We start from the raw sequence: 72,089 nt of genomic DNA, 5'->3' as shown, positions 1-72,089 counted from the left end.
TACAATTCTATAATTAGGACAAAAATGATAGCAAAATTTCTTATGTTGTGTAAAACTGCTGTAATCATGCAAACAGAATACAAAATACCAAATATCTCATTAGGCAGAATGCTACTGTCTCTGTAACCACACTCAAATGGATTGAACATCTTTATTTTCAACCCCAACTCCATTAAGGTTTGATTTAAAATGTGAATGGAATAGTTGTAACATAGCTGACAGTGAACGCCTATGCAAAGCACAATGGGTGAACAGTATGGTTATCCATACACCTAGGCTAAAGATTTGAAGATATCAATTTGAATTCCACCATCGCAGCTAGAGAATTTCTATTTAGCTAATTAAATACAACAGGAATAGAAAATGATATACGATTGTCAATGCTGACCATGAAACTGCTGGATTGTTGTAAAAGCAAAGGAAAACTGTCAGTCTGGCTTCTGCATGACACCAGATCCACCAGTATATTAATTCCTAAAGGCCCCCCTCAGTTCCTGGGCGATTAGGGATGGATAAAAGATGACACCCCTGCCAGTGATGGTGGTCATATCCTGAGAATGGATAACATTATGATGTAGACGTTTTGTGCAGTGTTTCCCCTACTTAATCACAGGACACATTTCAGCAATGTTCACACAAGGACGGCTTAGACGTTCAAGATTCAAGATTTAACAGATTCAAGAGAGTTTATTGTCATGTGTCCCAGATAGGACAATGAAATTCTTGCTTTGCTTCAGCACAATAGAATATTGCAGGCATAAATAATACAGAATAGATCAGTGTGTCCATGTACCATTGAATAGCCGCTTATATATATAAATAAGCATATAAAGTGCAGTAGGCTAATTAAAGTTGAGATTTTGTTTGAGTTGAGTTTAATAGTCTGATGGCTGTGGGGAAGCGGCTATTCCTGAACCTGGTTGCAGCAGATTTCAGGCTCCTGTACCTTCTACTTGAAGGCAGCGGAGAGATGAGTGTGTGGCCAGGATGGTGTGGGTCCTTGATGATGCTGCCAGCCTTTTTGAGGCAGCGACTGTGGTAGATCTCCTCGATGGTAGGGAGGTCAGAGCCGATGATGGACTGGGCAGTGTTTACAACTTTGTGCAGTCTTTTCCCCTTCGGGGCGCACAAGTTGCCGAACCAAGCCACGATGCAACTGGTCAGCATGCTCTCTATGTGCACATGTAGAAGTTCGAGAGAGTCTTCTTCGACATACCGACTCTCTGTAATCTTCTCAGGAAGTAGAGGCACTGATGTGCTTTCTTTATAATTGCATCAGTGTTCTGGGACCAGGAGAGATCTTTGGAAATATGCACGCCCAAGAATTTGAAGCTCTTGACCCTTTCCACCATCGACCCGTTGATATAAACAGGACTGTGGGTCCCCAGCCTACCCCTTCCAAAGTCCACAATCAGTTCCTTGGTTTTGCTGGTGTTGAGAGACAGGTTATTGTGCTGGCACCATTTGGTCAGTCGGTCGATCTCACTTCTATACTCTGAATCGTCTTCATCACTGATACGTCCCACAACAGTGGTGTCGTCGGCGAACTTGATGATGGAGTTTGCCCTATGACCGGCTACATAGTCATGAGTATAGAGTGAGTACAGCAGGGGGCTGAGCACGCAGCCTTGAGGTGCTCCCGTGCTGATTGTTATCGAGGCTGACACATTTCTGCCAATATGGACAGACTGTGGTCTGTGAATAAGGAAGTCGAGGATCCAATTACAGAGGGATGCGCAGAGACTCAGTTCTGAGAGCTTGGTAACCAGATTGGAGGGTATGATTGTATTAAATGCAGAGCTGTAGTCAATGAATAACAGCCAGACATATGAGTTTTTGTTGTACAAGTGGTCCAGAGCGGAGTGGAGAGCCAGCGAGATCGCATCCACCATTGATCTGTTGTGGCGATAAGCGAACTGCAGTTGGTCCAGGTTTTTGTCGAGGTATGAGTTGATTTGCGCCATGACCAGTCTCTCAAAGCACTTCATCACCACAGACGTTAGTGCCACTGGTCGATGGTCATTGAGGCACGTCACCTTGCTCTTCTTGGGCACTGGTATTATTGATGCCCTTTTAAGGCAGGTGGGAACCTCAGACCTCAGAAGTGAGATGTTGAAAATGTCCGTAAATATTCCAGCCAGTTGGTCCGCACACGTTTTCAGAACACGACCGGGTATACCATCAGGACCATCAGATGAAGGATTTTCTGATGTCGACCTCTGTGACTGTGACCGAAATACCATCAGACCGAAGTTATCATCAGATCATAATCACATTTCACATATCTGACTTATTTATTCATAAAACTAAGGCAAAGTATCTAAAGTAAAGGGGATGTCCCACTGCGGTGCCCTAATCAGCGAGTTCAGAAGAGTGTCTTCGACCTTCAAGCTTGAGGGCACTCGCCTGAAAAACCTCGAGCCGGATCGACCGTCGGCGATGAAACCGCGAGCTGGATTGACCGACCGCACACACACACACACACACACACACACACAAACACATCGCAAAGGCGGGGGCCAGGGAAAGTGGGGGAGCGCTGCCTGAAATTTACACCTGCGATGAAGAGGAAGGTAAAAGACGGCTGCACAGTGTACGGTAAGTCCTTTAGAGAGCACGGACTGGGGGGGGTGGGGGGGGGGGGAGATGGGGAGTGAAGGGGAGAGAAGTGGGAGAAGGGGGTGAGAAGGAGTGGAGACACTTTTAAGAAGTATAATAAAGTTTAGCGGGCATTTAACCTACCTGTCAGTTTTCCTTGGTCCTGAAAACTCCAATGAGTCAATTACAAGGTCCGGTCAGCGAAGGAGATTGCCTGCGGCTGCCCTCGACTGCCTGTAACTACATAGCGACCCCACTCCACTGCGCTACGAGTTCAAAAGAACCATGCCGACCAATTATTACTGGCGGAAACATTTTCAACATGCGGAAACATTTTCCACGACCTAGCCGAGGCCGTGAGTAGGAGGGAACTTCCCTCGAGCATGAAGGAGAGTTCCAGTGACCTCATAGGACCTCCTAGTACCACGAATCGACCATGCTGCGAGTTTGAGCCAAGGGCAAACTCTTCTAAACTCGCAGATTAGGTCGCCGCAGTGGGACAGCCCCTTAAGGTGTTTGATTCCTCTCATTGTACATTTAATTCAAAAAGACCGAGCCTACCCATTTAAAATTACAAACAATTCTATGTATAGATTTAGCTTCCAGAATATTACATCAGTTTCGCAAAGGCATCTTTGAATATCAAAATCAATATATTCACGAAGGTCATGTCTGTATGTGGTAAGTTAACTGGTCTGACTTTGGATACCCTCATCAACCTCTGAGAATTGTACCAGTGATCAGCCCTCTTCAGGAAAATCCACAAGGCGGAGATTTGTAATCCAGCCTGCAATGGACACATTTAGCATCAGATGAGAAGATTGGGTTTAGTTGCGACGCCTAATCAGTCCAGTCCCTCATTATCATAACAGTACTTGTGAGAGAACCAGCAACCTCTTAAAGCACCTCAGTGAAAGTGTGAAGCTGAGACAGTTTGTGTCTGTGGACATTACCCCTTATTGCAGAAATACTGTAGGCTTGTACTTTGAGGAGCGAATTTAATTAACATCAGTGGAAATAATACATGATGTTTCAAACATCATTCTGTTTCAGTCATGTTCATTAATTCAGCTACATCACACTATCAGAAATATATCTTCAAGTTAGTTCATTGGTGCTGCTATCTACAGTTACCATTCAAAGGAAAATATCTTTAAGAAGTTGCCCAAAATAACAACAACATTCGCACTGAGTACTAAAAGGGTGCTGGTGTGATGACACCCTCTCATGCTGTTCAGGTTTCATAAGTTAGGGATCTTAGGAGATTGTGAGAGAAATTGGGTTTTATGGGAACTGACAGACAAAAAAGGAATGGAGCTTATAGCTGTCATTGCAAACCTCTAATAATAGATCAATGCACTATCTTCAATTACTAATTCACTGGTATCAATTATTATTAATAATAACATACTGACTATCTAACACTGCGCCTGAATTCTCATTCCCCATTTTACTATCATCTGCACTGCACTATTAACAGGCCAGCTAAATTCTTGCTTTATTTTAGTTTGTGGTACTATTTGGATATATAAAAAGGGTTCTAAGAGTAAACCTAGCAATTATAGACCTGTTAGTTTGACTTCAGTGGTGGGAAAATTAATGGAAAAGATACTTAGAAATAATATATATAAGCATCTGGATAAACAGGGTCTGATTAGGAACAGTCAACATGGATTTGTGCCTGGAAGGTCATGTTTAACTAATCTTCTTGAATTTTTTGAAGAGGTTACTAGGGAAATTGACGAGGGTAAAGCAGTGGATGTTGTCTATATGGACTTTAGTAAGGCCTTTGACAAGGTTCCTCATGGAAGGTTGGTTAAGAAGGTTAAACTGTTGGGTATAAATGCAGGAATAGCAAGATGCTGTTTGTCGGATTGGAGGCAGGTGACTAGTGGGGTGTCTCAGGGATCTGTGTTGGGTCCTTTGTTGTTTGTCATGTACATCAATGATCTGGATGAAGGGGTGGTAAATTGGATTAGTAAGTATGCAGATGATACCAAGATAGGGGGTGTTGTGGATAATGAAGAGGATTTCCAAAGTCTACAGAGTGATTTAGGCCATTTGCAAAAGTGGGCTGAAAGATGGCAGATGGAGTTTAATGCTGATAAATGTGAGGTGTTACACCTTGGCAGGACAAATCAAAATAGGACGTACATGATAAATGGTAGGGAATTGAAGAGTACAGTTGAACAGAGGAATCTGGGAATAACCGTGCATAGTTCCTTGAAGGTGGAATCTCATATAGATAGGGTGGTAAAGAAAGCTGTTGGTATGCTAGCCTTTATAAATCAGAGCATTGAGTATAGAAGCTGGGATGTAATGTTAAAATTGTACAAGGCATTGGTGAGACCAAATCTGGAGTATGGTGTCCAATTTTGGTCGCCCAATTATAGGAAGGATGTCAACAAAATAGAGAGAGTACAGAGGAGATTTACTAGAATGTTGCCTGGGTTTCAACAACTAAGTTACAGAGATAGGTTGAATAAGTTAGGTCTTTATTCTCTGGAGCGCAGAAGGTTAAGGGGGGACTTGATAGAGGTCTTTAAAATGATGAGAGGGATAGACAGAGTTGATGTGATCAAGCTTTTCCCTTTGAGAATAGGGAAGATGCAAACAAGAGGACATGACTTCAGAATTAAGGGACAGAAGTTTAGGGGTAACATGAGGGGGAACTTCTTTACTCAGAGAGTGGTAGCGGTGTGGAATGAGCTTCCAGCGGAAGTTGTGGCGGCAGGTTCGTTGGTATCATTTAAAAATAAATTGGATAGGCATATGGATGAGAAGGGAATGGAGGGTTATGGTATGAGTGCAGGCAGGTGGGACTAAGGGAAAAAAGTTGTTCGGCACGGACTTGTAGGGCCGAGATGGCCTGTTTCCGTGCTGTAATTGTTATATGGTTATATATGGTTATATATATATATATATTTTTTTTTGTTTATTTTATTAGAAGTTAATACAGTACAAAACAATACAGTGGTACCTAATTTTAGGTGCCAACTATGTCATAACGTAATACATTCTATGTACAACCTCTAGTTTTATGTTTTTGAAAAGGAAGTAAAAAAAACAAAAAATAGAGAGAAGAAAAAGAGGAAAAATAGATAGTAGAAAATAGAAAAACGTGAAGTGTGTATATAAGAAAAGAAAAAGTAGAAAGTAGAAATAGGAGAAAAAGACCCTTAAAAAAGAAAATTGCAAATCTTTGTTCGGAGATGTAGATCTATCCACGACCTGACCTGAAATCAGTAATCTTTACGGTACCGCTGCATCACATGATTCCAAAAAGTCGATGAAAGGAGACCAACTCCTTAAGAATTGGTCATATTTATCTATTAGGCGCAATCTCATTTCTTCAAGGTGTGCTATGTCCATCATATTCCTAATCCACATTTTAATAGTTGGTATGGCTGTATTTTTCCAAAATTTAAGTATCAATTTCTTTCCAATTATTAACCCATAATTAAAGAATACTTTTTGGTCTTTGTTTAAATTGATATCTTCTACTATTATTCCAAATATAATCCATTCCGTATTAGGTTCTATTCTTGACTTGAAGAGCTTTGTAAATATATCAAATATATCGCTCCAAAATTTATTCAACTTTGTACATCCTACAAATGAATGTGTTATATTGGCATTTTGAAACAAACATTTATCGCATCTGGGAGAGACGTTTGCGTAGAATTTATTCAACCTCGTTTTTGAATAATATAGTCTATGTAATAATTTAAATTGAATTAAATTATGTCTTGCATTAATGGAACAATTATGTGTGTTCATCAGATACTTTTCCCATCTATCTTTCGGGATCTTTATCATTAGTTCATGTTCCCAATCTTCTCTTAGTGCCTCTGTTGAGGGTAATTCTCTATTTAATATACTATTATAAAAACATGATATTAGTTTTTGTGAATCAGCCTTAATATTCATTGCTTCTTCTAAAGGGTCTAAAAATATAGTTTGAAATCTGTGTATATATTTCTTCATAAAGTCACATATCTGTATATATTTAAAATATTGATTATCATTCGGTTTAAATTTTGATTTTAATTGTTGAAATGATAACAATTGGCCCAATTCATACATATCTTCTTTCCTAATCCCCAGTCTATCCCATTGTTTATATGTTTTGTCGATAAGAGATGGTTTGAATGCAGGATTGTTCAATATTGGGGTTAGTACTGATAGATTATTTAATTTCAAGGATAATTTTATTTGTTTCCAAATTCTTATTGTATTGTGAATAATTGGGTTCTTATATATTATACTATTCAATTTTATCGGTGAGAACAAGATAGTTCCTATATCGTACGTGAAACACTCCTCTTTCTCTATTTGGATATATAGTTCCTTGTGTATGAATTGCTGCACCATTGCTGTAAATTTTCCAGATGGCATCCCCAATCAAAAAAAAAGGGAACACAATGTGCTGGAGTAACTCAGCAGGTCCGTGAGCTTCATTCGGAAGATGGGTCCTGACCCAAAACATCGTCTCTCTATGTCTTCTGGTAATGCTGCTTGACCCATTGAGTTACTCCAGCACTTTGTGCTCTAAGCAAGATTCAGCATCTGCAGTTTCTTGTGTCTCCCTAAAAAAAAGAGAATTCAGGAGATATTTTTCTGACCACATCTTAATAGAGTGCGAAGATCAGTGCTCAACAAATGCTCACTAGTTTTCATTTGATTTTGTACTTTAAAAGCAAAGACAAATAATAAACCACTGTACAAAGTTACTCGTGAAATGAGTTATTCGTATTGAGATTGATTTTCCCACTTACTTTGCCATTAAAATTTGTATCTGTCATTTTATTTTCTTCATAAATATTGAAGTGAAGGAAGCAAGAAGTTACTTCCAGGAAGATGTCAAGGTATTAAATCTACAGTGCCATCACCACACTATGTTCGATAGAGTATTTCTGATAGCTCTCAGCTAATACTTATAGTAACCTAAACATTTCATTCAGTAAAGCTTTGACAGCAGATGCATTCCCATTGTCAGAGTTGATCCATTCAAAGGCCCATTATGGAATCATGGGATTGAACATAACTGACAGCACAGGATGCTACCAATTATGGACCAAGGGATAGCATCAATCTATGCTTTTTGATGTGATTTATCAACAGAGTACTGACTGTGCTTTTGTATTTAGACCGTGTTGGATCAGCACTGCCTATAAAGTGGCATGTAGCTCCGAGTGACATTGACAGACTCCCGTAATCAATTCGGCGTGACTGCAAAGTGCTTGCAAGCGGCTGTCACTGCTGACTGACAGTACTATCAAGAACTGAAAACTATTCCTCCAAGAGAACCGAGCAGAGGAAATGTACAAAATCTGAATATCTGATTATTCAGAGATTAAGTTAACGTAAATGTACATTTTTTAGAAATATCTCAATTTCTTAATTCCTCATCTGCGTACTATTTCCATGGCTAAGAGGGTTGGCGAATTGTGCTTTTTCTGCATGACTTAAAGGCCACTACTGCCATGCATACCCAGGGAGCAGGTGCACTTCCCACAGGGCAAATGGCCTATGACCAGAATTGTCTGAGAAGCAAGCAGGATGCTTCACTGTTACAAGGGAGCTCACCTACCGTCCTTGTTTAGGATTGCTGAACTCATTTCATGTTCTGCAGGACACCTCGAGCATTGGGCTGTGTCAAAATCTGCACTGCTGACCACAGCAAGTGTTTTAATCACTCTCATTCAGCAGAGTGACCGATCTTAATGCTTCCTCTTTGGTTATATAATCTGCAGCAACACAAAATCGACCAAGATTGCTCAGACATTCTTGAATAACCAAGTGTTGTCCCCTAACAACTAGATATCACATAAAATCAAAAGACTAAAGTCAATTGAAATCATGAATGTGGAAGCCCTATAATCTAGATTGAAACATCGAATTCCAGAACATTAAACATTCTTCACTTCAAATCTCAGCATGATGCGTGCATAGATATTTATAATTTAAGGGTTATGTTCTTCCATATTATTTTATTAGCCAGAACTCTATTGGAGAAAATGTCTTTCCGGTAAATATTTGGACATTGATGTCTATAGCTGTGCTTTAATAATGAATGCACCACAGTAACAGAAACATTCTGGACAATAGTTCCAAAATTCTCCATAAAAAAATATTCAACATCATGTTCTTTTACTGCACTTTGTAATGTTTAAAGAAATTGAGATTGTTTGAGTATAAATCTAAGGTCTGAGCTTGCCATCTTGTTGTAGGCACAGTATAAAAGGGACCAAGGTAAAGAACAGTAAAGTGTACAGCAAGATCTTCTACTTTCATTCTAACCCTAAATTCAGAGCCGGCATCAGTTTTTCTAAAAATAAAATGATCTTTGTCCAAAGAATGTCTTTCAAACATTTCAGTATTTGTATAACAGAAGCAAAGTTTGTAAATTGTGTCCTTTCTCTTTTATAGTGTTAGACAATACAAACAATCTCTCATTCGCTGTAGACAGAAGCATAAACCATGTACATGAATAATATCTAAAACTTTGTTGCCTTTAACTTATGAATTTAGACATATTTATATTCTGTCCTGTAGATGCTGGGATATAACTCTTGAACAGATGCAATTTGGATTTTTACTGAAAGCAGTTCCATGAAACAGGATTATGAACAGAAAATGCTAAAAATGCTTAGCAAGTCAGGCAGCATCTATTGAAAGAGAAACAGCTAATGTTTGCCAGAGCTGGGAAGGTGTGAAACATCAAGTTAGGTTTCTATAGGAGAGAAGGTGGAGGAAGAATGGTTCGAACATATAGAGCTTCATTGTAAAGGGCCTGTCCCACTGTAAATTCAAGAGTTCTCCCGAGTTTTCCCCTGATTCGAATTTGCAGAATGTCCGTAGCGGGTCCGTAGGAGTTTGTGGATGTCTCGTAGCGGCACGTACGAGTAACGGTAGGTACTCGGGAAATCCTGTAAACTCGTGACGTTATTTCAACACCGTGAAAAATGTCCACGAGTAAAAAAATACTCGTGATGAAATTTTTTTAAACTTTTTACTCGTACGAGCCGCTACCAGACATCCACGCACTCCTACGGACCCGCTACGGACATTCTCCGAGTTCGAATCAGGGGAAAACTCAGGAGAACTCCTGAATTACCTTATACAGTGGGAAAGGCCCTTTACTGTTCAGGATGCCACAGAGATAGGCCATAGACAGAGATCTGTAGCATTCTGTACCGTTACAACGAGGCCTAATGCAAGCTTAAGGAAAAACACCTCATCTCTGTCCGATGCTGAAGCAAATACCGAGCAGTTAGGTCTTAAACCCCTGTCTCACGGTGTGAGTCACCCACGATTGATCCCGAGTTTAAAACAAATCAAACTCGTGGTAATCACGTAGAATTAACGTAGTGGGAACTTCGGAACTCGTAACGCTAACGGCCGGTACTCGGGAAACTTGTTAACTCTTGTTAACAACATGATGAAAGATTTCCACGAGTCAAATTTACTCTTGAAGTAAAACATTTTAACTTTTAAACTCGTTGTAAGAACGTAAGTAGTCCGTGAGTTTACTGTAGTGACTCGTTAGTCTACCGTGGGCACTCTTTAACTCAGCGGGACAGGCAGCATCTCTGGATAGAAGGAATGGGTGACGGGATGACGTTTCCAAAATTCTGCTGCGTCTTTGTGTTACTCCAGCACGGTGTGTTCACTTTTTGTCAACCAGCATCTGCCCTTACTTGTGTATGACATTATTTGTATCCGTGGCAGTTGATTGTCGCTCCCTTCAGTTTCCCAGGGGGTCGGGGTGGGGGGAGATGCTGCCTAGTGACTATCTCATTTATCCAACGAGTTACGCTCTCTTTAAGGATTAATTTCTAAATAACCCGCCATTTTCTCTTCATTCGCTGTTATATCCGAGAACTGCTCCAGATGAACTCCTAGATTTGATTTTTTTTTCCTCCCGGGGATAAAAGAAAAAACAAATGCACTTTAAGCACCAGGAGTGGGGTAGAGGTGTACGACCAATGAACTGGGCGATATTATCCAGAATTAGTAAAATAAAACAAAAATTACTGAAGTACTGAATAATGGCACAGGTTTGAGAGGTGCAGGAAGTAACTGCATATGCTGGTTTAAACCGAAGATAGGCTCAAAAAGCTAGGGTAACTCAGCGGGACAGACAGCATCTCTGGAGAAAAGGAATGGGCGAGATTTCGGGCCGAGACCCATCTTCAGACTGCAGTCTGCAGTCGCCTAGTCCATTTCTCCTTAAAGAGAGTGTAACTCGTTGGATAAATGAGATCGTCCCTAGGCAGCGTCTCACGGGCTACTTACGTTCTTACAACGAGCTTAAAAGTTTAAAATGTTTATTTCAAGAGTAAATTTGACTCGTGGAAAACTTTCATCATGTTAAAAGATTTTCCCGAGTTAACAAGTTTTCCGAGTACCTGCCGTTAGCGTTACGAGTTCCGACATTCCCGCTACATTAATTCTACGTGATTACCACGAGTTTGATTTGTTTAAAACTCGGGATCACTCGTGGGTGGACTCGCACCGTGAGACAGGGGTTTTACTAATATAGAGGAAACATTGTTTCGATATTCGCGATGGATGACCCACTGTTCCAACACAGACAGAGAGAGCAAATTATCTAAATTCAAATTATCTAAAATCAACCAGGAAGCAAAGAGTAGGAGTAAACGGGTCTTTTTCAGAATGGCATGCAGTGACTAGTGGAGTACCGCAAGGCTCAGTGCTGGGACCCCAGCTATTTACAATATATATTAATGATTTGGACAAGGGAATTGAATGCAACATCTCCAAGTTTGTGGATGACACGAAGCTGGGGGCAGTGTTAGCTGTGAGGAGGATGCTAGGAGGTTGCAAGGTGACTTGGATAGGCTGGGTGAGTGGGCAAATGCATGGCAGATGCAGTATAATATGGATAAATGTGAGGTTATCCACTTTCATGGCAAAAACAGGAAACAGGAAAGTAGACTATTATCTAAATGGTGGCCGATTAGGAAAAGGGGAGATGCAACAAGACCTGGGTGTCATGGTACATCAGTCATTGAAAGTGGGCATGCAGGTGCAGCAGGCAGTGAAGAAAGCGAATGGTATGTTAGCATTCATAGCAAAAGGATTTGAGTATAGGAGCAGGGAGGTTCTACTGCAGTTGTACAGGGTATTGGTGAGACTACACCTGGAGTATTGTGTACAGTTTTGGTCCCAAATCCGAGGAAAGACATTCTTGCCATAGAGGGAGTACAGAGAAGGTTCACCAGACTGATTCCTGTGATGTCAGGACTTTCATACGAAGAAAGACTGGATAGACTCGGCTTGTACTCGCTAGAATTTAGAAGATTGAGGGGGGATCTTATAGAAACATACAAAATTCTTAAGGGGTTGGACAGGCTAGATGCAGGAAGATTGTTCCCGATGTTGGGAAAGTCCAGGACAAGGGGTCACAGTTTAAGGATAAAGGGGAAATCCTTTAGGACCGAGATGAGAAAAACATTTTTCACACAGAGAGTGGTAAATCTCTGGAATTCTCTGCCACAGAAGGTAGTTGAGGCCAGTTCATTTGGCTATATTTAAGAGGGAGTTAGATGTGGCCCTTGTGGCTAAAGGGATCAGGGTGTATGGAGAGAAGGCAGGTACAGGATACTGAGTAGGATGATCAGCCATGATCATATTGAATGGCGGTGCAGGTTCGAAGGGCCGAATGGCCTACTCCTGCACCTATTTTCAATGTTTCTATGTTTCTATGATTCATTTGATATTAACGATGCAAAGATGGAGGTTGAGATGCCATTCCTCAACCTTACGTTGTTGTTCATTGTAAGGTGTTGAAGTTAACAGACAGATAGGTCAGGATAGGAGTGCAATGGAAAATTATATTGGCAGGAATCTAGAAGCTCAGGGTCACTCCTGTGGACTAATTGCAAATACTTCACTTGATTATCATCTCTTCTGCATTTGGTTTCTGCAAGACAGAGGAGATCATAGAGTGTGTTGTATATTTTTCAATAAACATGTGTTTTGATGATGGTCACCAAGGCTATTTGTTAGGCATATTGATCACATTCTCGTGCATGCAATTAGTTTCGCATTGGGTTCAGAGAAGACCAATTTTCTAAAATAGACTCTGAATTTATTCATTCATTGCCTATATCAGACACATATCCTAGGTGACACTTCATCTGCCTTTATCAAAATGGAGAGCCTAAATTTCATGATCATTTTATTATATTGAATGTTTCAATTTTTTTTTAATGCTTATTAAACGTGTTTGCAGTTTCTGGACCTATCCTACAAAATGTATAACATTTTACATCTGTTACAGATCGATTTCATTTGGCAGACATTATAGCAATTCTGAAGGTAAATTTTTCAAGTTGATCCTAATCCTTCCAAAAGCTGAGCCTGCCTAAAAACTAATTGAAAAATGTTTTGGGACTTCCTTGTAATCAAAGCATTTGAGCCATTTCAACTGCGCTTGTTAATTTATCTTTCTCTGTCATGCTCAATAATTCCTTGTAGACATTCAAACAAAATACTTCTGAAAAATTATCTCAAGCGAAAAGCAGAATGCTCCAGTTAATGTCAATTCCTTATAACTGTTCAATATCAATGTAACAGAAGCCAGGATATAGATACTCCTTCCTAAGCACAGTTGTAATCTAAATCTCTACAATATGAAGTATCACTCATTTTCAAACTGTCACTTCCTTATTCCAAGGTGATCTTAAGCTTTAATGTGTCTCCAAGGAGAAATGCATCCTGCACAAGTAAAGCCCTGTTATTATCAATTCCTATGCATTTACTTTAGTCCGAGCAGTAAGGCTGTTGGGAAGGACAGCTCACAAGCTTTGCTTTCACGGCAGTGAGCTACTCCATTCAGTTCCCTGCTGTAAAAAAGTATCTAAAATGGTTGCAGTAACAATCAGCACGGGAACACCTCAATGCTGTGTGCTCAGCCCCATGCTGTACTCACTCTATACTCATGACTGCGTAGCCAATCACAGTGCGAACTCCATCATCAAGTTCGTTGACGACACCACTGTTGTGGGACATATCACTGATGGGGATGAGTCAGAGTATAGAAGAGAGATCGAGCAACTGTCCATATGGTGCCAGCGCAATAACACGGCCTTCAACACCAGCAAAACCAAGGAACTGATTGTGGACTTTGGAAGGAGTAGGAGGGGGACCCACAGCCCCATTTATATCAACGAGTCGATGGTTGAAAGGGTCAAGAGCTTAAAATTCCTGGGCGTGCACATCTCTGAAGATCTTTCCTGGTCCGAGAACACTAATGCAATTATCAAGAAAGCTCATCAGCGCCTCTACTTCCTGAGAATATTATGGAGAGTTGGTTTGTCAAGGAGGACTCTCTCTAACTTCTAAAGGTGCACAGTAGAGAGCATGCTGACCGGTTGCATCGTGGCTTGGTTCGGCAATTTGAGCGCCCTGGAGAGGAAAAGATTACAAAAAGTAGTAAACACTGTCCAGTCCATCATCGGCTCTGACCTTCCTTCCATCGAGGGGATTTATCGCAGTCGCTGCCTTAAAAAGGCTGGCTGTATCATCAAAGACCCACATCATCCTGGCCACACACTCATCTCCCTGCTACCTTCAGGTAGAAGGTACAGGAGCCTGAAGATTGCAACAACCAGGTTCAGGAATAGCTACTTCCCCACAGCCATCAGGCTATTAAACCTGGCTCGGACAAAACTCTGATTATTAATAACCCATTATGTGTTATTTGCACTTTATCAGTTTATTTATTCATGTGTGTATATATTTATATTATGGTATATGGACACATTTATCTGTTTTGTAGTAAATGCCTACTATGTTCTGTGTGCTGAAGCAAAGCACGAATTTCATTGTCCTATACATGGCCACATGACAATAAACTCACTTGAACTTGAACTTGAACTTGAACTTGAAATGCTCTAGTTACGTGCCCAGATTACTCTGACATCATTTTCAAACATGGACCTTCCACCACCACAAAGGATGAAGAGAGCCAGTGTATGGAACCGCCACAATCTACAAGTTTATCTCCAGTATTAGTCCATTCTGACTTGGATATCACTGGTCCTTCACCATTGCTGGAGGATCAATATCCACAGTACTGTCAGAATACCTAAACCAGAAGGACTACAGTGGGTCAAGAATTTGGCTCACCACCACATTTTCAAGGGCAATAGGAAGGACCATGTCCGAGTCTTCCGCTGATGCCAAAATGAAATCATTTGATTAACAATGGTGGTTATAAAATCACCCACATCAATTTAAACTATAATATTATATAATAGGCACTTATAATTGTCGTGGTGGTAGGATTACCAATATTACAAAACTATGCCTAATGAGCTTGCAAGTCAAATTGAGGAAATAGAGATACATCAATGTAAAATGAATTAGAAACAAAGACAATATATTGGAAATACTCAGCAGGTCAGGCAGTATCAGCGGGAACAAAATTAAAGTTTAATTTCCAAGATTCTCCTTCAGAAATGAAGTGAATTCGATGCTGAGGTAAACGATATTAGGTGAAACATTCATTCCAAATTGCAGCCTGAGATTCTTGCTGAGATTATTTATAACATGTTGTGCAATATCATATTAGAAACTCTCTTATTTTTAACAATATTATAAAAGTCCTAATCCTCTGATCGTAGGTTATCTCTGTGAATGGAGGGAAATGGAAATTATTTGCAATTGTTCCCTACTTGAGAAGTAGGAGAGGGAAAATAGAAATTAAACAGAAGTTTTAGTCCATAATAATCTACGAAGTAGAAGCAGGAATAGATCTTAAGCATGCTTGAGCTGGCTCTACCGTTCAGTAAGGTCATGGCTGATCAGAACAAGGCTTCAACACTTGTTTGACATTCTTGCCATAGAGGGAGTACAGAGAAGGTTCACCAGACTGATTCCTGGGATGACAGGACTTTCATATGAAGAAAGACTGGATAGACTTGGCTTGTACACGCTAGAATTTAGAAGATTGAGGGGGGATCTTATAGAAACTTACAAAATTCTTAAGGGGTTGGACAGGCTAGATGCAGGAAGATTATTTCCGATGTTGGGGAAGTCCAGAACTAGGGGTCACAATTTAAGGATAAGAGGGAAGTCTGTTAGGACTGAGATGAGAAAATAATTTTTTACACAGAGAGTGGTGAATCTGTGGAATTGTCTGCCACAGTTGAGGCCAGTTCATTGGCTATATTTAAGAGGGAGTTAGATGTGGCCCTTGTGGCTAAAGGGATCAGGGGGTATGGAGAGGAGGCAAGGATGGGATACTGAGTTGGATGATCAGCCATGATCATATTGAATGGCGGTGCAGGCTCGAAGGGCCGAATGGCCTACTCCTGCACCTATTTTCTATGTTTCTATGTTTCTATGTTTCTCATGAACCTTAACTTCACTTTCGTCGAAAAATCTCTCCATCAGAGCCATCAAAACGTTCAATGATTCCTCTCTGCAGTTCTACGGGGTACATATTTCAAAATACTATGGCTCTCTGAAGCAAGGAAGTCCTTCTCATCTTCTTGAATGGACATCCATTTATTTGAAACTGTAGCTTCTTGTTCAACGTTGGAAATATATAATTTTGCATCTACCCCCTCATGCCCCACAGAATATTATATGAGAAATCACTACATGAAATTAGACATATAAAATTCTGGTAATACTCAGCTGATCGGACAACATTTATGGAATCAGCAATAGAATTCAGTTTCAGTTCAATAACTACCAAACAAAATTCGAAGTGTTTTGTAGTGCAATGCTGGTATATATCTCAGAAGCAGATTGCAATATGCAACCATTGACATCTTGCATATTTAACAGGTGTAATTAAGATTTTTTTTAAATATATAGTCCACACAGCTTTAAAATTTGGATATTGGTTTGAAATAATTGAGGGATATGTCCCATTAGAAATATGATTTGTGTTATTTGCAAAAAAAATGTCGATATTTGTATTTAAAAGGTGCCTTTCCCAGGGGAAAACATTCTATTCCAAGAATCTGAAATCAAAGTAATTTGACCAAAAGAGGAGATGGTCAAAAGTTTAGTGGACGAATCTATGATAAGAAGTGCTTAAATGGAGGAGAGATATATGAGGAGTTAAATGTTTAGACAGTGAATTTCTGAATATCACAGAGCCCACAGTTGAATAAATGACTTCCGGAAATGAAACACACTAAATAACTGATGGGTTTGAGATAAGCTGGGATGTAAAGTTGGCAGAAGTGACCAAGCTAGGGAAATGTATGCCCACAAAGAGAATTACAAATATAAGGAAATTAGTTTTAAAATGGATTCACTAGAATTCCAGGAGTCAATGTAAGTCAGCAGGAACTGGAATAATATGTTGTTAGGATGTGGAGGTCGGTTGAGTAAGTTATGGAATCATTGAGGTTTATGAAAGATGGGTGATTGGAGGCAAATAATGTGAGCATTGGAATAGTTATCTGGAGATGACAAAGGCATTGCTGAGGGATCCTGCAGCAGATGGGCCAAGGCAGAGTCACGTTGTTGTAAGATTCCTCCATCTGCTGTTCTAACACCAATGTTAACCTGTTTATTTCAAATTAGCTGACGGACTAATGTCATGCATATGTGTTAAGTGTAGTAAGTCTATTAATATCGCTCAATGTTTAAGTTATTGGTTTTAATGTTACTCGTAAAATAGGCATTTTTACAACTATCATTTGATAACGTTGATCAATCTGAATAGCTATTATTGAAATACTGTGCTATCAAAATGCAGCATTAAGAATCCAGGAAATAACTTTAAACTGACAGAGTTTACAAGACTTGATACCGCAAGGAATAAGTGAGGTGAAGAGTACAGATGTGTTTAAGATAAACATACGAAAGAAAAAAGGAAAATAGTCCATGCTGATCGATGAAGATGCTTTAAGCGGAGCATAACACCAGCAGGAACCTATTGGATTGAATAATCTGTTCTTCTACTGTGTCTTTTTGCAACATATGAATATCTAGATTTTAGAGTATCAATGTTGCTATCTTTTAACAAAGTCGGCAATTGCCTGCCAATAACACATCTAACTTTTATGTGTCCACTACATTGGAAGCACTGATCAACACCGAAAGATTAAACTTTAGTCTGAAGCAGGGGGCTGGGTAAATTACTGATACACCGGCATACATTGAGATTTCCGCAATGCGCACTTTGACAGAAGGTGGGTTTACATGCCGGCTGTGGTGTCTGTCACAGTGTAGTGAACCGGTAGTCACTGCTTGTTTAAAATGTGCTGTTTGTCACCATTTTCTGATCCTGCAAAGACAATGATTTGGTTACAGCAAATAGAATTCAACGACAATCCTCCACCAATTTTCTCTGAAAGCACTGAGCGCTGAAGGAGAGAAAAAAACATTTTGAGGCTATAATCCTCACAATTTATTGTAGCTGAAAAATTTGAACAAAGTTTCGAAAAGTGAAAAGGACATTTATCACAGCTCTTAGCCGCACCAAGCCCATGTTTTCCACATCCCACAATCTGTAGCCTTGCTGGAAATATAACTGATTGTTGTTGTATTGTCTGTTCAATTGCTTTCCCTGGTAGTTTATTTTGCAACTCAATTACTTGTTATGCAGAAGCACTGACAAAACTTCCATCTGTTCTCAGACCAAACTTCTTAATTGCAAACTGCAAGCTATCAATCCCAGTATAGTATTGAGGGAAGGCTGCAATTTCACCCCCACCTTATCACCGAAATGAGGAGGAAATTAAAAATCAACCACATTGGTGGAATTGGAGTCACACAGAAACATAGAAACGTAGAAAAATAGGTGCAGGAATAGGCCATTCGGCCCTTTGAACTAGCACCACCATTCAATATGATGATGGCTGATCATCTAAAATCAGTACCCCGCCCTACTTTTTCCCCATATCCCTTGATTTCGTTAGCCCTAAGAGCAAAATCCAACTCTCTCTTGAAAACATCCAGTGAATTGGCCTACACTGCCTTCTGTGGAAGAGAATTCCACAGATTCACAACTCTCTGGGTGAATTTTTCATTCCCCATCTCAGTCATAAATGGCCTCCCCTTATTCTTAAACTATGACCCCGGGTTCTGGACTCCCCCACATCGGGAACATTTTTCTTGCATCTAGCTTGTCCAATCCTTTAAGAATTTTATTTGTTTCTATAAAATTCCCTCTCATCCTTCTAAATTACAGTGACTACAAGCCCAGTCTACCAATTATTTCATCATATATCAGTCCTGCCAACCTGGGAATTAACCTGGCGAACCTACACTGCACTCCCTCAATAGCAATAATAACCTTCCTCAAATTAGGAGACCAAAATTGCACACAATACTCCAGGTGCAGTCTCACCAGGGCCCTGTACAACTGCAGTAGGACCTCCTTGCTCCTAAACTCTTCGGGTGGCGCCGCGTGAGACAGCCTCGCCAGCAGCCTGTTCGTCCTTTCACCCTTTTTGTTATTTTTAGTATGTATAAAAGTATGTTCCTGGAGGTTTCTTAGTCTTTTTTATGTGGGGGAGGCGGGGAGGGGAAGGGAGAAACTGTTTCCCAGTCACTTCCTGGTCGGGATGCGTCTATTCTCCGTGTAGCATCTTCGCCCCCCCCTCGCGGCCTACCATCTGGTTTGGAGCGGCCTTTCCTGCCGGAGACCGGCCAGAGCTTCAGCAGTGGCGCAGTACTGAAGTACCATCACGGAGCGGGTGATGCGTTACCGGGGATTGCCGTGTTGAGCCTCCGGAGTGTTGGGCCAGCAGAATACATTGTGGAACTGTGGTTTGTTGAGTTCCAGCCGCGGGCGACGCTGACTTTTAACATCGTGGAGCCTGGGATCTTTGCCGAGGATCGCCAGTGTCTCCGGTAGGAAGTGGCCGGCTCAGAAATTCCAAGCCGCTGAGAGTGTTCTCCGTCCCGACACCGGAGTTCCGTCATCCCAGCGAGAGGGCCTGAAGGCCCTGACCTTGGGAGAACAAAGAGGAAGAGGACTGAACATTATTGCCTTCCCTCACAATGGGAAACGTTGGTTCTGCTGTGTGGGGATGTTCATATTATATTCTATCATGTATTGTGTTCTTTTTATTCGTATGGGTGTATGGTAATTCAAATCTCACTGTACCAATTGGTGCATGTGATAATAAATGTCTCTTGAACTCTTGAACTCTCTTGAACTCAAATCTCTCGCAATGAAGGACAACATGCCGTTAGCTTTTTTCACTGCTTGCTGTACTTGCATGCTTACTTACATCATAAAACTTGGTAAGAACGGAGGATTATCTTCCCTGAATGTCAATAATGAATCATTTTCCTGAGCCAGAGGTCGTAGCCTCAGAATTCAAAGTTGTTCCTTTAGGAAGGAGATGAGGAGGAATTTCTTTAGTCAGAGGGAGGTGAATCTGTGGAATTCTTTGCCACAGATCGCCGTGGAGGCCATCAATGGATATTCTTAAGGAAGAGATAGATAGATTCTTGATTAGTACAGGGGTCAAGGGTTATGTGGAGATGGCAGGAGAATGGGGTTAGGAGGGGAAAATAGATCAACCATGAATGGCAGAGTAGACATGATGGACCAAATGGCCCAATTCTGCTCCTATTGCTTATGATCTTATGACTTGACTCCAGCTCACTCTACAAAGGTGAAGCTGAGCTTCCCGTGTGCTGTCATTGATCTCTCATCCACTTTGACTACTTAAACCATTCCAACAAAGCCCAATGTAACTTTGAAGCACAGCATCTCATCTTATACTGCAACATATAGATTCAACATTTAATATTATTTTTTTTCAGAAAATCAATCTTGTAAATATGAATCAAAAGTTGCCGGCAATTCTGACAAAAGGCGGCACAGTTGTGCAGCGGTAGATTTTATGCCTTAAGGGACTGTCCCACTGATGCAACTTTTCAACGACAGTCTTCGACCTTCAAGGTCGAGGGCACTCGCCTGAAAAACCTCGAGCTGGATCGACCATCAGCGATGAAACCGCGAGCTGGATCGACCGACCGCACACACATACACACAAACACATCGCAAAGGCGGGGGCCAGGGCAAGCAGGGGAGCGCTGTCTGAAATTCACACCCTCGATGAACAGGAAGGTAATAGACAGCTGCACAGTGTACGTAAGTCCTTCAGAGAGCGCGGGGGGGGGGGGGGAGGGAGTGATGGGGAGAGAGGGGGAGAGAAGGGGAGAGAAAGGGGAGAGAAGAGAAAAGAAGGGAAGAGAATGGGGGAGAAGAGGGAGAGAAGGAGTGGAGCCACTTTTAAGAATTCAGACAACTTTTAATAAAGTCTAGTGAGCATTTAACCTACCGGTTGGTTTTCCTTGGTCCTGAAAACTCCAATGAGCCAATGAGCCCGGTCAGCGAAGGAGATTGCCTACGGCTGCCTTCGACTGCCTGTAACAGTATAGCGACCCCACTCCACTGCACTACGAGTTGAAAAGAACCATGCCGACCAATGTTTACTTGCGGAAAATTTTTCAACATGCTGAAAAATGTTCCTCGACCAAACTGAGGTCACTAGTAAGTGGGAACTTCCCTCGAGCATGAAGGAGAGTCCCAGTGACCTCATAGGAACTCCTAGGACCACTTGCCGACCATGCTGCGAGTTTGGTTGAGGGCAAACTCTTCTAAACATGCAGATTAGGTCGCCACAGTGGGACAGCCCCTTTACTGCAGCACCGACCCAGGTTTGATGCTGACTACGGGTGCTGTCTGTATGGAGTTTGAACATTCTCCCTGTGACTGCCTGGGTTTTCTCCTGGTGCTCCTGTTTCCTCCCTCACTCGAAAGACGTGTAGGTTTCTTAAAGTCGCAAATTGTCCCTAGTGTGTAGGACAATGCTAGTGTACGGGGTAATCACTGGTCGTTGCGGACTTGGTGGGCCAAAGGGTCTGTTCCCGCAGTGTACCACTAAAGTAAAGTCTAAAATGTCATTTTCCTTTCTCCCTCCACAAATGCTGTCTAATCTGCTGAGTATTAGCAGAATCTTTTATTTCAAACTTCCAGCAAATCCACTGTTTTTTTATCTCAGAGCTCTGGGGTTGTTTTATTTCTCACTTGCCATTTAACATTATCCTCTTCTATGTATATCTTCTCCAGTCAGATCATCTGCATTTTGTATGTCATTTAGTCTCTCTTGGTATCCATCTTCTCAGACAATCCTTTTGCTTGCTTCATCCCTCCCTATTATCTGGAACATAAATTAGGTTTGATTTATAACATCTCCAATTTTTTGATGGATCATTAATCGGAAATTTTAATTTTGCTTCTCACTCCACAGATGTTGTTCACAGATACACACTATTTCCCAAATTTTCTGCTTTATCCTCTGATTTCCAGTATCTACATCTTTTTTTCCTCTTTGATTTGTTATATGGAGAGACTGGATAGATTAGGACTAATTTCCCCAGAGTGTAAGAGGTTGAGGGGTGACTCTATCGAGGTATACAGTGAACCATAACATCCTGCTCACCAGACTCAAAGACCTCGGCATTGAAGGCTCTGCACTCAGCTGGCTCCGCTCCTACCTTTCCAACAGATCCCACTTCATCTCTCTCCACAACCACACCTCTGCTACAGCCACAGTCACTCAAGGCGTTCCCCAAGGCTCCGTACTCGGCCCCCTCCTCTTCATCATCTACATCCTCCCCCTTGGTCAGATACTCCGCCACTTCAACCTGGACTTCCACTGTTACGCCGATGACACCCAGATCTACCTCGGCACCAAATCCGCCCACAACCCCCCCTCTCCCATATCAACTCCTGTTTGTCATCCATAAAAACCTGGATGCAACATAACTTCCTCAAACTCAACAGCGATAAGACAGAATTCCTCCTCATAGGCTCCAAATCCACACTCAGCAAAATCAATAACCCCACTCTCACCATCGACGGCACCACTGTCTCCCCATCTCCCCAGGCCCGCAACCTTGGCGTGATCTTTGTTTCCACCCTCTCCCTTGAGCCTCACATCTGCCATGTCATTAAAACCTCCTTCTTTCATCTCCGCAACATCGCCAAACTCAGACCCTCTCTCACACCTCCCGCTGCTGAAAGACTCATCCATGCCTTCATCTCCTCCCGACTGGACTATTGCAACTCACTTCTCCTTGGCATCAGCTCCACCTACATCAACTGACTCCAACTGGTCCAGAACGCAGCCGCCCGACTCATCACCCACACCAAATCCTGGCATCACATCACTCCAGTCCTCAAACAACTTCACTGGCTTCCCATCTCCCACTGGATCACTTACAAAATCCTGGTCCTCACCTACAAAGCCCTCCACCATCTGGTCCCCCCATATCTCACTGACCTCCTCTCCCCCTACCAACCCTCACGGTCCCTCAGATCCACATCAGCCGGTCTCCTCTCCATCCACAAGTCCAACCTCCGCAGTTTTGGGGACAGAGCCTTCTCCAGGGCAGCTGCCAGGCTCTGGAACTCCCTTCCCCAACTGATCCGCAATTCCGTGTCCCTCACCATCTTCCAGTCCCGCCTCAAGACCCTTCTCTTCACCTCTGCCTATCCTTATCCCCACGTCCCCCTCCCTTTTCATCTGTGCATGAATTGCCTCATATTCTGTTTTGATTTGAATTCTGTCTTTAATTTGTGTACTAGTCATGTCTCTACTATTTATTTCATTCCCCTTACATGTTTTTCCTCTACCTGCTAAATTTTTGTAAGGTGTCCTTGAGACTCTTGAAAGGCACCCATAAATAAAATTTATTATTATTATTATTATTATATAAAATCACATTGGCGTGGATATGGATAAAGTCGATGATCATAGTCTTTTTCCTAGAATAAGTGAGCCTAAAACTAAAGGGCATTGATGTAAGGTGATAGGGGAAAGATTTAAAAGGGTATTCTTTAGAGGCAACATTTTCACCACAGATCGTAATGAAGCTGTTGAGATGGTTACAATTACAACAATCAAGAGATATTTATATGGACACATGGATTCAAAAGACTCAGAGAGATATGGGACAGGTGCTGGCATTTGAGACTTGCTTGGATAGACATCTTGATTGAATTGGACATGTTGGTCCAATGGACCTGGTTCTGTATTTTATAACTCTATGACTACCCGCACATGCTAGATCTTTTGTGAATATTATTTTTGCTGGTTTGTGACTTTTTAAAATCTCCTTTCAAGTTGCCGAATCAGGCCATGACGCAACCAGTCTCTACCAACACACTTGTAGAAGTTCACGAGAGTACTTGTCGACATTGAATCTCCTCCATTTTCTAAATGCTTTGATGGGCTTTTTTTTATGATTGCATCAATTTGCTAGGTCCAGGACAGATCTTCAGAGATATGCATTCAATAAGGTTCTACATTGTAGGCTGCTCTGGAAAGTTAGATCTCCAAGGAGAAATAGCTGAATGATTAGAAAATTGGCTTCATGGTAGGAAGCAGAGGGTAATAGCGGAAGTTTGCTTCTCGGACTGGAGGCCTGTGAATAGTGGTGTGCCTTTGGGTTCGGCGCTAGGCCCATTATTGTTTGTCATCTATATCAATGATTTGGACGAGAACATACACAGCAAGATTAGCAAGTTTGGAGATGAAACAAAAGTGGGTGGTTTTGCAGATAATGAAGATGGTTGTGAAAAATTGCAGCAGGATCATGATCAATTGGCCATGTGGGCTGAGGAAAGGTTGATGGAATTTAATACAGAGAAATGTGCGGTGTTGCTTTTGGGAAGTCTAACAACATGGGCAGGACCTACACAGTGAATGGTAGGGCTCTGGGGAGCGTTGTAGAGCAGAGGGATCTAGGAGTGTAGGTGCATAGCTCCCTGAAGGTGGAGTCGCAGGTAGATCGGGTTATCAAAAGGCTTTTGGCACATTGGACTTCAGCAGTCAGAGTATTGAGTATAGAAGTTGGGAGGTCATGTTGCAGTTGCATAAGACATTGGTGTGGCCACATTTAGAGTATTGTGTTCAGTTCTGGGCACCGTGTTATAGGAAAGATGTTGTCAAGCTGGAAAGGGTACCGAGAAGATTTACGAGGATGTTGCCAGTTCTAGAGGGTCTGAGCTATAGGCAGAGGTTGAGTAAGCTGAGACTATTCCTCAGAGCGAAGGAGGATGATAGGTGATCTTATAGAGGTGTATAAGATCATGAGAGGAATAGATCGGGTAGAAGCACAGAGTCATTTGCCCAGAGTAGATTAATCAAGGACCAGAGGACATAGGTTTAAGGTGAAGGGAAAACGATTTAATTGGAATCTGAGAAATAACTTTTTCATACAAAGGGTGGTGAGTGAATGGAACAAGCTGCGAGAGGAGATAGTTGAGGCAGGGACATCCTAACATTTAAGAAACAGTTAGACAGGAACATGGATAGGATAGGTTTGCAGGAATATGGATCAAATGTGGGTAGGTGGGACTAGTGTAGATGGGCATGTTGGCTGATGTGGGCAAGTTGGGCCGAAGGGCCTGTTTCCACACTGTATCACTCTATGACAATGACTCTACGCATGCCCAGGAACTTTAAGTTATTGACTCTCTCCACCACTGATCTGCATTTAGACTTTAGACTCCATAGATCTATTGTGATGGTACGCAAATTCCACTGGGTTCAGGTTCCTGCTAATGAAGGGGTTGATATGCGCCATAAATAATCTCTCAAAACACTTCATCACCATGGACATTAGTGCCTCCAGTCAGTATCATTGAGGCATGTCCCGCTAATCCTCTTGAGCACTGGTATTATTGACACCTTTTTAAAGCGGGTGCAAACCTTAAAGCTCAGTAATGAGACATTGAAGATGCTCACAAAAATTCCAGCCACTTGATCTGCACATGTTTTGAAAACGTGACCAGATATGGTTTCCAAACATTCACCCTCCGGAAGGATCTTTTCCGACTTTTACCTCAGTGCTGAGATTACTGTATCCTCAGGGGCTATGGGGGCCTGTGAAGACACATCAGTGTTCTCTCTATTGAAGCCTGTTTAGAAGGCACTGAGCTTGTCCGGGAATGATGCTGTCACTGGAGCTGCCACTTTAATTTTGTCTTGTAGGAAGTGATGCCATAGCTGCCAAATGTCCATCTCATCCTCCAGTTTAGAGCACAAGGCCCTTTTTGATGGCCATTGGACTTTTAGGCTTTAGAGATATAATGTGGAAACAGGCCCTTTGGCCCACCAAGTCAGTGAGGAGTTTGCATGTTCTCCCTTTGACCACACGTGTGGCTTTGTTAATTAATCGCTGTAAGCTACTCCTAGTGTGCGGAGATGGATGTAAAAGTTGGATAACATAGCACTAGTGTAAATGGGTGATGGAGGGTTGCCGTGGACTTGGTCGGCTGAAGGGCCTGCTTCCACACCGTATCTCTAAACTAAATCTCTAAACTAAAGCCACTATGATGTGTAACTTGGAGGGGTGTCTACAAGTATTGCTGTTCCCATGAAACGTCTGCCTTAGTCCTTCAAGGTCGTAGAGCTTGTCTCAGGAGAAGTTGTCAGAGTAGCCTGAGTGTGTAACTGCACCTTGTAGCTGTAGCACTCTGTAGACATTGTACATGGTGCTGGGATATTGATATCAAGAGTCCCAACAAGAATATTACATTTGAATGTCAAGGGCAAATGGTTAGACTCTCCTATTGGGAAAGATCATTACTAACAGGTTTACAAAATTAATGTCACCTGCCACTAATTAAGAAATATTTAAATGAATAATTTAAAGCAGTATTTGAAATAGTGAATATTCTTGAATGTTGAATTAATGTCATTAATCCGAATAACCATCCTCTCTTGAACACTCACAACACAAACGTCAACTGTAAATGATGCACTTTGGTTGCACCAAGGGTTTGGGGATTTTTTCTTTAACAGTATTAATTTATTTAATTTAAGTATATGATATATTATCTGTGTTGTGTTTACAGGCCTGTTACGCTGCTGCAAGTAATAATTTCATTATCCGTTGTCAGTACATATGACAATTAAACACTCTCGACCCTTGACTCTCTTGATAAACTACCTGCAAAAGAAATAAATGAAATAAGGCTGTTTGCCAGCTGTTGGTAGTGTTAAATGGGATTGTAAGTTGAAAATGGCACTGTGAGTATCAAATTTCTTTATCCTTTATTCTTCATTCAGGGGCAGAATTATGTTGAAATTGCCCCATAAGAAGATACCAACTGTGGAAAATGTTCTTGCCCTCGAAGAATTATAAAAGTTTATGGTATAGCCATAAGTGCTGCATTTATTAAGTGATAATTAATACTAAATTGCACAAAACAAGTATTTTTTGAGAAATTGGTAAGTGTAAGAGTTCTACTTATTGAGATGCTATAAGGTAATTAAATGTATGTTTTATTTGTTTTTGTATTCAAGCAATTAAGTCAATTTAAATGTCAAAGGATGACATCACTTATTTGAGGCAACATTGCAATTGTTGAAAATGGTAGACATTCCATTTGTTTACCAGTCAGAAGGATGACATTCATTTGCTGAATACCTAGTGTACATATTGGTACATTTCTATTTTGTATTGTATTGGTCTAGAGCAGCACTAAATGGGAAATATCAGTATAAATATTAAGCTATTAAAAAATGGAGAAAAAAAGCTACATGTGTAAATGGAAACTGAAGATGACTGTAAGTTATCTTTTTGAAAAGAAGGTTTATGCTTAAAGCATGACCCTTCAATGAAAAACCTGAACTGGAGAGCAATTATTATATTGGTAACTAAACATTAGAAATGGCAGTATAAACCTTGAAGGCTAAACATATTTGCTACTACTTTGGTCTTAAGTTCCTTATCACTGGTTTTTAATTTTTACCCTGACCTCTATATATTTGAGCTTATTTAACATAAAATGTTCCATATCAGTCATTGTAAAAATTAAGTCTTCAGAAACATATCCTTTAACTGCAAGAATGAATCATTCAGATAGCTCTACGTCTGACTAAATCATTTGTTTCTTTAAAAAGATCCAGAGCTACTGCTTAATTTTAATAAAAATAAACCTGAAGAATAATTTGGCAAAAAAAGACATCACAACTCAGGTAGTTTCTTGCTTGTGGATTTTACACTTTTGCTATTATGCTTTGTGATGCCAAGTGGGTGTAGTCATAATTAGTTTAGCTGATGGGATTTTGGTTACATTAAATCAAAAATACTCAACAGTTGTTGACTTTGCAAAATAAACCATTCAAATAAAGTGTACACAAGTTTATTTACATAGATGTTTCCAGTCATTAGTACAAGGGACTCTCTCATGTTTGTAGAACAGCCAGTACCTCACGCCAAGAAACATTCATCCTATCCCACCATTTTTCAAATTTATTAAACAATATTTCACATGTGTTTGAAATAACGTCAAGTCCAGGACTCCTGTGGAATTGCCTTAGCTCTGGAACTGTTATGCTACTTCAGTGTTAATCATTTTTGGCAAAAGTCCACTTCCTGTAAGAAACTGAAACAGCTTTGGAATGTCATCTCCTCGAAAGAAAACAGTGAGCATCCAAGAGGAAGCTCTCCTCCGCTCCAGAATCCCAGATACTAAAACATATGGATAACTGGAATTTGTCAAACATGAGTGAAAGAAAAGGACACACTTTTCCCACATACAAATAAACATAAAATCCTGGCTTTTTAACTGGATTCCATGAACTTTAACACTTAATTTGCTTTTTTATATTTTTAATGTGTGTTAAAAGCATGATGCAGGCTACTAGGAATGCAACAAATATATTATATGGTCACAAGGCTGCGAAAAACAAGCTGGAGTTTTGAATCTCTGGAACGTCCCCAAACCAATACTACGTGGACAACTGGTTCTTGATTTTCAAGAGAAATTGGACATCTTGTTCGGAAAAAGAGGGAGATCTACAATAATTATAGGCAGCATGAAGTAAATGAGGTGCTTGAGGAGTATAAGGAATGTAAAAAGAATCTTAAGAAAGAAGTTAGAAAAGCTAAAAGAAGATATGAGGTTGCTTTGGCAAGTAAGGTGAAAGTAAATCCAAAGGGTTTCCACAGCTATATTAATAGCAAAAGGATAACTAGGGATAAAATTGGTCCATTGGAGAGACAGAGTGGACAGCTATCTGCAGAGCCAAAAGAGATGGGGGAGATATTGAACAATTTCTTTTCTTCGGTATTCACCAAGGAGAAGGATATTGAATTATGTGAGGTAAGGGAAACTAGTAGAGTAGCTATGGATACTATGAGTTTCAAAGTAAAAGAAGTACTGACACTTTTGAAATATATAAAAGTGGATAAGTCTCCAGGCCCTGACAGGATATTCCCTAGGACATTGAGGGAAGTTAGTGTAGAAATAGCCGGGGCTATGACAGAAATATTTCAAATGTCATTAGAAACGGGAATAGTCCCCGAGGATTGGCGTACTGCGCATGTTGTTCCATTGTTTAAAAAGGGTTCTAAGAGTAAACCTAGCAATTATAGACCTGTTAGTTTGACTTCAGTGGTGGGCAAATTAATGGAAAAGATACTTAGAGATAATATATATAAGCATTTGGATAAACAGGGTCTGATTAGGAACAGTCAACATGGATTTGTGCCTGGAAGGTCATGTTTGACTAATCTTCTTGAATTTTTTGAAGAGGTTACTAGGGAAATTGACGAGGGTAAAGCAGTGGATGTTGTCTATATGGACTTTAGTAAGGCCTTTGACAAGGTTCCTCATGGAAGGTTGGTTAAGAAGGTTCAACTGTTGGGTATAAATGCAGGAGTAGTAAGATGGATTCAACAGTGGCTGAATGGGAGACGCCAGAGGGTAATGGTGGATGGCTGTTTGTCGGGTTGGAGGCAGGTGACTAGTGGGGTGCCTCAGGGATCTGTGTTGGGTCCTTTGTTGTTTGTCATGTACATCAATGATCTGGATGAAGGTGTGGTAAATTGGATTAGTAAGTATGCAGATGATACCAAGATAGGGGGTGTTGTGGATAATGAAGAGGATTTCCAAAGTCTACAGAGTGATTTAGGCCATTTGGAAGAATGGGCTGAAAGATGGCAGATGGAGTTTAATGCTGATAAATGTGAGGAGCTACACCTTGGCAGGACAAATCAAAATAGGACGTACATGGTAAATGGTAGGGAATTGAAGAATGCAGTTGAACAGAGGGATCTGGGAATAACCGTGCATAGTTCCTTGAAGGTGGAATCTCATATAGATAGGGTGGTAAAGAAAGCTTTTGGTATGCTAGACTTTATAAATCAGAGCATTGAGTATAGAAGCTGGGATGTAATGTTAAAATTGTACAAGGCATTGGTGAGACCAAATCTGGAGTATGGTGTACAATTTTGGTCGCCCAATTATAGGAAGGATGTCAACAAAATAGAGAAAGTACAGAGGAGATTTACTAGAATGTTGCCTGGGTTTCAACAACTAAGTTACAGAGAAAGGTTGAATAAGTTAGGTCTTTATTCTCTGGAGCGCAGAAGGCTAAGGGGGGACTTGATAGAGGTCTTTAAAATGATGAGAGGGATAGACAGAGTTGATGTGGACAAGCTTTTCCCTTTGAGAATAGGGAATATTCAAACAAGAGGAGATGACTTCAGAATTAGGGGACAGAAGTTTAGGGGTAACATGAGGGGGAACTTCTTTACTCAGAGAGTGGTAGCGGTGTGGAATGAGCTTCCAGTGGAAGTGGTGGAGGCAGGTTCGTTGGTATCATTTAAAAATAAATTGGATAGGCATATGGATGAGAAGGGAATGGAGGGTTATGGTATGAGTGCAGGCAGGTGGGACTAAGGGAAAATAATTGTTCGGCACGGACTTGTAGGGCCGAGATGGCCTGTTTCGGTGCTGTAATTGTTATATGGTTATATGGTTGATGCACCAAGGTCGTGCACATTATAGACGCCTCACTCAGCCAGCATTTGGCAGTTTTCAAGGCTATATTGTCAGCTCTGTTTTCCTTGAACCAGAATACCTCTTTGCTCCTGCAGGACCCTCTGGTGGAGTATCTGTCTATGTTATGAGAGGGTTTCTGCTTTCCATTATATTTTGGTGCCAATTTGTATCAACTCAAATTTCTCTCGGTGTATTATGTTGTGCATTTGCCTTTGTGTTACTCTGATGTCACTGCAGCATGTGCATGATAGCCAATCTTTTTAACACTCCTTGTATTACAAATAACAAATGTAATCACATGAGATGTTAGTTCAAGAGAAATAAAGAAGTTCTGTGGATCATTATTGCTGTAGTAATGATTGAAAATTAATGTGATGGCTTTGATTGTCCTTTAATAGATGCTCATGTAATATTAGTGTGCAATTAAGCAATGAGACTTTCACTTATTTCTTTGCTCCCCTCCACCTAGCTTCAACTCAGTCTCTACAGTACACTTCCTTCAGCCAAACTCCCATTATGTCTAAATCACCAGGCATCCACAAGGGAAGAATTTCCTCCCCACCGTGGCAGCTATTGCTACCAACAATTCAATCTATGTACTACCAGCTTTATGTGAGCTTGCCTCAGTCTGTCCACTCTGATGTGGCCATATGCCACCTTCATCTCCTGCACATGCTCTGTTCCTCATGATTGTCATCTGCCCAACTCCACCTACATATCTCGGTTTCCTCTCACCTGACTCGGTCTGAAGAACCCTTTGTCGCTGAGTTCCTCTAGCTTTTTGTGTCTATCTTCGGTGTAAACCAGCATCTGCACTTCCTTCCTTCTACATTTTATCTTACCAGCTTGCAACTTTGGCATGCTCATATTTTCTAGGAGAAAGCACTACATGCCAGCAGACAGGAGGGGGGTGGAGGGGGGGACAATGAAAATTGGAGCAACATAGGCAATACTGAACAGAATGAAGACACGAGGAAATGCAGGTGCTGGTTTACTAAGCAAAATGCTGAGGTAAGTCAGTGAGTTACATTGACCTGCTAAGTTATTCCAGAGTTTATGATGGTTCAAACTGGACTGGACTGAGCTCAGATCACAATGTTCTATGGGGCAACTTGGTCATGTAACAGGTAGTGGTGCCTAGTCCTTTCAGTGTGGTATTTTCCTTGTGTCCATGTGGGTTTTCCATAGATATTCCTGTTAACACCCACACCATTATAAATGGCCATTATAATTTACCTCCAATATTAGTAGGTAAGTGATAGGTAAATTAGATGGAGTTAGTGTGAGTAGGTTTGAAGGAAATAAGAAGGCAAATGAAATTATTGAGAGCCTGTGTTGAAGGGGATAATCCCCTCTTTTCTGCGTTGTGAGAAATATGAAAAGAACAGCTCCTAACATGAAAGGCATTCCTAACATATCCAGTGGAATTTATATTTTAAACAATGACTTCTTATATGTCGACATCAAGAAATTTCAATTGCACTCTTGGTGGGACTTGAACTCACAATCTTTTGACTCAGATGTGAGGGCGCTATACAATGCACTTAGCAGAAATGGGAGACTGTGTGGGTAGCCGACTAGAAAAAAAACTAATTTTTCCAGTTTGCTATAATCTGCATAATTTCACTCAATTTCAAAACCTTGAAAACATATGTCCACAGGACATATTTGACCAGTGGTCAGAGGTTCCCTGCGTAGCATTACATTTGTTTGTGTTCATATAACTGTTCTGCACCAAGCTTGTTTTCAGTCTATCATAATTTTTTCTAAATGTACCATTTCTCCAGATGGAGATATTCTGTTTAATCAAAATAATCCATAATCCACACGCACACACGCACACACGCACACACGCACACACGCACACACGCACGCGCACGCACACACACACACACACACACACACACACACACACACACACACACACACACAGACACACACACACACACACACACACACACACACACACACACACACAAAGTCTAAAAAGTCACCTAAGAGGGACAGGCCCATAAGGGTGCTGTCTGTAAGGAGTTTGCACGTTCTTTCCCGTGACCATGTGAGTTTTCTCAGGAGGCTCTGGCTTCCTCCCACATTCCAAAGGCATGCAGGTTTGTAGGTCAATTGGTTTCTGTAAATTGTCCCTAGGTTGTAGGATACAACTGGCGTAAGTGTTATTGTGGGCGGCTCTGAGTCGATGGGCCGAAGGGACATGTTTCCACGCTGCATCTCTAAACATTGGGGCAGCACGGTGGCGCAGCAGTTGAGTTGCTGCTTCACAGTGTCAGAGACCCAGGTTCGATCCTGACCACAGGTGCTGTCTGTAGAGAGCTTGTACGTTCTTCCTGTGACCACGTGAGTTTTTTACGGGTGTTCTGGTTTCCTCCCACATTCCAAAGATGTGCAGGTTTGTAGGTTAATTGGCCTCTGTAAATTATCCCTAGTGTGTAGGATAGAACTAGTATACAGGTGATTGTTGGTCAGCATGGATTCGGTGGGCTGAAGGGCCAGTTTCAATGCTGCAGCCCTGAACAAAACTAAACTAAAAGATAATTTAATCATATTATTGTACAATGCAGAGCAACAGTACAGACATGCTGAAGAAATATAATATAACCTGTTTTTAAGAACAGAATTTTCCTAGTTTACATTCAAAGCAGTAGGGCATTGGCTCACATTATAATAGAAACATAGAAACATTTTGATCTTGCTAATGGAATCAGTGCTGAAATCGAGTAACAAAACCTTAGAATATTAATGGGACTTCCAATGATGCATCAAGTGATGGGTACAGCCAGAAACAGATAGAAACATAGAAACATAGAAAATAGGTGCAGGAGTAGGTCATTCGGCCCTTCGAGCCTGCACCACCATTCGATATGATCATGGCTGATCATCCAACTCAGTATCCCATCCCTGCCTTCTCTCCATACCCCCTGATCCCTTTAGCCACAAGGGCCACATCTAACTCCCTCTTAAATATAGCCAATGAACAGGCCTCAACTACCTTCTGTGGCAGAGAATTCCACAGATTCACCACTCTCTGTGTAAAAAATGATTTTCTCATCTCGGTCCTAAAAGACTTCCCTCTTATCCTTAAACTGTGACCCCTAGTTCTGGACTTCCCCAACATCGGGAATAATCTTCCTGCATCTAGCCTGTCCAACCCCTTAAGAATTTTGTAAGTTTTTATAAGTTTATCAATCTTCTGAATTCTAGCGTGTCTTTGGACATCTCCTCTGGAACATTGGGATGCAGATATTACTATGGTTTAGTTGACTGATTCTAATTACTCAGCAATCTGGAAGCATTTTCCAGACTGTGGGAGTGCTATCGGCTCCATTAGGCTTTCACTCATTTTTCAAGCATCGATGAGGAGAAAATATGTATTTTCTTCTTTGATTTTTTTTTCAGAGAAACAATATGGAAACAGGCTGTTTTGATCCACCGACTCCATGCCGAACATCGATCACCCTTACACTAGTTGTATGTAATCCCGCTTTCACATCCTACACGCTAGGGTTAATTTACAGATGCCAATTAACCTACAAAACCTGCACGTCTTTGAATTGTGGGAGGAAACTGGAGCACCTGAAGAAAACCCATGAGTTCACAGAGAGAACGAACAAACTCCACACAGACAGCACCCGTAGTCAGAATCAAACCCGGGTCTCTGGCACCGTGAGGCAGCAGCTCTACTGCTGTGCCACTGTACCTTTGTGTCATTCATCTATTTGTGCAGATAATTAATTTTCAGCAGGATTATGTATGATGGCTTCATGGCAGTAAAATTCAGAATATTCAGCTTAATTTTACTTAAAATACTTAATACAACCATCCAGCCACTGTAACTGAAATTCAACCCATTCTTCCGAATGTACAAACCACAATTCCCATAACGTTCTGTACACCTCTGCTCAGTCCGCCTTAACCTACCTGATCTCCCATTTGCTCAGCACTTTAACTCCCCCGCCATTCCCAATCTGACCTTTTTGGCTTGGGCTCCTCCATTGTCAGAGTGAGGCCCAGCGGTATGAACATTGACTTCTCTAACTTCAAAAAACCCTTGCTTTCCCTCTCTCTCCACCCCCTCCCCCTTCCCAGTTATCCCACCAGTCTTACTGTCTCCGACTCCATTCTACCTCTGTCCCACCCACTCCCCTGACATCAGTCTGAAGAAGGATCTCGACCCGAAATGTCACCCATTCCTTCTCTCCAGAGATGCTGCCTTTACCGCTGAGTTACTCTGGCATTTTGTGTCTACTTTCTGTACAGCTCTTTCCCAGGCAACTTCTTAATTGGAGAAAAAATCAAACTGCTGAAAGAACTCAGTGGCTCAAGCAGCAACTGGGGAGGGAAAGGAATTGTAGATATATCAGTTTAACAGTTCTAGAGGCATCAATTCCTTTCCTTCCACAGACACTGCATAACCTGTTGAGTTGCCAGTATGGGGTGCCCGCCGTGTAGGTCGGGGGGGGGGGAGGGGGGAAGGGACGACAAAGGAGGACCCGGCATGGGGGAACCACCATGAGGCTGTGGGGGGGGGGGGGGGACACAATGGATGACCCAAAAGAGGTTGTGGGATACTTTGTAATGTTGTCGGCACCCTTTATGTGATGCATACCTTGGGTATGCAAAACAAAGAATATCACTGTGACTTGTCACTTGTGTCAATAAAGTACCATCCATTCATTCATTCCTGCAAGCTGTTTGCATTTTGCTTGTGTTTCAACTTCTTAATTGGTTTGCTTTCAGAATTTTAAAAGACAAGCCATCATTGCATTAGCTGAGCCAGAAATAGATGACAATATATTCAAAGCCACCAATAGTTTTCTATATGCATGCAAAATCATCCTGGGGTGCTTCACTGTAAGGAAACATTTTGCCAGCATTCAGCAACATTTTCGAGATACACAGGTGAGATCATACACAATGCCAATACAATGGTTGGCATGGATGAGTTGGGACAAAAGGTCCATTTCCATATGTAGAAAGGAAGTGCAGATGCTGGTTTCCACCAAAGATAGATATAAAATGTTGGAGTAACTCCAGCAGTATCTATGGAGAAAAAGAATGGGTGACATTTCGGGTCGAGACCCTTCTTCAGACTCCGTCCCAAAACGTCATTGATTCCTTTTCTCCAGAGATGCTGTCTGACCCGCTGAGTTACTGCAGCATTGTGTATCTATCTTAGGTCCATTTCCATGCTCTTTGACTTTATGACTCTCATGGACATCACTCTTTCAATTTGACCTGTTATCCTAATTTTCTTGGCAAAGACATTTGTATTTTAATTTAACTTAGTGGCAGATTATATGTACTCCTTTGGAAAACTCTTCCATGCAGAAAATAATTCTCAATCCTTTGTACGGGGTGTGAATGGTGCTGACAATGCCAGTATTTATTGTCCCTCCCTAACTTCCCACTGAATTGAATAGTTTTCTGAGGCATTTCCAATAATAATTAAGATTCAATCAATTTGATGGCTCTGGAGTTTTATGCTGGTCAGGCCATGTAAGTATGGCTAATTTCCTTACCTGAGGCCATATTTTATTGCACCATTCTGGTGGTTCAGGGTTACTGCTTTTATTCCTTATTAATTTAATTATTTGAATTTAAATTCCTCACCATTCAAGTATTGTGTCTGGGCCAATAACCCAGCAGGCTACTAAATAGTACAGTAACTTAATACCAAGAGTAGTTTACAACATGACATTATGAAAATTTAATTTGCCAGTTTAAAGTAAGAGCCCTTCTTCCCCACCAACTCCCCCCCTCTTTCACTCCTCCCCACCCCAATGTTTGTGTATTTCTCCCACCATCTCCCACTATGATATTTACCCTATTCCGTTTTCCTCCTCTTTATGCTTATCTCCTATCCCTGAGTTCCATCATTCCAATTTATACCCCTTTTGCCCCCCTCCACCTGTCCCCTTCCACTCATACCCCTTCCTTTGTTCTTACATTCCTCCCCTTTCTCCATGGTGGTCCAAAACATATTTGTCATGGTTAAGTTCCAAATGCATTTTACTCTATATATCCAATTTTGGGCAACATCTCGGAGGAAGGATATGCTGGTTCCGGAGAGGGTCCAGAGGAGGTTTACAAGAATGATCCCAGGAATGAGTAGGTTAACATATAAAGATCGTTTGATGGCACTGAGCCTATCCTCGCTGGAGTTTAGAGGAATGACAGGGGACCTCATTAAAATGTACAGAATAGTGAATCGCTTGGATACAATGGATGTGGAGAGGATGTTTCCACCACTAGGACTAGAGGTCAGGGCCTCAGAATTAAAAGATCTTCTTTTAGAAAAGAGTTGAGGAGGAATCTCTTTCGTCAGAGGGTGGTAAATTTGTGGAATTCTTTGCCACGGAAGGCTGTGGAGGCAAAGTCAATGGATATACTTAAGGCAGAGATAGATATATTCTTGATTAGTATGGGTAATCAGAAGTTAAGGGGAGAAGGCAGGGGATATCTCCCCAGAATTCTACCTCAGTTAGTTTTCAAGCCTTTGTTTAATTTCCAGATCTAAGGGAACAAACCCTGACTCACATATAACCCATTTTCTTCCTGAACATGTTTCACCACTTTTGCTTTAGAAAGCATGGCCCTGGTAAATTAATAGTAATGGCTTGCGACATTATGTCCATAATGCTGAGTGCATTGTGTAGCGTATGATGATGTAGGCTATGCCCTTTAATTCTCAATTATATTGGCAAAAGTCTGTTAATGCCTCGTCATGTAATCTCAGTCAAACATTACTGATCCTTTCATTGCAGCAGAGGATGAGGTTGGCATTTTTTAAGCTATCTCTCATCATTAAATGGATAGGAGAATTTCTACTGCCAGGAAACCTTTGGCTTCCTCATGAGAATTGGTACACTGGAGAGAAAGGAACAACCGTAAGTCTCACTACCCAATACTTAAACTGTTGCTATACCTAACAGGGTGTAATGAAATACAGTAGTTGAAGGAAAACAAAACAAAAATATAGTCATATGGTAAAAAAAAACAGTCAGAAGTACTTTGATTGTACTAAGTGATAGCAATAAGCAAACTATCAGCATTACATCTTGATATGTATTTCTTACATTTGTAGCACAAGATTCTCTTTTTTGTCCATTGAATCCATTTGCTTTGTATTTGCAGCTGTAGTCCATCACTAACGCCTGTTAGCAGTGTATTGAGTAATATCACAACTTCTTGGCTAGTTTAGGACGTTGGAAACAAAATATTGCAGAAATGAACATTCATCTTATATAAATGCATAATTCACAATGACCATGTGTTTCAGTAATGATAACACATGACAGAAGCAAGACATAAATTGTATTGGGTGTGGTAGGTTAAACTCCATCAGTAATACGATGTACAAGACAGAATTACTATTATATTTTAAAATGTACACCTGTGGGAAAGGCAAACGGTAAAAAAAAAAGCAATCATGTTTCATCTATTTATTGCAATGGCGTTAAATATTAACAATTGGGTTTTTAAATTTTGTAGTTTTATTTGTAGTTTTAATTTTCTTTGTTCATTCATTAAAGATAAAATGGCCCCTTATTAAAACAATAGCCTGACCAATTGCAAAAGCTTGCGTTCCTAGGCTATTTTGGCTGAAACATTAAAATAACATTGTTCCAGGAGCGTTCTGTGTACACAGGAAGATCCAGAGAGAGGAATGAAGTTCAAAATCAAATATTGTGATAAAATTAATAGTAATGAACCATTAATAGTAATGGCCAGGCATGTTATGTTCGTATTGCTGACAGCTCATGATTTGCTCTGGATGAGTGGCATTGTGTAACAATGTGCTCTATGCCCTTTAATGTTTAATGATGTTTTCAAAAGAGTGTTAATGCCTCATCGTGTAACAGTAGAATTCATATATTTTTACATTGCAGCTAAATATTTCCCTACATTTGTCCAACTTACTTTCTCCAGCAGAAACATATTTAAGATTGAATGTAAAGTCATTTTGGCCACATAGCATTTCATTTTGGAATGATTTTATGGGATTTTGGGCGATAAGTTGACATTAGAAAAAGTGTCCAAGTGGAATTTTACCAATAAATTATCGTTGAATTAGTATGTAAAACAAACTTTGAAAAATGATCGAAATTCGATCTTCCAACGAGAACCTCTGAAAATCTGTCTCTGTAAATTGAACAGTTCAAGGCAATCCTTTTTCAGCAGGGTGTCATTTGTTACCAAAAAAAAAGCATACCCACTGGGAGTTGTTTTAGAAAGAGAACATAAATTAATTTCAATCTTACTCCATTTTAGAATGACGTTAAATAACTTAAGTATGCCTTTGATCAAATTTCTAAATAGCCTTCTGCTGCTGAGTGTTTGAAAGCTGCAGTTTACAGGTCATATTAATCATAATTAAATCAGTTGCACAAACTAATTGGTCATCATTGTCTCACCCTCTAGCTCCAGTTATGAGAAAGCTGTGAGCTGACAAGGAAACTCTCCCGGAAAATGTGATTTCATAAAAATGATTTGCACAGTATCTGACCGGCTGTTCATTTAGAGTTGCGGTGAAAGTAACACATCTATTACGCTGCCTCTATATGAAGAGTCTATTTTTTTGCCTTTCAATGCCATTTATCTATAAGGACAATGCCTACAGATGGTCAGAATGGCTAACTTCAAAAGTTTGACAAAAAGTGGTGGGTGAGATGCAGAACGTAGGAATACTGGATGAATTGAGTCATATTACCCTCGAGAGAAGGGACAAATATACTCTCTAGCTCTGAAATCCATTATAAATTCACATTGTTAATGGCAAAGGTTGAACTGTTCATTCTGAACAGATTCAAAAATGGTAGCTTCCCATTCTGAATTGCTGAGGTTTTATTAACAAAGGCACTCTTACTCTGAGATATCAAATCTCACTTTTATATATGACTGAATAGCATCCAAAACTCAGAGAGGTGAGAATATTTCCAACAGTTGGCATTGTGAATGGAAATATAATCATCAAAATGCAATAGTTATAAAGTTCACATTCAAACCCAGTTATTGGTCCATTTTCTGCCAGAAAACAGATTATCCATTAAGCAATACAACCTGCACTGCATATGGAATGCATTTTCTGATGGAAGCCCCATGGGTAATTTTCACAAAAAAAGCTTATGCAATGTTTGCAAAGTAGGCACAATCTCTGCACGCTGCTTTGCTTATACGGACATAGTTCAATCTGCAAACATTAACAGAGAGAGATTGTGGTGGAATGGTTTCTTCTTATTTGCTGCATCAAAATGGTTATCTAGAGTTCAGCCCTCTCACCGTTCGCAGCCCTCTTGCAGCAGGTCAGGACCGTTAATCTGCAGAGCAAGGAAAAGACCGTCACTTAGACAACAGCTAATAACCTGAATAATGGCTAAAACATTTACTTGAGCAAGAAGTCTGATCCTAGTCAAGCACTTTGTGCAATTCCTCACCACTTGTATGTCATATTTCAATAACATTCCAAATACCTAACAGGAACATTCTGAACGAAAGCTGACACTAGGGATGGATATTTTTTTTAATGTAATTTGTTGATTTACCCCTTTCTCCACTGCCCCCATCCATTTTCAAAGTTATACAAACAATGTGGTTGACTTGTAACTGCCTCCTCAGGTCAAGGACAGCTCTAAGTAGACTTTGAATGCTAGCACTGTCTGCATCCTGTGAACGAATAAATAAAGCAAAAGGAAGGCAGCCAATCTCCCTTGTACCAGTCCGACTTAACCAATCCTCATTGATAAAAAGCAGGATAAGAAACAAAGTGCTGAATAAAAGGCCTTTCATCCCACACAATATATTCTTGCCATTGTCTATGTGCCATCTGACTTAATAACATTTTTCAAATGACAGATCTCTGGCCATATTGTAGAACTGCTTTCTTCCCTTCCTACTCATTTCTAGAATGAGCAGGTAATTGAATTGCACTTATTTGTGCAGAGGTCCTGACAAGCATTGACAAGAGACTCAAATTATTTATTCTGTGATAATATGTCTCCACTTGAGGTAGTGAACCATAGAATCTTGGGGAGAAGCAATTCAGAAACAGGCCCTTTTGGCGCACTGAATCTACACTGGCCATCAACTACCCATTTACACTGATCGTACATTTATGCCATTTTTAATCTCCTCACACCCTCGTCAACTCCCTCCAGATTCTTCCTCTCGCGAACACACCAAGGACAATTTACAGTGTCCAATAATCTACCAACCCACAAATCTTTGGGAAGTGGGAGGAAACTGGAGCACCTGAAGGAAACCCACTTAACCACATGGAGACCATGCAAACTCCACGCAGCATCCAAGGCCGTGATTGTGGTCTTACACTCACAATGGAGTTTCACTTCAAGTGAGAAGGCAGTTTCAATGGAATAGCATATTTATAATGGGAGCACTTTTCAGTTGGAATAAATTACAAAATTAAGTCCCACCTGCGTCCTTTTGTTGAAATGAACTAACTACATTTGACATGAAGTGCAGTATATAAACAGACTGTCCTTTTAATAGTAGTTCAATATTTGTTGGCATAATTGAAGTGCTCTTCTTACGGTTTTTAATTCATAAGCCTGACTATTAGCATTTTCAAAAGCTTTGGATATAGGACTAAGCATTTGGAGCCCTATTTATTGCTGCATTGCAAATATTGTAAAATCGTGAATTGTCATAAACTGCAAGTCTGCAGGGGTTATGGTAGAGGACAGTGTTAGCCTTAGCAAATTTCTCCCGCTCTCTCTCTCCCTCTCTCCCTCTCTCCCTCTCTCCCTCTCTCCCTCTCTCCCTCTCTCCCTCTCTCCCTCTCTCCCTCTCTCTCTCCCTCTCCCTCTCTCTCTTTCTCTCCCCATAGATTTACATTGACAGAGACTTTAATTGTGGATGATCAGCCATGATCACATTGAATGGTGGTGCTGGCTCGAGGGGCCGAATAGCCTACTCCTGCACCTATTGCCTATTGTCTATAATTCCTTCACGGCATGTCAAAACCCTTCACTCATTCCTTCTTTCCAGAGATGCTGCCTGTCCCGCTGAGTTACTCCAGCATTTGTGTCTATCTTCGGTGTAAACCAGCATCAGCACTTCCTTCCTACACATGGCATGTTTGAGGTTGACTTTGATATATTTCTTATTATTGCGCTCCAACCTACTTTCATTTATTCAGCCTCCTCACCCCATTAATGGAGATACAGTTATCCACTGCCTGCAATGCCTGTCATTTTTTCGATATAAATGTTCATATTGAAAGCAAAATCATTCTACATGAAAATTTGTTCCAGGCAATTCTTATTTAATTCTTGATGGCTCCCTGTTGAGATTTATTTTGTCGGACAACATCGTGTCAGACCAATTAGCTGGAGTTTACATGGACATGTTCAATGTATCCGGTAGGCAGCGCGACTCTCGTCAGCAGCGGCCTCTGCAGTCCGTCTGCGTTTTTATTATTTTATGTCTATGTTTTTATGTAGTTTTTGTTATTTTTTGTTGGGGTATGTGTGTGGGGGGGTGGGGGTGGTGTGGGGGGGAGGGGGTAACTTTTAAATCTCTCCCTGCACGGGAGACCCGACCTTTTCTTTGTCGGGTCTCCGTTGTCGTTGGGGCTGCAACGAGGAGCGGCCTCCAACAGGAAGACCGGGGGCTGTGGTGCCGACTACTCACCTCACCGTCGCGGAGCTGGCCGAGTCCAGAGCGGGCGGAGCTGTGGTGGACGCTGCTGCGGCCCGACCCCCGGAAATTCGGTGGCTGCAACTGCGGGTTTAGCGGGCGGCACCGGGAGCCCGCGGGTCCCTGGAGGGAGACCGCTTTTCCGGGCTCCCGCAACAGCGACTTCTCCCGCCCGAGTTGCGGGATTGAAGAGCTCCTGGAGCGGGACTTACAGCACCGCCCCGCGCGGCTTGGAATGGCTGCGGGTCTTTGCGAGCGCGCGCCGGGGGCTCTAACACCAAGACCCGGTGTGCGACCTTGCATCCCCCGGCGTGGCTTTAATGGCCACGGGACAATTCGCCATCGCCCGCCGGGGGCTTTGACTTTGACTCTGACATCGGGGGGGGGGGGGGGGGGGGGAGTGCAGTGGAGAGAAAAGTTTTTTTGGCCTTCCATCACAGCAATGTGATGGATGTTTATGTAAATTATGTTGTGTCTTGGGTCTATTTGTTTGTAATGTATGGCTGCAGAAACGGCATTTCGTTTGGACCTCAAGGGGTCCAAATGACAATAAATTGAATTGTATTGAATTGTATTGTATTGTATTGTATTGTATCACTACTATGTTCCAACTGTCCCACCTGCTTTCATAAGGACATCCACAGAGTGCCCAAGAAGTGTAAAGTGACATTGTCTCAATGATCACCAACCGGTGGCACTCATGTCTATCATGATTAAGTGTTTTGAGAGGTTGGCTATGACGCTAATCATCTTCTGCCTCAGTAACGACCTAGAACAATTCAATTTCACTACTGTCACAACAGATTGACAGTGGATGCAATCTTGCTGGCTTTTTACTTCAGATGGTGAGGACACTCAGTATGCCACCAAATACACTTTCAAATTTCTACAGATGAACAGCGAAGAGTATACTGACTGATTGCCTCAAGCCCTGGTTTCGTACGTCAAACACTCAGGAATGAAAGAGGCTTTGCCACCGTTGAAAGGATCTAGAGGAACCAATGCCTCAGGAACCAATGCCTCTTAAGGGGTTGGACAAGCTAGATGCAGGAAGAGTGTTCCCGATGTTGGGGAAGTCCAGGACAAGGGGGTCACAGCTTAAGGATAGAGTGGAAATCCTTTAGGACCGAGATGAGAAAAACTTTTTTCACACAGAGAGTGGTGAATCTCTGGAACTCTCTGCCACAGAAGGTAGTTGAAGCCAGTTCATTGGCTATATTTAAGAGGGAGTTAGATGTGGCCCTTGTGGCTAAAGGGATCAGGGGGTATGGAGAGAAGGCAGGTACGGGATACTGAGTTGGATGATCAGCCATGATCATATTGAATGGCGGTGCAGGCTCGAAGGGCCGAATGGCCTACTCCTGCACCTATTTTCTATGTTTCTATGTTTCTAAGAAAGCAGCTAATATAATCAATGGCCCATACCACCCTGGCCATTCACAACCCTCACTGCTATCTTCAGGAAGAAGCCTCATGAGCACGAGAAATATTATCTCTAAGTTCAGCTCGAGCTTCTTTCCATCAACGAACAGGTTCTTGAACCACCCTGCACAACTTTACCACAGATTCAAACCACTGTGGACTTTAAAATGTTACACACTTTGATTTTTACTCTATCCTGGTCTGATTTACTTAGCATAACTATATTATGTATTTATTGCTGTTGTTTCGTCGAATGTGCCTTCAAAGCTGCTGCAAGTTACAATTTATTTGTTCCAGTTCATATCGGGTGTATGTGACAAATACATACTCTTGAAATCTTGAAATCTCTTACCAGTCAGGGAAGGGTTCAGGAAACTCCAGCAACTGGAAAAATAAAATGCTGAAGCTAAAAGATAAATATCTTGAAAAAAGATGAAACAGATGAAGTGGAAATGAATGAACTAAGTACAGGCTGTTCTTCACTGTTCCTAGGAAATGAGCTTGCCCCCAAAGCTCTCCTAAACCAGGGACTCCTTTACACCTTCCGGCCTTTGGATAATCCCTGGAATGACTTTCATGGTTCCTAAAGCATCTAACATCATAGTGCTGTATCATTGCCAACATCAAGAAATTAACACTCCAAGCCAGAGTGCTTTATACTTTTGGAATTGGATGGTCACCTTGCTTTATGTTCTTGAGGTTGTTGAAGGCTCTTGGAGAGTTATGGAATAGTCATTGCCCTGAGAGTGAACTCTGATTGTGGCCAGCTTTTGGCACTTTTTCTTTCAATTCAGCAGCCCCTGAACAAGTACCAAGCCATAGAAGCAAGTGTAGGATGACAATTTCAGAGTTTCATTCCACATTAATGCAACCTTGGAGAACTATTCAAGATGAAGTATCATGCAATAAAGCCACTATAAAGAAGCAATGTTTTTTGCAGTTGGTTTTGTTGTAATTCTCCAAAACTAGGATCGTGTTACTCATTCTGAGGGAGTTGCAAACAATGGATGATGGGGAAATGCCAAAGTGGTGAATATTACTGAGAAATGTCATCTACAAATGAAACAATGGGTGGGAAATGACACCAAAAAGTGGCGCTGAACTAAATTAAAAAATAAAATGATTTACGAAGGAGATTAGGGACTTTGAAAAACATGGCAATCTATAGAAAGGAATAACACCAGTGATGATGTTAAATTCCTTCAATAAAAATGCCTTCATGTCTGTGTGTATGTATGTTTCTGCATAAGCATACAAGCCTGCGTGCTTGTATCAAAATGTGGACCAAAATATCTATAATCTATTTTGGTGAAATATTAGAATAGAAAGGATAAGATTAACCCTCAGAAAATTTGCAACTCTCTTTACTAAAATGATTAAAAGCATTAGGTGTGGGTCTTTTGAAAGTAGTAGTTAATATTTTAATTTATTTTGACCTCAATATACTTAATTCCCTCCAGGTAAATAAACTGCTGTTTTAGACATGACAGCATAGCCACTACTTCAACCCCTCTGACTTATGCTGGCTAATTACTAATGGAAGAACACTCTGGTAGAATTGGAATATTACAAATTGTTGTAGTTGCAGTTGTAACTAAGGTGGCAAACTGCTTTAATCTTCATGCATTAGGCTAATGACACAGTATGGTGAGCCACTGATGAATCTGCCATCGATGCATTTGAAAAAGTAACTACTAAAGAAGGTTGTGGCATTTAGAAACTTCAAACAGTTGTCAGTCAGTGTGGATAATTTACTAAGTTTATTAACAGATCCTGCTCGTTCTGCAATAAAGAGATCAATGTGATTAGTTTTACAAAATACTCTGCCAGTTTGAGATGTGTGCGACATCGTTTTTATATTTAGTTGCTAGGCAATTACCAATCAACTTCAAACCAAAGCTTTTGACATCTGCAGTACATTCAGAAAGTATTCAGACCCCTTCACTTTTTCCACATTTTGTTACGTTACAGCCTTATTTTGAAATGGATTAAAAAAATTTTTTTATCATCAATCTATACACAATACCCCAGAATGAAGAAGCGAAAATAGCTGTTTAGAAATGTTTGCAAAGTAATTAAAAATAAATAACTGAAATATCACATTTACATAAGTATTCAGACCCTTTGCTATGACACTCAAAATTGAGCTTATGTTCATACTGTTTCCATTGATTATCTTTGAGATGTTTCTACAACATGATTGGATTCCACCAGTGGTAAATTAAATTGATTGGACATGATTTGAAAAGGCACACACCTGTCTATATAAGGTCCCACATGTCAGAGCAAAAACCAAGCCATGAAGACAAAGGAATTGTCCGTAAACCTCCGAGACAGGATTGTGTTGAGACACAGATCTGGGGAAGGGTATAAAACAATTTCTGCAGCATTGCAGGTCCCGAAGAGCACAGTGGCCTCCATCATTCTTAAATGGAAGAACATTGGAACCATCAGGACTCTTCATGGAGCTAGCCGCCTGGCCAAACTGAGCCATCGGGGGAGCATGGCCTTGGTCAAGGAGGTGACCAAGAACCCAATGGTCATTCTGACAGAGCTCCAGAGTTCCTCTGTGGAGATGGGAGAACCGTCTAGAAGGACAGTTATATCTGCAGCACTCCACCAATCAGGCCTTTATGGTAGAGTGGCCAGACGGAAGCCATTCCTCAGTAAAAGGCACATGACAGCCCACTTGGAGTTTGCCAAAAGGCACCAAAAGGACTCTCAGACCATGATAAACAAGGTTCTCTGGTCTGATGAAACCAAGATTGAACTATTTAGCTTGAATGCCAAGCATCATGTCTGGAGGAAACTAGGCACCGCTCATCATGGTGAAGCCTCATGCTGTGGGGATGTTTTTTTTTTTTAAATTTTTTTTTAATTTATTTATTATAAGTAAGTACAATACAGTGGTTCCTTTTTACAGGTTCCCAAAATTATGCTAACATATTACATTCTCTGTACAACTTCCTTTTTTTTTTTTTTAAAGAGAAAAGTAAGAAAGAAAGAGATAGTAAAGAATAGATTAAAGTCTAATGTGTGTGTGAATAAAAAGAGAGAAAGAGAGAGAGTGAAGAAAAGAAATAAGTAAGAAAGAGAAGCAGGAGGGAGGTTATCCAATCGCCACAAGGAGATGATTTTTTATATTCTTGATCATCTTTCACCCATACCTGAAACCTTTAATTTTTACGATACTGTTGCACCACATGAATCCAAGAAATCAATAAATGGAGACCAACTCGTTAAGAATTGGTCTTGTTTGTCTATTAGGAGGAGTCTCATTTCTTCCAAGTGTGCTGTGTCTAACATATTACTGATCCACATTTTAAATGTTGGTATAGTAGCATTTTTCCAAAATTTAAGTATAAGTGTGGGGATGTTTTTCAGCGCCAGAAAATGGGAGACTAGTCAATATCAAGGGAAAGATGAACGGAGCAAAGTACAGAGAGATCCTTGATGAAAACCTGCTCCAGAATGTTCTGGACCTCAGACTGGGGTGGAGATTCACCTCCAACAGGACAACAACCCTAAGCATACAGCCAAGACAACGCAGTAGTGGCTTTGTGACAAGTCTGTGAATGTCCTTGAGTGGCCCAGCCAGAGCCCAGATTTGTACCCGATCAAGCGTCTCTGAAGGGACCTGAAAATAGCTGTGCATCGATGCTCCCCATCCAACCTGACAGAGCTTGAGAGGATCTGCAGAGAAGAATGGGATAAATTACCCAAATACAGGTGTGCCAAGCTTGTAGCGTCATACCCAAGAAGACTTGAGGCTGTAATCTCTGTCAAAGGTGCCTCAACAAAGTACTGAGTAAAGGGTCTGAATACTTATGTAAATGTGATAATCAGTTATTTCTTAATTACTTTGCAAACATTTCTAAAAACCTGTTTTTGCTTTTCTATTATGGGGTATTGTGTGTAGATTGATGATTAATAAAAAAAAGAATTTAATTCATTTTAGAATAAGGCTGTAACGTAACAAAATGTGGAAAAAGTGAAGGGGTCTTGAATACCTTCTGAATGCACTGTACATACCTGCAATAGTTAGCTCTGCACTGTCTACCCTTTCAGTCTTCAATTTTTGGCCACATATTAATGTGCCAAAGGAAGCTCGCCACTTGCATCTCACTGAATAGGAGGGCAGCAAGGTGGCACAGCGGTAGAGTTCATGTCTTACAGTGCCAAAGACCCAGGATCGATCCTGACTATGGGTGCTCTCTGTACGGAATCTGTACATTCTCCCTGGCACCACATGGGTTTTCGCTGGGTGCTCCGGTTTCCTCCCACATTCCAAAGACGTACAGGTTTGTCTGTTAATTGGCCACTGCAAATAACATAGAGCTAGTGTGGGGGGTGATCGTTGGTCGGCGTGGACTCGACGGTCCGAAGGGGCCTGTTTCTATGCTGCACCTCCAAACTGAAATAAACTAAAACTAAGTCAAAGATGCCAGATCTGCTTGGTGGATACCATTCTCGAAGCCTAAAGCTTGTTGGTCAGAGCCCCAGTTCTGAGACCAAGTGTATTGTCCAGCTTATCATTTCTTTGCAATGCTGTATTACTGCTAAGGATTCCATCTTTCCACGCAGCAGTTAAACCAAATACTCATTCTTTTACTGAATCGTCATAGGGCCCATTACTGACACCTCAACAAGAACAGAGAGTCCTGCCGGTGTTATGGCCAATATTTTTCTTTCCGCTGCTACCACCAAAAACAGATGAGCTTGTCATTTCCTTCAATCCTTGCTTGTGGGATCCTTGCCGTATTAAAGACGCACTGCTGTATTTGTCCGACAGCAATTCGAATTGCGTTATGTGGTAACGTCAGCTGTATAATTATTTTTCAAATCCGAGCTGCAATGCTGTGTTCAGGCTTTGGTCTCTACATCTCAAAAACAACATGCTGAACACATAAGAACTTCCAGCGAATGTCACCAGAATGATTCCATGCATTAAAACATAATTGTGAATAATAATGGTAGAAATTTGGATGTTATTCCTCTGAGATCTGATCAATGGGTTTAGGCAGATAGCAGAGCTATTTGGGATTAGTGACCATAATTCTATTAGTTTTAGGTCATAAGTCATAAGGTCATAAGTGATAGGAGTTGAATTTGGCCATTAGGCCCATCAAGTCTACTCCGCCATTCAATCATGGCTGATCTTTCTCTCCCTCCTAACCCCATTCTCCTGCGTTTTCCCCATAACCTCTAACACCTCTACTGATCAAGAATCTATCTATCTCTGCTTTAAAAAATATCCACTGAAGTTTTTAAGTAATTATGGAGCAGGATAGGACTGCCTCACAAGTTAAGATCCTAAATTAGGGCAAGGCTGATTTTGGACATAATAACCGACAACCTGCAGAGGTCGATTGGGTGGTCTATATGTATGCTGGCAAGGTGACAGCTGGTACGTGGGAGGCTTATAAAAGTGAGACAGCAAGAGTACAGCGGCAACATATTCTTGTTGAGGTGAGGGTCAAGGCTGGCAAGTTTTGGAGAAAACCCACGTGGTCACGGGGAGTGTTATTATTCATTAATAACATGATATCCCCATGTCCTAGTCATTCAATTTCCTCAATTTTATTGTCACTATGGCTTCATATTTTGGTGTCCTTTTTTTCAATATCTCAGTGTTTCAGTGTCTATTATGCTCTGGTATTCTTGATAATCCAATACCATTATATTTGGGTGTCTTTGTGATTTAGTTTTCAGTGCTGTGCTGTTTTTGTGACCCATGTCTAAAAATGGTGCTACCCTGCACGACAATACTTGGAGTTTTGACCGGATGCACAGGTAAAAGGACATTTGATATAATTAGTTTTACTTGTCTGTGTGGTCCACAAGACATGTCTTATTCCTGGTTATCTCGATCAAGGTGTGCGCTAATATTAATCGTCTTACTCACTGAAGTCTGCACCCAAAGCATCTTGTCCACATAATTCAGCCTTTACCAGGGTGATAGATTTATAGCTGGCTTTGTGATCTCCTATTATTATTTTACTTTATTCATTGGTGTAATGTAATTGATCTCTTATCATTAGATCTTTATTCTGATTTTTAATTGTCAGTTATACGACCAAAGATTCTCTCTGTTATTGTAGCTATCTGTATTCGGTGCTCTCTGGTTGCAAAACCAGATGACAATAAAGAGAGTTTCTTGGTATATTTTATATATCTAAACCCTGTCCTAACTTCAAATGTTAAAAGTCCCCTTAGTCTGAGAGGTTACAAATGGAACAATTGCAACTTGGCTGGATTGCCACGTAACTGATATCATCCTTGTCACAAATCCAGTAAATCTCCTCTGCGACCACTCTGAATTATTGAAGCCCTTCCCCGAGTGTGGTGCCTAGAAATGTTGACAACGTTCTAGCCATGGCATTGTAGCTACACTTTCAATTTTGAAAAGTATCCTCGTGATAATCCCCACACCTCAATTGTGAGAGCAACAAATACCCCCTATTTGAATTTAATTAGTGGTTGCCATGTGAATAAAAGAAGACGAGATGAGGTGACAGTGTTGTGGTGAACTATGAGCATATGGATTAAAGATTTTAACACAACCCATCAAGGCTAACATTTAATTTTATCACTGACCATTCCTGGAAGCTTCTTGGAGGATTTATGCAGGAAAGAATTCTCAAATTGACATAATTCACCATCTTCTCGTGTATCAATTTCTTAATAGACTTGGGAGTGTAAGGCTGTCATTACTTAACATGAGTCATATACCTAGTGTTATTACATGTTATACTCCTGCCTGCTATTCTGCAATGCCGTTATACTAAATGCACCAACCTGCTAATAATTTCATTTTCTGCTTGAATATTTCCAAATTAAATTAATCAAATGAATGTGTTAAGTGCACTGATTGCTCTTAACACCTCAGCCTGTACTTCTGTGAAGGGCATTTCGATGAACTGGTTATAAAACGTGGTGACAGATGTGACAGTCTGTTAGGAACATGCACATCATCCGATGACTATTCACAGCCCTTAAAGGTTATTGACTTTTCAAGAAATCTTTACAAATCCGAAAGGAGTGATATGATAATACCAGATGCCAAACTGTTAAAATAATTTGCAAGAAATGATTTTGCAACAAGCTTTTATTAATGCTCAACATGGCACATCACAAAACTTTTCTGACCTATGTAAAGTCTGCAAGATTTATTGGGAAATTATTTCACCCACAATTAAAGGAAAATTAAAAAGTTGCATCTTAATAATCTGGCAGAATTTTGCACCAAATGCTCAAAGCAGGTTTGAAATGTGTTGCCTCTATTAAAAAACCCGACATCCATTAAAAGCAACTCTATACTCCTCCAGGAGTTTTACTTGTTGTTCATGCCATCAATTTAAAAGTTTATTATTCTTCTAAATACAATCTAATAAGGAAAATGAGAAACGGATTTTATTTCTTTAAACATTTTTCCAAGCAGATATTATTACACAATCTCCTAAAGTAGAGATCTGCCTGATCAGGGAGCTGCTGTCCATTTGAGACTACAGATGAACATTTACTTTCCTGCATTCACCAAGGCTGCTTGGCCTTAAAGAAATGAGTGACACAGTGGAAGAGCTGCTGCTTTACAGCTCCAGAGACCCAGGTTTAATCCCGACTTCGGGTGCTGTCTGTGTGGAGTTTGCACGTTCTCTCCGTGGCCGCGTGGGTTTCCTCTGGGTGCTCTGATTTCCTCCCACATTCCAAACTCATGCAGGTTTTTAGGTTAATTGGCTTCTGTAAATTGTGCCTAAGGTGTAGGATAGAACTAGTGTAAGGGTGATCGCTGGTCGGCATGGACTCGGTGGGCTGAAGGGCCTGTTTCCACACTGTACCTCTAAACTAAACTAAACATGTAAGAATTTACTGTGGTCTCCTTTCTATGTTTAAAAACAAAAGGGAAACTTTCAGTATAATGCCATGGACATTTCCAGCTTCATGCACCAAAATGCACTTCATCCACAGGCAAACTGCAATCTATTTAATCTGTTCACAGCCCCAGAGTCATTCTGATTTAATGAATTAGTCAACATGCACTGAACTTACTTTTTTTTTTTTTTAGCTCTTCCAACTGGTTAGGTCAATCAAATCAATTCCTCAGGAGACGTATATACAAGTATATGCAGTAGGAGAAATAAAAGTGAAATACTGTGCCATAAGTTTCAATAATGTATTTGAATGGCTAAGCTGTTAATAACAGTGACTATTCATATTGCAATTACATATGAATGAATATGTAATTAATGTGCATCAGCTCGAATTTATATTATTATCCACTGCCAACGTTGCATTTCCAACTTGCACAAATAAACAAAGAATATTTGAATTCTCCAGAGCAGCTGATTCCCAATGATACTGTTTTAGACTGTAGGAGTACAGGTTTGCACGTCAGATTTCTACTCACAATGAGTTTCTCATTTTGGGTATCATATCGATGTTGTATAGAAAAGAGATGATTTTATAAGGGGAGAAAGGACGACATCTTCATCAGGTAGAAAATAAAAAAGTAGAGACTGAGCGGTGGCCTTGGGTTACCAGAAGCAAGCACAATTCACTGAACAGACATTGAATCTAGGCGGATTTGATAAGAGGCGAGGTGACATTAACTTGAAATCACTATCTGCGTTGCTGCAACTGTTTACCATATATATTAATTATTTGGAAGAGGGAATTAGGAGCAACACTAGCAAGTTTGCAGATGACACAAAGCTGGGTGGCAGTGTGAACTGTGAAGAGGATGTTAGGAGGTTGCAGGGTGACCTGAACAGGTTGAGTGAGTGGGCAGATGCGTGGCACATGCAGTATAATATAGATAAATGTGAGGTTATCCATTTTGGCGGCAAAAACAAGGGGGCAGATTATTATCTCAATGGGGTTAGGTTAGGTAAGGGGGAGGTGCAGCGAGACCTCGGCGTCTTTATACACCGGTCATTGAAAGTTGGCTTACAGGTACAGCAGGCAGTGAAGAAAGCTAATGGAATGTTGACCTTCATAACAAGAGAATTTCAGTATAGGAGTAAAGAGGTTCTTCTGCAGTTGTATAGGGCTCTGGTGAGACCACATCTGGAGTATTGTGTACAGTTTTGGTCTCCTAATTTGAGGAAGGACATCCTTGTGATTGAGGCAGTGCAGCGTAGGTTCACGAGATTGATCCCTGGGATGGCAGGACTGTCATATGAGGAAAGATTGAAAAGACCAGGCTTGTATTCGCTGGAGTTTAGAAGGATGAGGGGGTTCTTATAGAAACATATAAAATTATAAAAGGACTGGACAAGCTAGATGCAGGAAAAATGTTCCCAATGTGGGGCGAGTCCAGAACCAGGGGCCACAGACTTAGAATAAAGGGGAGGTCATTTAAGACTGAGGTGAGAAAAAACTTTTTCACCCAGAAAGTTGTGAATTTATGGAATTCCCTGCCACAGAGGGCAGTGGAGGCCAAGTCACTGGATGGATTTACGAGAGAGTAAGATAGAGCTCTAGTGGCTTAGTGGGGTCAAGGGATATGGGGAGAAGGCAGGCATGGGTTATTGATAGGGGACGATCAGCTATGATCACAATGAATGGTGGTGCTGGCTCGAAGGGCCCAATGGCCTCCTCCCGCACCTATTTTCTATGTTTCTATGTTTCTATGATTTTCTAGCAATACTTGAGGAAAAGGAGGTGAGTTTAAAGTAGGCTGCTCCATACTTATTCCCGAACTGACATTGGCAGAAACAGATTAGCAGCTTTTTTTTTTATAGTTATGCTTTTAGTGGACCACGTTGTGTTTTAGTGTTTCAACATAAATGACTGTACTTCAAAATGAGTTGAGACCAGATTTGGAGTACTGCGCAGTTACAGCTATAAGAAGAATGTCATTACGTTTGAAATGGTGCCGAAGAGATTAATCTGGATGTTGCCTGGACTAGCAAGGTTGAGTTATAGGGATAGGCTGGGACTTTTTCTTTGGAACATAGGAGCCTTAGATTATTTTATTTTATTTTATTTAGTTTAGTTTAGAGATACAGCATGGAAATAGGCCCTTTGGCCCACCGAGTCCACGCTGACCAACGATCACCTGTACACTAGTTCCATGTTATTCCAGTTTGGCACCCACACTGAGGACAATCTACAGAAGCCAATTCACCTACAAACCTGCACGTCTTTGACATGTAAGGTGACCTTAGAGAGGTGCACAAGATCATGAGGGACATGAATAAAGTGAAAGCTCATAGTCCTTTTTTCCCCCAGGGTAGAGGGATTCTAAAACTAGAGGGCATAGGTTTATTATAAGAGGGAAGAGATTTAAGAGGGACCTTAGTAGCAATATTTTCATTCAGAGATTAATCCGTATCTGAAATGAACTGTCAGAGTAAGCTGTAGAAGTTGGACAAAACGACTTTCAAAGTACAGTACATTGAGCCACACAAATGGATAGGAATGATTTTGAAACATAGAAACATGGAAAATAGATGCAGAAGGAGGCCATTTGGCCCTTGGAGCCTGCATCGCTATTCATTGTGATCATGGTTGATCATCCACAGTCAGTAACCAGTGCTTGACTTCTCCCCATATCCCTTGATTGCGTTAGCCCCGAGAGATCAATCTAAAGGGCCTGTCCCACTTATGTGTCCTTGGCATGCAAATTATGCGGCCTCGTGATCATGTGGAGGCGCACTGGCATCATATGGTCACGTGGGGCCGGTCCCACTTAGAAGCGGGGAGGGGTATGTAGTTGTGCGCGACATCGCGCGGGGCTCCGAAATTGTTGTAGTGAACTAAATTTTTGCGCGCCAACGGCCTGTCACGGAACTGACGGCCAAAGTGGGACAGGCCCAAGAACCTGGCACGACGCAATGTCGCACCTTCAACAGCAGCAGAAGCAGGCAAACGATCGCTGAACTCGGCCTGGGGCTCACGGCCGTTGTGGTCCGGATCCGCCCCCACTTCTACTCCCAGATCGGGGCCAAGAAAATTGAAGATAGACACAAAATGCAGGAGTAACTCAGCAGGACCAGCAGCATCTCTGGAGAGAAGCAATGGGTGACGTTTCGGTTCAAGACCCTTCTTTTCAGACTGAAGAAGAGTCTCGACACGAAACGTCACCCATTGCTTCTCTCCAGAGATGCTGCCAGTCCCGCTGAGTTACTCCAGCTTTGTGTCCATCTTCAAAAGACGTTACGCGCTCCAGACGGCTGTGCAGTCGAATGAAGTCGCGCCCGACCTTCGCGGGACCGTCGGCCCTCAACGCGACCACGAAGTTGCATAATTTGCGTGCCAAGGACACATGTGGGACAGGCCCTTTACTCTCTTTTAAATTCATCCAATGAATTCTGTGGCAGATAATTCCACAAATTTGCAACATTCTGGATGAAAACGTTTTATTTCTCATCTCAGTTTTAAATGGCCTCCCCTTTATTCTTAGACTGTGGCCCCTGGTTCTGGATTCCCCCAAAATTGGGAACATTTGTCCTGCATCTAGCTTGTCCAGTTCTTTTATAATTTTATATGTTTTAATAAGATCCCCTCTCATCCATCTAAATTTCAGTGAATACAAGCCCAGTCTTTCCAATGTTTGCTCATATGACAGTCCCGCCATCCCGGGGATTAACCTTGTGTACCTACGCTGATCTGCCTCAATAGCAAGGATGTCCTTCCTCAAATTAGGAGACCAAAACTGCACACAATACTCCAGATGTGGTCTCACCAGAGACCACTGCAGAAGGACCTCTTTACTCCAATATTGAAATCCTCTCATTATGAAGGCCAACATGCCATTAGCTTTCTTAACTGCCTGCTGTACCTGCTTGTTTACTTTCAGTGACTGGTGTACAAGGACACCAAGGTTTTGTTACACTTCCCTCTTTCCTAATCTGATACAATAGACAATAGATGCAGGAGTAGGCCATTTGGCCCTTCGAGCCAGTACCACAATTCACAGTGATCATGGCTGATCATCCACAATCAGTACCCCGTTCCTGCCTTCTCCCCAAATCCCTTCACTCCTCTATCATTAAGAGATATATCTAACTCTCTCTTGAAAGACTCCAGAGAATTGGCCTCCACTGCCTTCTGAGGCAGAGAATTCCACAGATTAACAATTCTCTGTGTGAAAGTTTTTCCTCATCTAAATGGCTTACCCCTTATTCTTAAGGGGCCGTCTTAAGAATTTCCTTCTTAAGGAGGAAATTGGAGAACACAGTGGAAAGCTAAGTGGTCACAGGGAGAACCTGCAAACTCCACACAAACAGCACCTGAGGTCAGGATCAAACCCAGGTTTCTGGAGCTGTGAGGCAACAGGTCTACCAGCTAGGCCAAAGTGCTGTCCATTTTATTGTATCTTTTATTCTATTTTGTTATCTCAAAGTTTACCTTTTAATAACTTCAGTCTTAATTCTCTTTGCTTTACTGCGTAATGCTGTTTTATAAGTTCATTACAGATTAAAGGTATCCATTTTTATGTTTTATTAGGAAAATTACGATTTCTGATTTGCTGTTTGAAGAGAAATTCTTCATATTAAAAAAAATGTTTTCAAAGGACTTCAAAACATTGATATTTTTATTATTTAATGGATCCTTTCATTTTCTTCCTATGTATTTTATTTCCTGAAGCATTGATATAGGGCATTTCTGATCTAGATTCAAAGAGTAAGTTCCTTTGCATATGAATTCAGAGATGCACAGCAAATGAGCAAATATTGCCTTTGTGTAGGAACCCCACTGGAAGTGCTCTGCACGAAGGGCAAAAGGCTCACAATACAACATATAAAAATCGAGCATTACTGAGGCATTGACTGAGTCTCCAGACCTCCTGACCTTTATTTGGACTGAGGGTAACAAATGATGAACTTACAATTACAAGTGATCTCTGAACTCAAAGTTAATTTTGAATCTGATGTCAGCTGAAATGATGCAATTCACATTTACAATCTACAGATCACATCACATGAAGATCAATTGAATGTTAGATCTAATTATTCCTGAAAAATTCAATATTGAATATCATATCACCTGAAATGATTTAATTGAACTTTATCAATCATCCATGCATGTTTTGGTAAGATGTCGCAGTCCATTGCAAATTAATTACTTATGTAGGCAGTCAACGAACACATGGTAATACAAACTCAAACACAATAATTGCCTAACTACAATGTTGTGGGATAAACTTTGGCTACAAAGCTGTTCCTTTTTTTCCAGCAGTGCTACCCAAACAGACATGCAGGATTTTATTTGTCATCTCATTTGTAAAACAGCACTTCCAACCATGCAGCACACTCTCTGCACTGCACTCAAACATGCAAGGTTGAATCCACATTTTTCTGTGTTGGAGAGAAGAAGGTGGCCTTTAAGCCGAGCTAACAGTTAGCTGAAGCCCCTCAAACTCTGGCAAACTGATATTGGGGTGAAGTTATCACAGTATCCGTAAATCATGTAAAGCTCTTTCATTAATGAGTGATTACATGGATATTTAGGGACTCCACAAAGATAACCTGTGAAAAATATTAAATTGGTTGTTTGCAGTATTATGAAATCTGAATTCAGAAATGAATTGCACAAAATTAGATTCAGACATACATTTGCTCTGGATTTAGATCGAGTATTTTTTTTAGATTTATATGGTTGACCATGTTCTTAGGAAATAAAGCAACGCAGTAAGGAAGCATTAAACCACCAATGTATAGAATCGCTCTTAGAACAACCAAGCAAAAGAGTTGGCGTCCCTGGACAAAGAGGAAAATGCTAACTATAAGCTCGGATTTTTTCCAATGGGAAGAAAAATTAACCTTCTATCATGATCAAGATCTAAACAAAGCTGAAATACTACAAGTTTTGAATTGAATCAGATTAATATAAACAGACTTTAAATCTGCAAGCACCATTTGTCATTGACTGTTTACACAGCCACATGTGGAGGACACTATTCAATGTTCTAAAAATTACATTCTCAGCCAACTACAAACAATGAGAGCCAATCACAGTACTAGGACGGAGGTCACTGTGACTTAATTACCAATGGTCAACATTAGCATATAATTATCAAAGATTGATTATCAGAAATGTTTCATCAGTGCATCTCTGTAACACGAAGTAATTGAAACTCAAAAAATATTGTTGCTGATCTTTACTGTGATTTTCATTTTTAAATTAAAATGTAATTACCTGTACCTTGGCAACATCCTTATGGTCTGTTAATATCAGCCATATTAAGAGTTCAGTCTGAGGAAACGGCAACAATTAATTTGCATTGTTGGTCCTGTTCGCTCTACACAAGTGATCTTTGTCAATCTACTGAAAGAAAAAGTAAAAATTCATTTTGTACCATATTCTCATGGCATGCATTTTATTTGCTGTTGTGGAGTTGTAAATTCCTGCAAAGCATTTTTCTCCTAAAGTTTGAATATATTGCTAAGTTTGTAGCCAATATGGCAAAGCAGAAACAATAACAATGTGAAATGGTTTACATTTTGGAAACTATTCTGCTTCAGTTTGTAAAAAAAAAAGAACAAAATCATTTTACTAATATTTAACTGTGAATTCCAGACAAGCAAATATAGTTTTGAGGCAAACAAGCTGTCCCCTTATCGGGTTTTGACTGTATCACAAACAACATATTTCAAGGACATGTCAAGAACATTCAGCAAATGAAAATGTTAAAATGAACATAATAAATGTTGTAAATGTAACACAAATTTAGCAGTTAGTTGGCTAAACTACGCTGAACTGCTGGAAAGGTCGATACTGCTGCTGCAGAGCGCCTAATTTCTAATCTCTACCTTCATGAACAATAGCATTCACGAAAGAGAGATTCATGGATAAAGATATTGCAGTGCATATACTCATTAGCTGTTCTTTCATATATTAGGGACATGTTACTGTCCAGGACATTTTATTGTTCACATAAACAAGAGGTATGAAATATATGTGGTAAACAGACCTTCAAACGGCTGGTTTCTGATTCCATCTGGATAGTTATGAAGAACACAATGTTGTTATCAGGTACCGTCTTAAAAGCGCAGAACGTAAATTGAGGCTTTAGATTTGTTCTCATCATCATCTTATACTAGGCTAGAGGGGTTACATGCAGAAACCTAATGAAAGAGTCTTGCCCAAAATAACATTCTTGCCTTTTTCACTTTGCAGTTGTTGCTGCCCTCCTCTTATTCCCAGAACTTTTACTTCAGATTTTCACAAATGAAAACCCTATGCTTCCATTTCATACCCGAAGGTAGAAACAGGCTAAACATCATTTTAAACTATAATTTAAAACCATGTGTACAATTAGACAAAATAGTGATTTACTTAAAGAACGTCTTAACTTTGAAGACTTCACTGCAACCCCTCCCTTACCTCCCACATTTAAAATAATAGAATTGAAAGCTATTTTTTTTTCAAGGAAGTGTTTCTTTAATTCAAAATCTCCCTTATCAAAATTGATCACAAATCTTGGAAGTCAAATGCAATTCAACTGAAATGCTGCATCATTTGTTTCATTAAAGAAAGCTGTTTTAATGCACATGTGAAATAAGAGAACGTTTACTTGATACTTAGTTCCTCTTCACTCATAATTTACTTGTCCAACATTTTTGTTTTCACACCAACAACTCCAAGCAGACTATTCCAGATTTTTTTTCATATATATTTTTTGCTTTGGCTAAATGTAATTGAATATGATTTTCAAACCATTGTTTTTTTTTACAAATAATAGAACTATTTATTCCAGATAACACTGCTCCATTTGGTTATTAAATTAGATAACCTACACAAAACAACTAATGCAGAACAGCAATGGCTTCACAGAAAATTGCATCTTGATAAATGCATTATCTATAACTTTATACAATGAGCGTCATTAGTTTTGAAATTTCCACGTGCAATATTAAAACAAAACCAAAAAAAAAATCACTAGATACGAAACTGCAGCAAACTATGCTAACTGGCTTGGAAACAGCACACTTCATGCCTGGAATATTTATTTATGTTTTTCATGAAGCCTTATGTATTATAAAATACAAGAAATAAAACAGAAAGGGAAGATTGAATTACAGTTAGTGAAACAAAAAAAATGCATTTTGAGTTTAAACATTTCCAGTTGTGGTCATTTGTGCCTGAGAACATTATCAGAACTGAGAAATAAAACTTTTTTTTTCTAGGAAAAAAACAACCAGTAAAATTCCCATGTGAAAGCCATGCTATTTCTGTGACATGTACACATTGTATTTGTGCATTATGTGAACTCATGTTTCTGGAACTGTTTTAGATAACATAGCCTATTCATTCAAATTTTGTACAGGGCAAGAGCCTCTTAAAGCTAGATAAAACCATTTCCAAATCGCACACAAACAGCCAACTTTATCCATGTCTGCTCTTTAAGGTAGATTCTTATCTGTGTTTAAGGTCAACCCCTTTTCTTGAGCTCAGTATGTTCTTTTGGAAGGTTATCGTGGATATACTGTAAGTTTTGAAGAAGGAAAGAATAGAAGAGATCAGAATGCTTTCTGTAAGTCTGCAGTGTGAAGAAACACTTTTGGATTATTTCTCAACTGAACAGTAAAGTTGCAATTTTCAAGTATTTTGATTTACCGTTTAGTGACTTAATTGGAATTTTGTTCTATGCTATTAATATATGTCGGGATGTGTGGTTTATCATATACTCTGGCTTATTATCTCTTGAAAACCCAAGCTGAAAATGTTACAAAGAACATGTATACAAGAGCTTATCATGACAAGTTAGTAACTAAGTTCTTGGGACTTTTCCCTTTTCCATCATATATGAAAATATAGCAATGTTCTGTTATGGCACTTGTCCAATCAAGTGAATCAACTTTTGTTGTAAAGTCGTACTTGCTTATTTGAAACTAACAAGTTAAAGTATATGATGTATGTGCTGTAAAATTACTATGTTACTGTTCATTTGCTCCTAACCCAGAAGTAGCACTGATGATAAGGTATAACTCCTGGTTAATCAAACACCACTAATTACCAAGTGAAAGCTAAAGTATTTATTCGATTCATAGATACGGGAAATAAAATAATAAATATCAAGAGCAGATGAATGCAGGAAGTAATCCAATTTGTGATATCCAGAACACAATTATTTTTGTGGCACATTCTAAGATTTATTAAGTTGTTTAACTTCAATATCTTATCTCTTTACTTAATTTCCAATATTTTCTTTATCCGAATGTGTAATACATTTTAAATTGACTGCATGTTTGGAAGTTTGACCTGCATTTAAGTTTCCACAGAGGGGTAAATTATAAAACAAAACATGTCACATCACTACATTTTCTGGACAGTGACTAATTCTGGCTGTTAACTGATAGGCTTGGAATTCTGCAATGAGTAATTCACTAACTGAGTCCCTAAAGTTGTTCCACCATAGGCAGACTACATGTCAAGAGTGTGATTAATCTGATAAGAGGCTGATTACATACAAGAAACTCATGCAAATCCAGGTCAAAGCAAGCTCATTTTGCGCCAAGCTGCTGACGTTCACTTCAGGAACATCGCCCAAGTCTGCACTTCCCCTGCTCATCTGCCGCTGAAATTCTTATCTATGTTTTTTTTACCTCTAAACTTAACTATTCCATTGACCTCCTGGATAGCTTCCCTCATTAATTTAGTTGGCCAACCACCAATTTCTCAAGGGAAATTGATGATAAACCTAAGGTCATTCAAAACTTAACTCAAACCAAATTATTGCATTAGTTCAGGGCTTGGCAACATCTCTGAAGTAACATAATCACCCTTGTTTACCATCGACTCATCTGTCCGTATCTCTTTCAGCTCCTTCAGATGTCATGCTCCTCCATTCCTGGCCTCTTGAGCATTGTTAAATGTAGTTGTATTTCACTTTGTGGCCATTGTGGTAGTTACCAAGACAAATTCTGGAATTCCCTCCTATTATCTTCTGTCCATCGACTTTGCTTTCAACCAACCGGTCAGCCAAATATTTCACAATCTTTTGGTCATCTGCTGTAATATTTCCTTCTGCAAATCAAGGCCAAAATTTTAGCTTGAATATAAATAAAAGTTGATGTAATCGAATATCCATTCTCTCCACCACTGGATATTATCTGCAAGGCGCAACTCACCAAGGCTTCAATGACAACACTTCCCGAACCAATAGTCTTTCCCTTCCAGAAGCACAGATAACATGTGCATGAAAATACCTCCAAATGCAAGTTCCTCTTCATGGTATACAATTTCCTGTCCTGCAAATAGATCATGATTCCTCTATCACTGGAGAATCAATCTTGGAACTCTCAATATAACACCATTGCGGGATGAACGACATGGACTGCAAATTTCTAAGATGGTCGCCTACCATCAATTTCTCAAAAGACACTAGAGGACAAACAGGAATTTTTTTTAAATCTTGCCTATGGCAACCACATGGCATGAATGAATAAATGAAAAATGCTTTAATGGAAGAGGAAGAATGTTTAGCAATTCAAGAGATTCAAAGATAAAGTTTGATGTAAGATTGACAAAGATCAATGTGGTTCTTTGATTCGCTTGACTAAAAATATTCACTGACTTTGTTGGAAATGTAAAGGAAGGCAGCATAAGTGTTAAGAATGCTGAATAAAAATCCTTTTCCTGAATATTCCTGCAGATGAGACTTATTTTCAGTCTGCTACAGCAGCTAAAAAGGATATAAGCAGCACAGGGCAAACAGGCGTGTTTCCCTCAGAGCATGTTTCCTTATTATTGGTGTCAGCCTGACCAGTTTGTTACAAGAATCATCATCACAAGACATTTCTTCTTTGTTTCTTTCTGCCTTCAGTGAATATTTTCTATATTTAGCTCCAAATGATCAAAAGTGAATCCCTTAACTTGGTGCCACCCTGTTCAGTTCCACAGAGGAGCTCTGTATTTGAGAATTCTTTGATTTTGTTTAAAGAATTAAGTATCTGGGATTCATCTGGACGTAATTACTTAACATTCATGATACTTGGCCCTAGATTACTATTCTGTTTCACTGGGATTAACTCCTTCAAATCTGCTGTAAAATCATATTTTTTTCAAACTTGTTTTAAATAAGTTATTTTGAAAGCCAGCAGCACTGGCTGAATGGTAATTTGATGTGCTCCCCGTTTATTAAAATAACAAATATTCTGGGTGTTAAAAATACAACGGTGCTGACCAAATATTGAAACAAACCTAGGATCAAAATCATTATTAAAAGCAAAGGTATATTGTCAGTGTGAAGTACGAATTTTATTCTAATTAAATTGCATTGTTCATTAGAGCAGCCCCTGTCATCTATTGCGTATAGCAATCAGTTGCAGATGAAAAATATAATTCAGAATTAGTAAAACTGCCTTATGTTCATTAACACTGTTTGAAAAAGTGAAAATGTAATTGATGTACATGTTTAAATGATATAGGCAAGTTATTCTAGTTATTAAAAGAGTTACACTTACAGCAATCTCCCATCGCAGCTGATTATTAATCGAGTGTTTAAGAGGGTCTCGTCTTCCGAATATTTGCGCAAGGAATTAAACATCACCTTCTGGCATCCAACACTGAAATAGACTTTAGGTTTATGGTGAAAATCTGTAGTCTTTTACTCCTTTCCAGCAGGCAGTTTTTGCACGCAATTAATCAAAACATGAGATTACACACATGATTTAGTGACAGATGACAAATGTTGTAATAATCTCGTATAATACTTGTGTGGTTAATACAAATTTACAAATTATTAATCCTTTATGCATAACTTTAAAGCTCAAAGGGCAGACAATGGTTTAAAAAATATGTTTTGACTATTTTTTATAGTGTCAGCATTAGTGCATTAAATTAAAAAAATTAATAATTTCATTTTAAGGGTAAAGAAGCCCCAACTAAACTATACAGTCTATAACGGGCTTCATTTTTCAAGAAGTTTGCAAGGTAATTTTATGTTTAATGAGTTCATTTAAAAGGGTAATAATTCAGAAAATAAAGTTGACTTATTTTCCCTCAAAGTTTTTACCATTGTATACTTTGTACATGTAATTAAACATAACTCTGAATTTGTTACAAGTGATTTTGTGGCACATGTTTTCAACTGTTGAATAAAACAGTGGCTCTAACAGTCTTGTTGATTATCACATCTTGAAACAAACCGATCTGCACTTTCCGACGGATGTTGGGAGTTGTATAATGCTTGCACCAAGGAAAGCAACTAGAAAAAGAACGTACAGCAGAAAAATATATGGGCCTGCTTGTTTCTGTAATAACTCACAGCATGAATATATCGCTAGATTTCCTATATCATCTTTTTTTGGGGGGGGGTAAAAGGAAATTGCAAGACGTGACAACACACAGTCCCGGCAATCAATTTGTTTTATTTTTAAAAGGACGGTAACCTTGTCAGACGATACATGATGGAATGCGAGAAACTATGAAAAACAAAACGTTCTGTCAGAATGTTTCTGAGTAATTCCTTCCATGTAGAAGAGACAGCTTCTCTTAACTGGTTGATGTTTCCCTGCTGTTCTGTGTTAGCAAAAAACATCTGTCATAGGAACAAGAAAGAAACCTGTGGAAACTATACTTTTAAGAAGGAGTTTAGTCAGCGTAACAACCACACCTTCTCAGTTAGTCATTATTCTGGTCCAGTCATTAGAGGGACTGAGGGACATACATTAAATTGCAAGCCATTTGCAATTCAAAGCCCGAACCTGCATAAGGTACAAAAGGACAGAAGACATTTGTTTGGCAGAGCTTCCTAAAATCCCTAGTTTCCAAGTAATGAATACAGATACCAGAACATTTATTTCCATTAAAAACATTTCTGCAGGAAATACAGAATATGCACGTCTGACCCAAATGTACCACAAGTCAATTAAAACAGAAAATGGTGGAACTATTCAGCAGGTCAGGCAACATATATGGGGAAAGAAACAGAACTAAAGTTTCAGGTCCACGACCTCTTGATAGAAACTTCAAGTTCAACATATCCAGTTCAGCAAAGATTTTTGACAAAATCTTACAGTGAATGAAAAAGTAAAATAAATTTGTTGTAGGAAGATCTTGTTAAATAAAACTGTGAGGTAAAGTACAATTAATTTTATATGTTAGGATACTTGAGCTGAAATTAGAATTCTCAGAATTCTTGTAAAAAAGATGTTGTCTCAAAAGGAAGGAAATAGCAGAAAGCAAATGTCTTTAATTCCAATCATCTAAATGCTCTTCCGAATGGGTAAATTAAAGTTAATAGGTATGAAAGTTTGCATGCTGCAACTCACTGCCTTCTTCGCAGTTTGAAGATGGTTTAAGGCAGTGGATGAAAACAGAATATGCTGATAATCCTCAGCAGATCAGACAGCATCTGTGGAAAAAGAAGCATGTTTCAGGTCAAAGATCCTTCCTCAGATCTCTGACAAGGAGTCTTTGACCGGACAAATTAACTCATCCACAAAGCATCCATTAAGTCCATGACCAGCAGTAGCACCGAAACCAATAAATTGAATGGTTATAACCAATCATGTTTAAGAAGGAACTGCGGATGCTGGAAAATCGAAGGTAGACAAAAGTGCTGGAGAAACTCAGTGGGTGCAGCAGCATCTATGGAGCGAAGGAAATAGGCTATGTTTCGGGCCGAAACCAATCCTTCTTTTCACTTCCTCCTTATCCCACATTTTCTCCTGATTTACAGTTTGCAGAAAGTGTCATCACACAATGATTGTCCTATCAGAATGGCTGTATGTGATGCCTATAAGCATAGAGGTTTCCAGATTAAATCATACACCTCGCTTTCCATAAAAGCCTGGGGCTCATCCATTTCAATATGGAAGAGGTCGCCTCCTTCATTTCAACACCTCCAGGCCCAGAGATTATCTAGGATCTGATGACCAGTTTCTTATCTTCCAGAAATCACAGAGCCAACTTCTAAAGAAAAAACAACTACTGCTGGAGGAACTCAGCAGGTCTGGCAGCATCTGTGGAGGGAATGGACAGATAACCTTTCAGTTCTGGACCCTTTATCAGACTGATTAAGTAGAGGAGAAAACTGGAAAAGAGAGGAAGGGGTGGCACAGGGCCTGGCAAGTGATAGGTGGATACAGGTGGGAAGAATTTCATTGGCAGATGGGTACGGTAGTGAGAAAGATTAAAGGTGAAAAGGAGACAAAAAGGTGTCAGGTAAGGAAAGTCGAGGAGGTGTGACATGTAAAGTGAGAGGGTGAAAGATAGGTGGAATGGGACAGGGGGAAGAAGAAAGAGAGGGAATAAAAGGGAAATATGCAACTAGGGGATGGGAGATGAGGGTATAGAGGAGGGGAAAGGTACAGATGACACTCATGGGAGATGGTGAGAGAAATATCTGTGCACTGAGGTGCGGTGGGAGCCAGGGAAACAGGGAACCATGGTGGGGGGGGGGGGTGAATTCAATCTCCATAATGTTGCGTTGTAAGCTGCCCAAATGGAATATGAAGTGCTGTTCTTCCAGTTTACATGTGGCCTTATTCTGACAATGGTGGAGGCCAAGGACAGAAAGGTTGGTATGGGAATGGGAAGGGGAGTTAAAATCATTAGTAACCAGGGACTCCAACAGGCTTTAGCAGACCGAGTTCAGATGCTTGTCAAAACCAAGCCAGAATTGGAGCTTTATTTTCCTTTGCCTTAGAGATACAGCACGGAAACAGGCGCTTTGGCGCGCTGACCGCATCAACCAGCGATCACCCTGTATACTGGTACAATCCTGCACACTAGGGACAATTTTACAATTTTTACCAAAGACAATGAACCTACAAACCTGTACGTCTTTGGAGTATGGGAGGAAACCAGAGCACCGAGAGAAAACCCATATAGTCACAGGGAGAATATACAAACTCCATAGAAACAGTAGCCCTAGTCAGGATTGAACCCCAGGTCTCTGGCACAGTAAGGCAGCAACTCTACTGCTGCGCCACCGTGCTGCCCCACTGTGCTGCCCAGTGCTACGGTGAAAGTGTTTCCTAATCCTTTGGTCTCCTTTGGTCTCCTAATCCGAGGAAAGACATTCTTGCCATAGAGGGAGTACAGCGAAGGTTCACCAGACTGATTCCTGGGATGGCAGGCCTTTCATATGAAGAAAGACTGGATAGACTCGGCTTGTACTCGCTAGAATTTAGAAGATTGTGGTGGGATCTCATAGAAACTTACAAAATTCTTAAAGGGTTGACAGGCTAGATGCAGGAAGATTATTCCCGATGTTAGGGAAGTCCAGAACAAGGGGTCACAGTTTAAGGATAAGAGGGAAGTCTTTTAGGACCGGGATGAGAACATCATTTTTTACACAGAGAGTGGTGAATCTGTGGAATTCTCTGCCACAGAAGGTGGTTGAGGCCAGTTCATTGGCTATATTTAAGAGGGAGTTAGATGTGGCCCTTGTGGCTAAAGGGATCAGGGGGTATGGAGAGAAGGCAGGTATGGGATACTGAGTTGGATGATCAGCCATGATCATATTGAATGGCGGTGCAGGCTCGAAGGGCTGAATGGCCTACTCCTGCACCTATTTTCTATGTTTCTATGTTTCTAAGTCTTCAGTCTTCTATGCCTTTAATTTGCTGCTAGCAAAATTCAGACCTCCACCATCTTTAGTCTTAGAAGCTCCCACTGTTCTCCAGCAATCCATTTTCCAACAGATTATTTCAGTGGCTGGGAGAGTGTTAGTTCCTCCATGGAGAATAAATAGGTTCTGCTGGCTTAGCGTGCCAGCATTTACAATTTAACTTCTGGCACTTTGCTTTTTCTGTTTAAGAAAGAACTGCAGATGCTGGAAAAATCGAAGGTAGACAAAAAAATGCTGGACAAACTCAGCGGGTGAGGCAGCATCTATGGAGAGAAGGAATTGGTGACGTTTCGGGTCAAGACCCTGCTTCAATCTGAAGAAGAGTCTCGACAGGAAAGGCCAGAGCTTAATCCAAACCTACTTGGGGTTATTGTTGAGAACCATCTGCATCAGCTTTGCCTCGCCCATTCTGCATCCACTGAGGAGCAGTAAAACCAGTAATGGCTCAGTGAAAGACATGCATTAAGGGAGTCACTATGGTGTTTTTCATCACATTTATTGTCTCTGTATCGATAAATATATTTTGGACTATTGATTTGATGTGGTTTCCCAATTGGTGAGCAGGATATTGAAGTGATTTACCATAGAAATAAGGCATCGTGAGAACTGAGGTAGAATTGGGAAATGGCTTTTATGAGACAAAGATGATATCAACAAGGCAAATGTTTAATGGTCCTCTCTGACTGTTGAAGGTGGCAGGTTGCTGATCTCCTGGGCTTGTACAGACATTGTGCGGTTAGACAGGAAATCTGAGGATCCATTGTATGCAGAGCAAAGGGAACAGACTGTTGGAACAACTCAGTGGGTTAAGCAGCATCTGTGGAGAGAATTGGATAGTCAATGTTTCAAGTCGAGACCCTTTCTTTGGACTGAGGAAGAGTCCGCAGGATGGGTCTCAATCCGAAATGTCCATTTCTTTTCACTGATGCTACTTGACCTGTTGGCTTCCCCTAGCAGTTTGTTATATGCTCCATATTACAGCATCTGTATTCTGTGTGTCTCCATATTACTGTTTCCACATGAATGCTCAATCTAAATCTGGGATTCCTTTCTCAGTCATTAAGAAAGTATGTTAAATGGTCATAAGTGAAGGGCAAAAAAGGCAAATGTAAGGAAGCTTGGCTAACGAGGGAAATTGCGACATTAGTCAAAAACACGAAGGATGCAAGGGACAGGTATAGGCACCTGGAGGATTTTCGGGAACTAAGGAGTAAACTAAAAAAGGATATCACAAGGGCAAAAACGGGTCAGGAGATAGGTGGGTAGCATTAAGGACAATCCCAAAAGATTTTATAAATACATAAGGGGGAAAAGAGTAACTAGAGAGAGAGTGGGACCTCTCAGGAATCAAAGTGGTCACCTCTGTGTGGAGCCACAGGAGATGGGCAAGGTACTAAATTAGTATTTCTCCTCTGTATTTTCCGAGGGGAAAGACAGTAGGACGGAGGAAATTGGAGCCGTCACTGGAAGTGTCATGAGAGCAGTCAGGGCTACCGTCGAGAAAGTACTGAAAGTACTGTCGTGTTTGAAGGTAGACAAGTCTCCAGGGTCTGATCAGATACTGTATATCCGAGGACATTACGGGAAACTAGAGTGGAAATTGCGGGAGTCCCGGTTGAAATTTACGAGTCGTCCTGAAATACTGGAGAGGTGCTGGAAGACTGGAGGTTGGTAAAATGTTGTGCCTCTTTTCAAGAAGGGCTGCAGGGAAAATGCTGGGAACTATAGGCCGGTGTGCATAACATCTGTAGTTGGTAAGTTGCTGGAGAGTATTCTGAGAGATAGGTTATAAAGGCATTTGATGGGCAAGGGATGATTAAGGGCCTGTCCCACTTAGGCGACTTTTTAGGCGAGTGCAAGAGACTCTGCGCTCGCCTCATGATCGCCACATGGTTGCCACATGTTCACTGGTGCTCTCTGGTGAGTCTCCTTCATGGTCGCGAGGAGTTCCCGCATTCTGGGAACAAGTCGCGGCCTCAGTATGGTCGGCGCAAATGTTTTCAACATGTTGAAACATTTTCTCCGATCAAAAATTGGTCGCCATGGAGAAAATCGATAATCCTGTAGTTGTAGGTGCAGTTGTAGTGGGGTCGCCATGTAGTTATGGGTAGTCGAGGTAATCGTAGGTAGTTTTAGTTAATCGCCTTTGCTGACCGGGCATTTTAAATGGCTCATTGGGGAAAAAGGCGGGTGCCGCGAACTAGACAGTTTCCGGCAGTCCGCTGAAAAATCGCCTAAGTGGGACAGGGCCTATGGGGATAGTCAGTACAGTTTTGTATGTGGAAGGTTGTGTCTCACAAATCTGATTGATTTTTTTTGAAGACGTGACCAAAAAGGTTGATGAGGGCAGAACTGTAAATGTTGTGTACATGGACTTCAGTAAGGCGTTCGACAAGGTTCCGCATGGTAGGCTGCTCTGGAAGGTTAGATCGCATGGGATCCAAGGAGAGATAGCTGAATGGATAGCAAATTGGCTCCATGGAAGGAAGCACAGGGTGATGGTGGAAGATTTCTTCTCAGACTGAGGCACTGTGACGAATGGTGTGCCTCAGGGTTTGGTGTTGGGCCCGTTACTGTTTGTCATCTACGTCAATGATTTGGATGAGAACATACAGGATACAAAAGTTAGTGGTTTTGCCATTAGTGAAGATGGCTGTGAAAGATTGCAGCAGGAACTGGATCGATTGGCCATGTGGGCAGAGGAATGGTTGATGGAATTTAATACAGAAAAGTGTTAATACAGCTGTTTGCATTTTGGGTCGTCGAACAAGGGCAGGACCTACACAGTAAATGGTAGGCCTCTGTGTGGTGTTGAACAGCAGTGGGATGTAGGAGTACACGTGCATGGTTCCTTGAAGGTCGAGTCGCAGATGGATAAGGTGGTCACAAAGGCTTTTGGCACTTTGTCATTCATCAGTCAGAGTATTGAGCATGGAAGTTGGGAGGTTATGTTACAGTTGTATAAGATGTTGGTGAGACTGCATTTAGAATATTGTGTTCAGTTCTGAGCACCATGCCATAGGAAATATATTTTCAAGCTTGAAAGGGTTCAGAAAAGATTTACAAGGATGTTGGCAGGACTAGAGGGTGTGTGCTATAGGGAGAGGTTGAGTAGGCTGTGTCTCTATTCCATGCAGAGCAGGAGGATGAGGGGAGATCTAATAGAGGTATACAAAATCATGAGAGGAATAGATTGGGTAGATGCAGAGTCTTCTGCACAGTGTAGGGGAATCATGGACCAGAGGACATAGGTGCAAGGTGAAAGGGGGAAGATTTAATAGGAAACCGAGGGGTAACCTGTTCACATAACGGGTAGTGGGTGCCAGAGGAGGTAGTTGAGGCTGGACTATCCCATTGTTTAAGAAACAGTTAGACAGGTACATGGTTAGGACAGATTTGGAGGGATATGGACCAAGCGCAGGCAAGTGGGACTAGTGTAGTTGGGACATTGTTGGCAGTGTGGAAGAGTTGGGCTTAAGGACCTGTTTCCATACTGTATCACTCTGTGACCATAGACAATAGGTGTAGGAATAGGCCATTTGGCCCTTTGAGCCAGCACCGACATTCAATGTGATCATGGCTGATCATCCCCAATCAGTACCCCGTTCCTGCATTTTCCACATATCCCCTGATTCCGCTATCTTTAACCCTATCTAGCTCTCTCTTGAAAACATCCAGAGAACTTGCCTCCACCGCCCTCTGAGACAGAGAATTCCACAGACTCACAACTCTCTGTGAGAAAAAGTGTTTCCTCGTCTCCGTTCTAAATGGCTTACCCCTTATTCTTAAACTGTGTCCCCTGGTTCTGGACTCCCCCAAATCGGGAACATGTTTCCTGCCTCTAGCGACCCCAAACCTTTAACAATCTTATATGTTTCAATAAGATCCTCTCTCATCCTTCTAAACTCCAGAGTGCACAAGCCCAGCCGCTCCATTTTCTCAGCATGACAGTCCCGCCATCCCGAGAATTAACCTTGTAAACATGCTTTGCACTCCCTCAATAGCAAGAATGTCCTTCCTCAAATTAGGGGACCAAAACTGCACACAGTACTCCAAGTGTGGTATCACTAGGGCCCTGTACACTACATCCACTGGCTCTACTGACTCAATTTTCCTAGTTACATCCTCATAAATTTCCAGAAGATTAGTCAAGCATGATTTCCCCTTTGTAAATCCATGCTGACTTGGACCGATCCTGGGGTGGGTTTTCGGGAGTGCTAGTATGGGTGTTGTGGGCCAAATGGATTCATGGGGTGGCAGCTCAGTCACTCAAGTCTGATCTGCTGGCAGCTCACTGACAGCTGGTGGGATTGCAGTTGACTCCTATTCAAGCAGGGTGCAAGGCCACCAAATTCAAGTGCAGTTTCTTACCACTTCAAGCAGGGTGCAAGGCCACCAAATTCAAGTGCAGTTCCATACCATTTCAAGCAGGGTGCAAAGCCACAAAATTCAAGTGCAGTTTCTTACCACTTCAAGCACGGTGCAAGGCCACCAAATTCAAGTGCAGTTCCATACCATTTCAAGCAGGGTGCAAAGCCACCAAATCAGATGCAGTTTCCTACCACTTCAAGCAGGGTGCAAGGCCACCAAATTCAAGTGCAGTTTCCTACCACTTCAAGCAGGGTGCAAGGCCATCGAATTCAAGTGCAGTTTCATACCACTTCAAGCAGGGTGCAAGACCACCAAATTCAAGAACAGTTTCATGCCACTTCAAGTAGGGCGCAAGGCCACCAAATTCAAGTGCAGTTTCATACCACTTCAAGCTGGGTGCAAGGCCACCAAATTCGTGCAGTTTCATACCATTTTAAGCAGGGTGCAATGCCACCAAATTCAAATGCAGTTTCATACCATTTCATGCAGGGTGCCAGGCCTCCACATTCAAATGCAGTTTCATATCAGTTCATGTAGGGTGCAAGGCCAGCACATTCAAATGCAGTTTCATACCATTTCAAGCAGGGTGAAACCATCATTAAACCACCATAAAACTCCACAAAACACCACAAAACACCACATAAACACCACACTCACAGTTCAGTA

General features: G+C 40.8%; 1 long non-coding RNA gene across 1 annotated transcript; it reads right to left on the bottom strand.

Annotated features, from left to right (window-relative positions):
• Window positions 1–39,274: 39,274 nt before the first annotated feature.
• Window positions 39,275–61,384, bottom strand: LOC116975518. Its single transcript, XR_004412643.1, has 3 exons — window positions 61,265–61,384; window positions 57,668–57,796; window positions 39,275–39,762 (listed from the first exon to the last, which is right to left on the bottom strand). It is a non-coding gene; the product is annotated as an uncharacterized LOC116975518 (long non-coding RNA).
• Between the last annotated feature and the right edge of the window lie 10,705 nt (window positions 61,385–72,089).

This window comes from Amblyraja radiata, chromosome 7, assembly GCF_010909765.2.
Source record: "Amblyraja radiata isolate CabotCenter1 chromosome 7, sAmbRad1.1.pri, whole genome shotgun sequence".
NCBI lineage: Eukaryota > Metazoa > Chordata > Chondrichthyes > Rajiformes > Rajidae > Amblyraja > Amblyraja radiata.
This window is presented reverse-complemented; position numbering and strand designations above follow the sequence as displayed.